General features: G+C 44.3%; 2 protein-coding genes across 4 annotated transcripts in view; both read right to left on the bottom strand.

The window, feature by feature from the left end:
• mettl9 (methyltransferase 9, His-X-His N1-histidine) overlaps positions 1–18,479 on the bottom strand; it is a 45,239-nt gene extending 26,760 nt beyond the window's left edge. For 2 of the 3 annotated variants that reach the window (XM_054736405.2, XM_054736406.2), the window contains exons 1-4: positions 18,075–18,354; positions 16,219–16,409; positions 15,937–16,146; positions 4,264–4,448 (exon numbers count right to left, since the gene is read on the bottom strand). In XM_054736405.2, coding sequence (XP_054592380.1) covers positions 4,264–4,448; positions 15,937–16,146; positions 16,219–16,409; positions 18,075–18,254 — 766 coding nt within the window. In that variant the 5' untranslated portion in view covers positions 18,255–18,354. The other variant, XM_070545347.1, reaches the window with a different exon arrangement.
• Positions 18,480–31,503: 13,024 nt separating this feature from the next.
• Positions 31,504–58,974, bottom strand: naglu (N-acetylglucosaminidase, alpha). Its single transcript, XM_015976842.3, has 6 exons — positions 58,431–58,974; positions 57,718–57,865; positions 56,795–56,941; positions 54,066–54,151; positions 39,533–39,789; positions 31,504–39,336 (listed from the first exon to the last, which is right to left on the bottom strand). The coding sequence occupies exons 1-6, from the start codon at positions 58,829–58,831 to the stop codon at positions 38,129–38,131; spliced, it is 2,247 nt and encodes a 748-aa protein (XP_015832328.1). The 5' UTR covers positions 58,832–58,974; the 3' UTR covers positions 31,504–38,128.
• Between the last annotated feature and the right edge of the window lie 13,115 nt (positions 58,975–72,089).

The following is a 72,089-nucleotide window of genomic DNA, read 5'->3' as shown; positions in this document are numbered from 1 at the left end:
CAAAGAAAACTCAGGAACTGATTTCCAGAGAGAAAATGGAAGTTCAGGGAAAACTTGACAAGCTAGCCGAAGAATTCTCTAAAAATGGCTTGAAATCAGTAGCAATGCATGTGAAAACGCTGCTAAGTGGTACGTATAAAAAAGGCCAGAATAAATATACTGTTGGTCGTTTAAACCTGGAGTTAGAAAGCCAGAATTTTATGAAAAAGATCACAGAACAGAAGGCAGAGATTGAGCAACTGAGAGGCAAATTGCATAAAGCTATGGCTGCTCAGAGTAGAAATCTGTTGGCCAAGAGGAGAATCATTGATCCGGAAGGGCCCTCATCTTCACATGAGTTAGTTATTAAACTGAATAATGACAAGTCATTTACAGGTCAGAGGACAAATATGGTTCAATTGAATAAGCCCTGCATGTTTCCATTTATTGGTGTAGAGGGCAGAACCATCTGTGGAGAAAAGTAAGACGATGGTTTCTGGATGGGAGTTACTGAGGATGCACAGTCCGCCCTCCCTCCCCCTTAGAGCACTCACAGACACAGACAACAACGGGGCTGCATGACGGAAAGATGGACACTTTAGTCTTGCAGTGAGGTTCCTAGTTCAAATCTTGGCAGGAACCTTTCATGGTAGCATCTTGTCCTTCACGTATGCGTGGGAGGTAGGCTGTAACTTTTGTACACAATTTGATTTACCACGGCAAAGTTATTAGCAAAAAACTTTGGAAAATGTCTGAAATTTGGGCAGATTGAGTTATCCTTTCAAACGTTGAGTGTGTGGCTTTTTTAGATTTGCGTTAGCACTGTCTTGTGCCAGGTGGCAGGACCCTTTTTATTATGTTTTCAGGAATTGTCTAGTTTTTCTTATGCAGCTCGAACGACAGCGTGCACCCCTAAAACTATACATTAAAACAACCCGCTCAGCCGTGGGAGGCGTGGCCTATGATTACGGGTCGATTACCCAAGCTGGACCTGTTTAGACTAAAGAAAATCACTTTTTTCACTTTCTTCCTCACCGCATTGAAAATGAATCCAAATTCAATTCAATTCATAGATACTTTATTAATCCCAGAGGGAAATTAGAGTTTCAGTGCACACAATTCTGAGGTCAGACACACATAGGCATAGACACATGACAAGAATTGGTGACTGTGGTCATTCGCCACCCGAGTCGCGCTGCGCTAATAGAGATCAGAGGGTTTATATATGAGGATTGGTTCAGGTGGAGGAAAAAAGGCCCTTCAGAGTTACCTCTCCATATTGACTGAATGCTACATGTGTCTTTGTGTGAAGTCCGACCTTGTTTACTTTATGATTTCACACGGTTGCTATGACTACAAAGAATCATGTCATCAGCTTTAATATAATGGACATTCCGTCTAACAGGTCAGAATTAATTGACCAAATAAGGGCTCTTCTGCTGCTGCAGCAAGCAGTAAACCAGTGCAGGCCCAAACGTATTGTGAGGGTTTGCTGGGAACTTCTGGCAGTCTCCTGTCAGAAGGAGCTTCAATTCCCACCTCCGACAGAACTTCCAAAATGTTCCAGGGGAGGCAGGGGACATTGAGTCGGAGGGACCGGTGGCGCCTGTGCTCGGCAGCCTCACCTCTGTCAGTGCGCCCCAGGGCAGCTGTGGCTACATTGTAGCTCATCCCCACACGTGTACGAATGCGTGTGTGAATGGGTGAATGACCGATTTTGTTGTAAGCGCCTTGGGGGATGTAGAACCCCAAGATGGCGCTATACAAATACAGGCCAGTTACCATTTAATACAAACAGAAGCGATCCAGGCTGTTAGCACCTGCCAGAAAAAGCATACATGCTAATTATTCAGAAGAAAACCTGCTAGAATAATGTTTATACCGTGTAAATAGTTATTTTTACTCCTCCTGCCTCTTATTTATACAATGTTTTTATTTGTTTGTTGATTTGGGGTTCAAATATGTTATTTTCCCCGTGTTTTTAGAGTAGATGTTTGTATTTTGTACACAAACAAATTGTTTGGACTTTATCTTCACTACAAACTTTTGTTTTGCACAAAAATGTTTATTGTGTGCAACTGTTTAATTCTTGTGCCTTTACTGTTTGCACTGAACATTTGTTGTGATTTTTGCTGTAATTAAATAAAATAACTTTTAGTTATTTGTTATCATATCTTATAATTATACAAATAGGTACCAAAAAAGTAGTGTTAAAACTGTTGCGTCGATATGTTGTTTGTCAATTTGATTGGCTTAGATTTTGCCCTAAGAAATAAAAAGTCATGGGATCATTGAACATTTGTGTTATTTATTTTTGTTTTTGTTTGTTTGTTTTAAAGTACCGATTTAAATACCGTTTAGGAACCGGTACCATTTTAAAAGTACAGTGATCCCTCGCTACTTCGCGGTTCGTTTATCGCGGATTCACGACTTCGCGGAATTTTTTTGGAGCCTTATTCAAGGGAAATTCGCCGATTCGCTGTATTTTTCACAGATTCACAGTATTTTTCTATGCGAAATATAAAGAAATTCCTGTTTTTTTTTCATCAATTTCATCATAAAATGCACTTTTTGTAATGAAACTAAAAAAACAAGTAAAACATTTTTCTAGACTTTTACCCACAAAAAGAGAATGTGATCATACGATAATTCAGTATAGTACTGTATGTCAGACTGGTCGGCTGGATTCGGGAGTTGAGCTTGTAGGGAGCGCGTGGTTTCACAGACGCGGAAGTGAGAGCGTCGATGAAACGCCGGCTCACGCTTAATCTAGGAAACCCCCGAGTGTTCAAGCGTCAACGAAGTGACACGGAAATGCCGGGCTTTCCAGAAGTAAGTAAGATAACTTACTATGAGCTGATAGTTCGTTGGATTGATCGGTAGGTTGGAAACTCCGATCATGAATCTGAAGAAACGATGACTGAGTGGTGAGCTGGAAAGGTGACTTCCGTTTATAGCCGCGGTTTGTGACGTAGGTGCGACGTGGAGGGAATCCCCGCGAGGGGCATGCTGGGAGTCCCTACTTCGCGATTAGTCGACTTCACTGCTCTGTAGTGACTTTTTATGCCTGTCATCGACTAGTCGCTGTCACGTGATAATGAGCGACAAGATGCAGTCCACGGAAAAGACAGCAGCCTGCTGTCAGCAGGTGACAAGCTCCTGCGCGTCGGGAGGCAACGCGCTGTTCCAGAGCGTCGGTACTGACACCCGCCGTAAAACGGACATTTAACCAAATTGTGACCTTTACCCTCTTGCAATTTAACCTTCCCCTCACCCCCATCCTAACCTTAACCAGCGTGTGCATGCAAAGCTCTGATCGTTGACGCGCTCCAGACATCTGCGTCCTGAGCACGGCCACAGTAACATTATCAAATCAGGTGTCGCCACCTCAAAAACTAATTTAACATGCGATCGTTCATGTCGGCTCATTTCCTTTTATGTTTTCTGTCTTTTATTCTCTTATTTGTGCCTGATGTGTTTCGCTGCTGTGGATCGGGGCGCATCACCTGTTTAGTCCTCCAATAACTTCACCTCACTGATGTGGCCGGCGAGCAGCGAGCACTCCGCTGTTTTAGCGGTCGGTAGATCTTTTAGAACTGCAGTTCAAATATAACTCATGAGGTGAATATATATGAACCCAGGTTGCAGTTTCTCTTTAGGATTGAGAGGAGATGCAGGAAGATAATAAACAGATACAGGACAGAAAAATAGTCAAATAAAAACAAGTTAGTTTTTGTACCTGCTGGTTGCAACAAACAGACACCATTGAAGGTAATCAGAAGTGAGGAACAGAAAATGAAATAATTATTTTAATGTTTAGAGCAGCAGGAACTCCGAGAGGTTGCAGGTGCACTGCGCAGGGGGAGGGGGGAGAGGGCTGAAGCAGAAACTACCGCTGTTAAAAGAAATGTGTTTAACTTTGAAAATGTGGGCGCAATTTTAATCGTCAAAAACTCCAGCGAACCCCCCCCCCCCCCCCCCCCCCCCCCCGGCTTCAGGTGTATGACGTCATCAACGACTAGTCAAAGTCGACTCAATTTTCATTACTTGACAGTTGACTTCAGTTGTGCAGCCCCTACCAGAGAGGTGACATTTCATGTACCAAACCTAAACTAATCTAAACTAAAAGTTCATTCACACCATACCTCTAAAACCAAGTTTTAGGGTGCTTAGCATTGTGTGGACCAGCAAAATTTCCCCACAATGAGGAAATGTCCACATGTTACAGGTTAAAGTTAAAATTTGTCCACTTAAACATATAAAGACAAGTACACACACACTGACCAATCTCTATGTATGGCTGGAAGGGAAGGACTGCTGCCAGGACCAGTCTTCCAGTCCCAGGTACTAAGGAGCTCCGGATGTCCTGCAGCAGATGCAGAGGGTCATCACAGCGGTCCAGCAGGTTCAGACAGCTGATCACATCATACTGAAATCCAGTATTTTGCCACTCTTCTATTCCCAGCAATCTGTGCAGACAGGAAACAGAGAACATTACTGAAGCAACCACTGACCTAACATGGCTGATGCAGGTCGCCTCTTGTTGGTTCGCATACAGAGTGCAGACTCATTTCAGTTCTGATCATCCAGAAGGCTCAACAAACATAGATGCTCAGTGATGTGAATGTGCAATAGGGCTGAAACAGCTTATAAAAAGTGATCTGTTACAGCAACAGCTCACTGCACAAGAGAAAACCGTATAATGGACTGGGTGGGACAACACAAGGATCATAAACACCGAACAACAGAAATACAAAAGACGGATAAAGGAAGCTATCGAGATAAGGAAGTGACGCTACCATCAGCGTCAGCTCTGAAGATGTTTGCAGCTGCAAACGAAAAGTCAGCAAGGTAAAGAAAAACCTTATTTGTGTTAAAAAAAGAACCAAAAATGGAATTTGAAGACAAACACAGCAAGAACGTACAAAAGAGGATTTATCTGTGTTCATTGAAAGCTTATTCCCATGGAACCATAGTTTGATTTTTTCCAACGCTGTTTGTATCACTTCTATCATTTGATCAATATTGTCTCCTGAATAATAAAAAGTTGTGTAATCAGCAAATAAGATACACCTTAACATATTAGATGCAGAGACAATATCATTTATATAAATAATAGTTTAAGGCCTAGTACTGACCCTTGTGGTACTCCACAAGTAATATTATACACCACCACCTTTTTTATTTTCCCGATTCTGGTAATACATCTCACATCTATTTGATAATCCTCAACATCTCCTTCTTGTAACCATGTTTCTGTAACTGCAATGACCTTAAATCTCATTTTATTTAGTGTTAAAAACACCAATATTTTATTATAATTGCAATGCAAACTTATACTATTCTCTCATTTCTTTTTTATCTTTTATTTCATTTAAAAACATAGTAACTTTAAAAAATAATCAAAAGAATGAATACATCTTACAATGCTTAAATGAAAAGGAGCAGATAGAAGAAAGTCTTATATGTAATCTGCCCCATTCACAGCCTTAGCAAAAAATAGACATACTCACTAACAAAGATGTCTGAGACAGCTGCCAAGCAGCGTGCCACTATTTAACAAACAATCCTTGAATGGAGTTTCAACACCTTAGTTCGAAATCATTGCTGATCAATACAGAAAAAATAAAATTAAAAGAAAAATACACTCAAGAGTATTCCATATAATTTCTTAACATATAGTTTTTTACATTCTGTTTGAGCATTATAATTGATCGGCGTCTTTCACTACGTGTTTCAGACGGTTCCATATCCTGACGCCATATACAGAAACACAGCACTCCAACTTTTTAGTCCTAAATCTAGATTTTATAAATATCTCGTACCCTTTTAAATTGTAGCAACTTAGTCTTTTTTTCAAAGTTAATTTGAATATTTATTGGTAATGATTTTTGTGATCTTCATACATGAATATGTTATGATCCACTAAATCTGGAAACTTTAATACTCTTAACTTGGCTAATAATGGACCGGACGGTGCTCTATAATTACTCTGAGTGATGATTCTTACGGCTATTTTTTGTAGTAACAAAAGTGATTCTGTATGAGTTTTATTTATTGTTCCCCAGAGTTCAGTACAATAAGTCATATATGGTGCAATCAAGGAAAAATATACTTGAAGTAATGCTTTTTTATTTAAAAATTTTCTATTTAATGCAGTAAACCAATTGCTCTGGCCATTTTTGTTTTTACACCATTAACATGTGGCTTCCATGTAATATCTTCATCGATAATGACCCCTAGAAACGTAATTTCCTTCACTCTTTCAATTTTAAAATTTTCTATAGCTAATGACATGTCACTGTTTGCTCCTCTTGTTCCAAATACCATAAACTGAGTTCTCTAAAAATTCAGGGATAGTTTATTGACATTAAACCACGGTTTCAATTTTACTAGCTCTGACTGAATTACTTCTCATATTTTCTAGATTGTCACCTGCCTAAAAGAAGGGTGTATCATCAGCAAATAAATGTAATTCAACAATTTAGATATACTTGTGATATCATTGATATTGAAGTGGATGATGGACAGTGTATCATTCACCAAAGCACAGTCACGCAATTCTTGGTCGCTATAGTATTTGCATTTATTGTTATGCGTGTACAGATATTGCAGAGCGGCGGCAGCCAGCACAGCCCTTCAACATCCAAAGCCTTAAGGAAATGTGGGTGAATCTCATCCACTCCCGCAGACTTGCCACTGAGGAGCTTTTTGACAACCTCATTGACCTCAGCACCAGAGATTGGAGAGACCAACCCAAAGTCCCCAGACTCCGCCTCCTCACTGGAAGATGTGCCGGTGGGATTGAGGAGGTCTTTGAAGTATTCTGCCCACTGATGCACAACGTCCCGAGTCGAGGTCAGCAGCACACCATCCCCACCATACAGTGTTGTTAGTGCACTGCTTTCCCCTTCTGAGGTGCAGGATGGTGGACCAGAATCTCCTCAAAGCCGTACGGAAGTCTTGTTTCATGGTTTCACCTAACTCCTCCCATGCCCAAGTTTTTGCCTCTGTGACCACCCGGGCCGCATTCTGCTTGGCCTGGCAGCTGCCCCTAGAGTCCCACAGGCCAAAAAGACCCAATAGGATTCTTTCTTCAGGTTGACGGTATCCCTAACCGTCGGTGTCCACCAGCGAGTTCCAGGATTGCCACTACGACAGACACCAACAACCCTGCGGCCGCAGCTCTGGTCAGCGAAAATGGAAGCAGGGAACATGGCCATTCCGGACTCAAAGTCCCCCGCCTCCCCCGGAACGTTTTGGAAGTTCTGTCGGAGGTGAGACTTGAAACTTATTCTGACAGGAGACTGCTAGATGTTCCCAGCAGACCCTCACAATACATTTGGGCCTGCCAGGTCTGACTGGCATCTTCCCCCACCATCGAAACCAACTCAACACCAGGAAGTGGTAAGTTGACAGCTCTGCCCCTTTCTTCACCCGAGTGTCCAAGACATGTGGCTGCAGATCAGATGAAACAACAAAGTCTATCATTGTGCTACGGTCTAAGGAATCCTGGTGCCAAGAGCATAAATGGACACCTTTTATGTTTGAACGTGGTGTTCATTATGCTACACAATTTCTGACAACCCTGATCTCTAGCCTCCTTCAGAAGTTTATTCCTGTAAGGCACAGGTGTCAAACTCAGGCCCTTGGGCCACATTTGGACAGCAGTCTATTTCAAATATCAAATATATATTGAAACTGGCTCGCCAGACGATTTTGCAGCAAAGACGACAAATCCCATAGTGCTTTGCGGCATTTGTGCATCTCTCCTTTCTGTTTACATTCATTAGCATCCACACTACTACTCGGCGTCTGCAACATTACCTCCTCTGCCTCGGACAAACTGAAAACACTCCTCTTACTCAGCGCAGAGTTTACTCAGAAATTTGCCAAATCTAAAGCTCAGAAATGGATTTTAAATGCTCAGTTCCTTTAAGCATGAACATAACTTGCTTTTCATTGCGATTGAACCCACGCTCCTTCGGTTTTTTCACAAGCTACTCGTAAAGGTATCTGTCCTCCACAGTCCACGTGAACTGTCTGGTGATCTGAGCTCCAGCTCTAATGGAGAGAAGCTCCTGAAGATCTGAATTACTCCAGTTTTCATCTATCTCAACTGATTTTGTTTACAAAAGCTAAACTTACAGCCCGTGTTTACTCTTATTTTCAATATACTTGCCGGTTGACATCACCCTCTATTGTGCCAAGGCATAATATTAATTCACAACTGGCATTGCAGTAATATCACTACCAATCATGGCAGCACGAATGCCGTAAAATTCCTGCCAAGGCGCTTTCATAAGACCCACCGTGGTGGACCGCGTGAGTATTACGCCAATTAGCCAACATGGTGGGTCTTATGAAAACGGCTTTAGTGTTATTACTGTAACCCAGAGATCCAGGAGTTGCCCCAGAGTGCAGGGATCCCAGGGAGACTGTAACCGGAGAAGCCCCAGCCCCCTCTCAAGAGGCACAGAGGATTGCCCCGGGGGCCACAAACAGCAGAGTCCCGGGAGATAACAGCGGCAAGCCCACAGGCCCGCCCGCAGCCTCCCACCCCAAAGCTGGCAGGGCCCGGGACCCAGGGGTGACCAACCCCGCCGGGGACCCAACAGAGCCCAGGGGTGCAGATCCCACCAGGCAGCCACCGGGGCCAACCAGACAGATGCCAAAAATCTTAAGCCCCCTGACATGGGAGCTGAGAACACTCAGGCAGACCAAGGCTCCACACTCAGCAGCAAATGTGGCAGGGGGAAGGCAGGCAAAGATGTGTAGCAGCACAGGAAGACCCTAGAGATGGGAGGAGTCAAAAACCCCACCTGACATACACAAACAGAGTCACACACTCCCTCATGGTCACACATACAACCGGAGACTTACAAAAGTGAACGCTAGGCACCCACTCGCGCTCCCCATACACACCCTGTTCAATCTGGTCCTGCTACTACTGCATAGAGGCTGCTGCACAACCATCCCAGGACCAGATTTAGCCCCGATCTGTGAGGGTGATGATAAGCAGGCACCCCCCATCCCTCTGCCTGCTTAAATACAGTGTTGATGCGTGTTGACTAGGTGTATTCTGTAGCTGGGGGTAAGGGGCTCAGTGCAGGCATTGTCTGGCCTACACGAGCCGATGCCACCACACTGGGGTCACCGGAACTCAGGGTGAGGCTGAATGATCCCCCTGCCGAATGCTGTTGAGTGTGCTCACTCCCGAGGACCTAAGTGTGCGTTTGCGTAGAATGTTGGTTGAAGTGTTTAATTTGCAAGAGACATTGGGGGCAGGCTGCCACAGGACTGCGGAAATGGGAATATCTACTGCATTTGTCCAACTTCCAGAATATTTAAGACATAAGACATGCAGGTAAAGCTGGGTCCTCACCAATGATGGAACATAATTGTTACCATTAGAATCAAGGTCCACCTGGGGCCCCATGAGCCTAGGCTCGGCTCTGCTTTGTGTTCCCATCTTCCTCCCGGCAGTCTTCAAGTTAGGACCCAATCCCCTGGACCCCGCCCAGAAACCTGCTTGGGGCCGGCCGCACCCACATCCCGCGCCCCCGGGCCCCCACCCAGACCCACCCAGGGGTGATGCAGCCACCAGGCAGTAACCCATGGCCCCTGCCAAGACCCCCCAAGGCCCCACTCACAACCGCCAGTAGTCCACACCCCAACCTCTGACCTGCTCACTCCCTATGTACCCACGCGCATGTTCCAGGAAACAGAGGTGAGGGTATCAAGCTGCAAACATGAGGACTTGACACTTTTAATTCAAAACTTTTTAAAGACTTCAAAATATTACATTTGTGAATTACTCCAATCTCTGCCAGGCAAAACAACACCCATGTTTCCAACACCACTAACTGTGCAACGCGAGGAAGATCTCAATGGGAAGCCTTCCTTATTTATGAAGACTTGCTGCCTGCGACACCTGGCTTCATTCCTGATCGTACCTGTCCAAAACTGTCCATACAAGGGTGAGCTAACAGGAATGCAGTGCCAGTCCTTACCCCCGTATGACTTCTCTATCACCTCACGTGGAACAGCTTGCATTATGGACTGAGTTAGGAATTTAAACTGTAATACTTCTACTGCCATTACATGTTAAAAACTAGTATTTGTGTCAGAACTAACGAAGGGCATAAAGTGATTTACACTACGCTATTTTTAATGCTATGTTTTCAATTTTTTTTGTATGTAACGGCCACTTGACATGGAGATGGAACTCGCAGCCAACCCTCAACTTTGGCATGCAAGCAGGGGACTTCATGTTGGCCGGTAACTTTCTGCTCTCTGGGAACAACTACAGCAAAATTTCCCTCTTGTTCAAATTTATGAACATGGGGATGGTTAATGCCGGGTCGTTTTAAGCCATCCAGGACACCTACTGTGTGGACAGCATCAAGGAATAAGGGTAGGTGTCATCAACCGTTTTAAGGACAAAGATGTAGTGGTTGTAGGTGAGACCATACTTATTCATATTTGTGTCTTATTCCTAACATATTTTCTCTTTACATTGTCATTTTAATTGTATATTTCATCTCTGGCAAAGGTATCTGAAGTAATTTAAATTCTACTGAATGTCCTTGAGATATTATGTCATGTTCTTTATTTTAAAATATTAAATATTCTCTTCAGCTGATGGGCGGATGGACAGTCCTGGCTACTGTACATATACAGTTATGGAAAACGAGTCCAGGAACATAATTTCTGTTGTCACGGCTGACAAGCGGCAGACACAGAGGAACTCTGTTGCTACGAAGAGTCCATGACGCAGCTTCTGTCAGAGCTGAAGGTGGTGGAGGTGTGCACAGATGCCATCTCTCGTGGGTAGACGAGCACTGTTGCCATTTTGTACAAGTGGCAGTGTAAGTATGTCTGTGGTGCTAAATGATGTTTTTTCTTCAACCCAGACAAAGGACATTTCCCAGGAGTGTTGCACAGTTTTGATATGTGGCATGGGTCCAAAAATCTTGCCAAAAGCATATCTTCTGTAAGTATTTCATCACAGGAAGCGACTGGTGAAAAATTAAACTCTGAGTGAACTAATAGGTAGTTTCTGGATTTGCTTACTTCTACTCGCCAGGCAGCACATATCCCGGACAGTTGGCATTGCTGAATTGGTTACGTGATATAATCAATCGTTTTAGGTGGGCATGCAAAAAAGCAACAACATTTGATAAGTTCATGGTAAACACAGTACTTACTGGACACAATCACAAAATAGTTTTAGGAAACGTTTATTTTTAAACGCAACTGAACTCTAAAGCTGTGCGTTAAATTTCTTCTCGTTTCATACTTGTCATCAGGAATTGTGGCTTGGTCTCATCCACCATGTGGCAAATGAGCATGAGAGGGTGATGGGACCTTGCCAACACGAGGAGCTCGAGATAAGCTCCACCAAGGAGTGGGTGGAAATCGGTCGGTGGCTCATGAGGCTCTGAAGGATGTGATTTTGAACAAGCGGTGGTTGAGGAACGTTCATAAATACCTCACCTTCAGCTAATGTTGGAAGTGTTGTGTGTTATAACACAAAATGTCAGTATTTCCTCTAATCTTATTCTACACACACACACACACACACACACACACACACTTGTTGTTGCACAAATCAACTGCAGATCTGGAGGCTCTTCAAAACCACATCCTGATGTATGCTGGCAAGCGGTTCTCCTCCCACCCGTGTATGAGGCCAGAACACTTCTCGCGGCTCTGGACTACAACCATCACCTTGGCCGCACTTTAAGGCACACAGTGGATGGCAGGTCCATGTTCGTTTATGACACCAGACCGTGCACTAGGCTAATCTTGCATCATAAGTCATCTACTTACTGACAGATTTTTCACTGACTGACATAAGGCTAATTGTATTTGTCTTTGTGAACATTACAGGACAGAACATTACAGGACAGAACATTACAGGACAGAACATTACAGGACAGAACATTACAGGGCAGAACATTACAGGACAGAACATTACAGGACAGAACATTACAGGACAGAACATTACAGGACAGAACATTACAGGACAGAACATTACAGGGCAGAACATTACAGGACAGAACATTACAGGACAGAACATTACAGGACAGAACATTACAGGGCGATGAGGCTTTACAAGAAAAAAGCCAGGAGATGGGAGTATCTACGCTCTGAAGGTCCAAAAGACATATGACCACATTCCACCTCTTCAGGTGATCTCTGTAAGAGACTGGCTGCAAATGCTGGGCTGCCTAAACACAGGAGTCTACGGCCAGACGACCCGAGGAGACTCGGCCTTCTCCCTCCCGTATCGCCACTACCAGTAGAAGAACTACTTCGCATGCAAGTCCAGCGAGGTGTTGGTATGTCAAAAAAAGTTTTAAACCTAGATTTAGAAATATTATTCTGTTTTTCCTGTCCTGCTATTTGAACAGAAATATTTTCTCTCCTCCTCCCTACCCCACTGTTCTTCAGCAGCAGCCCCAGCCTCACGGCAGCACCTTGACCTCCAACCAGACCCAGCTCACCTTGCATGGCTTTTGGGTTCAAAGAGAGACTGGGACCTCGGGCCTAGCCTCACACAGAGTACAAATAAAAATATAATATTTTTGGGAAACAATGGCTGAATTATTTATTTACATTATTTGCTTGGTCATTTGTGAAGAACTTGATCTGTGTAAATGTTCCAAAGCCAGGCCTGATAGGACGCCATGATAGAGATGGAGCTGGGTAAAAAAGTTACTAACATTTAGTCATTTCCTCTCATAATAACACAAAAAACTGAAAATGACTAGACATAAGAGCTCTGTATTTGTTATTATTTACATTGAACTTATTTTTCACATGACACTTATTATTTAGAACTTATTTACAGAAAATGTATTTAAATAGAACTATTTACAAAATTTTTAGCGACCAGGGACAAAACCTTTATACTGCCCGTAGGGGTCTGGATACCTGTCCCTGATCGCCCACACACAGCAGCTGGGGATGACGCCCGAGAGCACCATGCTGCCAAAAGATGAAACGTCTGTAGGCAGCATGGCGGTACTCCCGGTCGTCATCCCCTGGCTCTCTCGCCGGCCTCACCACCATCAGGCCCTCCCGGTATCGCCTGGAAATTGGCAGGTTGCCTTCATCTAAACAAAATAAGGAAAAGTGTGGCAGTGGGCGGACACGGTGGTTTGGTTCCTGGTTACAACACTTCCTCTGAAGCAGAGTGGGCATGTCTGCAGTTTCCACATGTGCACCATGGTGGTATCCCAGGCAGGTCAGCAGATGGAGGGGCACCACTCCAGGCATCACATACCAGCCCAGGCTCCCTGGCGAAAAGCTCCCTACCTAGATCCCAGTACTCCTCGAGGGTGTGTGTCTGCAGAAGTTCCTGGTGGAGCAGACTGCACAGGAAAAAGTTATTCCAAAACCATGACTTCAGTTCAGTTTCAAAATGGAACAGAAATGACTTCTATTCAACTTCATTACTTGGTCAAGCTGTCGCTACTCCTGCACAGTATTTGAATACCTTTAGAATATGATGGAGGTGTAATAATTTTTTGTATAAACATTTCCAAAAATATACATTTTATACTAACATTTTTTACTGATAGCTTTATACTAACCTCTGTCTCAAGCCTTCTCTCTTCCAACATGGCAGACACTCTCTGCTCCTCTGCGTTCGGCTGCATCCTCCGTCCTGAATGGATTCAAGATTATTACAGTTATGCTCACAGTTCAAAACAATAATAAAAGCATCATTTACACTGTGAAAAAAAACATTCACACACGTACTTCCTGATCTAGCGGTGCCTCTTCTTCCTGCAGGTCTACTAATGTCACCTGTGTTTGCACCTTGCCCTGAAACTCTGCCTCTTTCTCCTCTTCCTCTTGCTGCATGTTGCCTGGCCTCTGGCTCTCCCATACTGGCGTCCATAGTGGGCTGCTTTCAAAAAGACGAGAATAATATATACATTTTATATAAATGTACATTTCATGCTGTGCTTTTTTTTTTACATTGCACCAACTGTTACACAACATGTGTCAACGACCTCATTACAGTTTATCATTGTGTGAAAAGTTCTTTATAAACCCAAGAAAGCATTATTACTATATATTAGCACAATAAACGTATAAATATGGTCAGTGACGTAGTCGAGGGTCAACCCTAAAACAATTTTACAATAAAGAAAGACAAACAGTTGCTTTTACTTCATTATTTTTAGAACACAGCCTAACAGCTAACTTTGTGCCTTGTGCCTCGCTGCTACTGTTGTGGAAGCTGCTGCTTCGGTCGCCATCATCACGCTACAGACACAATAAATCCAATTTTAGCTGAGCGCCAGATATCTTGTCATTAAAAAATAAAGAATATAAAGACTTCCAGTTGAAGGCATGCATAACTACACGCAGCGTAAGCTAGCTAAGTAAAAAAGTGAATGATAGCAGGCTAACGCTAACAACCCAAAGTAACAATGTCAGAAATGTTATTCATCTAATGGATAATTGAAAGACTAAGAATAATACAAGTTAAATACTGTAGTAAAATAAACGTATTAGTAGAAATGAGTCCTTACCCTGTACGATTCGTCACCAGACATGATGGTGCTGGTTGGTCACGTCACGCATCGGCAGCAAAACTGGCACGCTGACGTCTGGAACCCTAGCTCTGTTGTTGCAACGACAACCTACTACCACTAGATGTCGTTTTGGTCTCCATGTTCCATAGTCCACCTTTAACAGCAGATATGGTAGTTTTCTCTTTATTTTTAACTGGCTAGCTAAAAATTTACCTGATTTATTACTATGCTCAAAGTTTTCTATTCGTAGTCTTTGTGCTAAAAATTGTGTCTTTTTGTCAATAATTCCATGAAGTTCTAGTTTAGCTTTACGTAATTTGCTCATTAACTCTTCTTCTCTGGATGCCTCTAAAGACTTGATGATTTCCTCTAACTCCTGAATACGTTTGTTTTCCAGTTTTTTTCCTATGTGATGAGAAAGAGATTATTTTACCTCTCATCACTGCCTTTCCTGCCTCCCAGAGAACAGATGCTGATGTTCCAGGCAGGTCATTATGTTCTAAATATTAAGCCCACTCCTTTTTTAAAAATTCCATAAAACCTTCGTCTTTGAGCCTTAACTTTTCTAAATATCGTGCCCTTTACTGTGGACCAAGTCCTGTCCTGTATGCCTTTGCATCCATACCGCATTTTGAGGAGCTTTCTCTGTGGTTTTGGACCGTTCTCCATCACAGTGTTTACCTCAAGTATCTCCAATATGGCGACGCTCCGTGAAAGAGGTCTATAACAGGCCCCAGACTGCTATTTCAGCAATGGCTCGCTCCTCTGATGTGCTGACGGGGCGTCCATCTTTCGCTGTCATCTTTTGTTTGCACAATTTATGTTTATTTATTAGGCAGATGCTTTTATTCAAAGCGACTTACAATTTATAACCTATCGGGCGTGTTGTGATCTGTGGGGGGAACCGGAGTACCCGGAGAAAACCCACGCATGCATGGGGAGAACACACAACTCCACGCAGAGTTTCGAACCTGCAACCTTCGTGCTGTGAGGCAACAGTGCTAACCACTGCGCCACCATGCAGCCCCAGTTACCTCATCATTGTTACCGGCTCTCATTTTCAGTGTGCTTCGAACCAGAAACACCCCCAAACTGCCCAAGTTGTGTTCCTTTTAGACATCAAGTCAGGTGGTGTGTAGGCTGCCATTTTTTTCTCGGCGCACCGTTTCAGCATTGCCGTGTGATGACATCACGTTTATAAACTTTATGGGACTCTCAAAAGTGGACAACATTTTAAACTAAACAGGTAGTTTTTATCTTTGTCTCCTACATGCACCGTTTTTTTTTCATGACTACAGGAACTGACATCGTTGCTGTTTTTTAACACAGCTGTTACGGTAACACCGTAATGCTGCCCAAGCCTAAGGACCAGGTTGTTCCTGTAGGATCGTGTACTCACATGTAGCTCTTCCTCTGGAGATGCCATCTCATCGGTACAGAGACCTCCGTAGCATAGACCTGTCTGAAATGGTCTCCCATCACCTCTGTGACTCCCCCATCTCCAGCTCCAAGGTCCAGAAGCCTTTCAGCTCTCCAGTCGGGTCCAATCCGGAGCAGCTGGTGAAACTGGTCTTTGGAGAACACAAACATTGATCCCCGACCCAAAAACCTGAGACAAAGAGAAGAACATGGAGAACAAGGAGGAACAGCAGCTATTAATTGAGACCCGATCCATACTCACCCATTGATGGAGGTACGCGACACCAGAGGGTTGAGGACCGTCGACACGAGGGAGTGATAGAGCTGTGTGAACAGCCAGCTGGACTTCTCCTTGCTGCGCCTTAGAAAAGCCTCAGTGTCCGAGTCCAGGTGACTCTGAACGAAAACGTGTCGTGCTGATTCTCCAAGCAGGTTAGAGCAGCACCGGTACCACTGGCCAAGGAAATGGAAAGTCACAAACCTGTCTCTATGTAAATAACAGACTAGAGGCCGACCAATGTGGGGTTTCTTGTAAGGCCGATGCCGATTTTTAAAGAGTTTTGTTGCCGATGGCCGATTATTAAGGCCGATATTTATATACGTTTTAGCAGCACACTGATTGTGAAAGACAACTGAACACTCACTGTGTGCAATATAAATTAAATAAGTCAATAAATATCTTTTTATTGAATTTCAAATATAAAACAAATTCAAAACATTAAAAAAACGGTGTGTTGGGAATAGGGAGCCTAAGCCACGCCCCCTACCTCTGGACCACGGGTCCCCGGAAGAATGAAAAAATGAATGCAAGTCAATGGGGTTAAAAATGCTATTTTCTAATTCTGCTTGTTTTGTGCCATGGATTTCACACGTAATGTCCGTGAACTTTAAAGACACATTTTGATCCCAAGAACGCATTTATTTTCGAACGGGGGAAACGTTACTTTAGGTTTTGTGTGAAAATAAGCCCAGGACTACAAATGCGCTTCACGAAAGTGACGTCATCGAACCGGACACGGAGAAAACAGGGAAAATGGCTGTAAGTTCAGCAAACTTCCCACAGGAGGAAAGAACCGCCATAAATCTGGTCATGTGGTAAGTAGCAGCTATGCTAGGGGGGAGGAGCTTATGTGGTGACGTCACATATGCAACGTACCGATTTCTGGTGTATAGTCATGCTAATTACGAACGTTTACAAGCTGATAAATCTCAAAGTACGTCATTTAAATTGCAGTAAAACATGTGTGATCCAGGGCGTGAAGCAAAGCGGATTAGAAAATAGCTGTTTCGTTCTTCCGGGGACCCATGAGCTGATCGGAAAGGGAGGAGACTTAGGCCCCCTATGAAGTAGTCAATCGTCGTCAACGTAACATGATTTACAGACTACATGTGACCAACTAGCATTTCTCATTCTACCACCGGATGTTCGGATCAGAATGGGAACCAATCAGATCTTAGATCAGGTGAGAGCCAGATTTAGCAACCAGTGGAGAGCAACTGCAGTGCCTGGCTCCAACATCTGCAACCGCCTTGATCTCACGGGGTTATCGTTGCCTACGTAGGCATGACATCAGTGCAAGTCGGCGTCAAGTCGGACACAAATCTACCCGGCATGCACTGCACACCGATCATCGGTAATCTAATCTGTGCAGAACTGGCCCATCTCGAGCACGGCCAATGACAACGAGTACACTACGGCAACTTGAAGTGGTCAATTCCACCTTTTCTTTGTATACTTTATTGATCATATTTAGATATGACGACGCCATTTCAGAACATGTAAGCAATATAACATGTTATAGAGTGGCTCCAACGTGGTTGCAATCCCGGGGTTTGTAGTCAATTATCAGTTAGAAATAAGAAAAACAGTGAAGTATGAACAGCAAAAAACAGAATACGGGGATATAAGTGGGATAAGACGAAAGACAAAGAATACATGTATATAAATGGGAGTTTGTCAAGAGGAGAGCTGGTAAAAGAGCAAGGCATTCTTCCATATTCTAAAATCACCTACAAGAGGGTTTTTAATGAAGCTTCATGGCATTAACTGTGGACATTTTATCTAAGGGTTTCACAGCAGTTTCATCTCACTTCAGTGGACTTGGAAGACCTCCCTACCTCCTGCTTCTCAGCCGCCGGAACCTCCTCGCTGTCGCTCACCATGGTCATGAAGAGGGACCGGACCAGGGGGCTGCGGACGTACTTACCGCTCCACATCCTCCTGAAGGACAGCAGGAAGGTGATGTAAAACACCACCCAGGCCACAAAAACCAGCGCCCTCAGCTGCAGGGGACACATATGGACATAAGAGTCTTTGCAGGACAGGCTGCTGTGTCCAGGAAGTCCAACCAGCAGTCAGACGGGTGGAGACAACACGTCTGAGGTGAAAAACAACAAAGCAACCAACCTGAAGCGGACGTGGAGGGGCAGAGAAACAACTCACGGGTCTGCTTCCGCCCACAACAAAAGTCACTTCCGCGTCCTGCGCGCGCTGCGTCCTGCGCGCGTGTCCAAGGAAGGTCCCGCCATTCTCGCCTCTGATTGGCTGGAAGGGCTCTCCTACGATTGGCTACTGTTTTCACGCACTAAGCGTTTTTAAGATTACAGCCAGATTTTGAGGAGTTTTTTGAAGAAAATGTGAACGCATCGCTATAACAAACATCCTTTCTTGTTTCGCAACAAACTAGTTTCAGGTTCTTTCATAAAAGAACCTGAAAAACGTCAAATGTGAACTTGTAATAAATCTTGTTGCATTTTATCACTACTTTATATCTGTTGCCTTGCTATTGGGGTTATCTTATTACTTAATTATTAGGCTTTCCTATGTTTTCACTTTAACAGTTTAAGGCTGTTAACAAGTTAGAGCACATCTCTCATCATCAGATTCAATTTGTATAATTTAATCAATAATTAAGTCAAAGCTGATCATGATTTGGACCAGTTTTTCACCCGTTTTCATTATTTTAGAAAAGAAACAGACCTGATGCACACAGCTGGGCAGAATAAGGCAGTTTTATTAAATTTCACACCCAGGTAAGGCACATATGGTTTTCCTATGCTATAATGGTATATGGTATACAACAGAACTACACAAGATGAAAACAAATGGCCGTGCCCTGGAGCGTCTGTTTACCTCCAAGGGGTTGCTTGTTCATAAACTGGCCTACCGGGACCATCAAAGAACATACTCTAGAGCACTCACTGCCGCCAGGTCAAAATATTTTTCACAGAAATTCGTAAACAGTGCTGGAAACTCAAAGCAGCTATTCTACACCATAAATTCACGGCTAAGCCCTCCTACAAATCCACATACTGACACTAGCATAGATAAATGCAATAGGTTCATGGACTTTTTTACCAACAAGGTGGCATCAGTCCGATCCTCCATCAGTCGAACAGTTCGGCATCCGTTTGACTCCACCCTTCCACATACAATAAATACCTTTTCTGATTTCTCAGCAGCCACCCAGACGGAGGTGGAGAAAACAATAAAAAGCATGAATACCTCAACCTGCCCCCTTGACCCTCTCCCGACACAACTGTTCAAATCAAATATTACAGTCATCAGTCCATTAATCACTACAATTATAAACCAGTCATTACACTCAGGTCAGGTTCCCTCAGCCCTCAAAACTGCAATAGTCCGTCCCCGTCTGAAAAAGCCCTCTCTAAACGCTGCTATCTTGTCCCGTTACAGACCCATCTCCAACATACCGTTCTTAGCTAAAATACTGGAAAAACTGTAGCACGCCAACTCCACAATCATCTCATTACTCATAATCTGTATGAAAAATTCCAGTCCGGTTTCCGTTCAGCCCACAGCACAGAAACTGCCCTGGTCCGTGTTAGGAATGATTTACTTCTAACTTTTTAGGTTTTAGTCCTGACCTACAGAGCTCTTAACAACCAGGCTCCAAGCTACCTATCTGAGCTTTTATCCCCACACACCACCTCTCGGAACCTTAGATCCACATCTGAAAACCTCCTGGCTGTTCCTCGAACCAGACTGAAAACCAAAGGGGACAGGGCCTTTCAGACTTTGGAACAGTCTACCTTCAAATCTCCGTCTCTCTAACACTGTAGAGGTCTTTAAAAATCATCTTAAAACTCACCTTTTCATCCAGGCGTTCCCTCCCTAAATGTTCTAGAACAGTGGTTCCCAACCTTTTTCCCAAGGGACCCGTTTTTTACCAGTAAAATGTCTGACAACCCCCTCCCATTCTCTCTTCCAGTACAAACATTATTAAGAAATGATAAAATAGTTCAAGCACATTTTAATATGCTTTGATTCAATAGATAACAGTAATAGTAGGCTCCAGTACAGAACAAAGTCATTAACAAAACCAAACAGAGCGTAATGTGCTTGACAGTTTGTATTACTTCTCTGAACACATTGTTTCTTGTAAACACTGATAAATCAATCATTCCTTTCAATAAACGTTTGACACATAAAAGTACACTGAGCAAAATGTACTTAAATGTGTATATTACTGTTTATACTAGGTTATTTACTGTAAAGGCTGTGATTAATCAACCAGTCCTATCGTTAATGAACTTTTGACACTTGAAAATAAAACAGTGAGCTGAGCAAAATGTTCTTAAAAGTGTGTTACTTTTTCTGTACTAATTATTTCCTGTCTTAATATCAGTAAACTTTTCACTCATGAAAAAGTGTGAGCACAATGTAGGCTATAAACAAGTAATAAATGAAGTTTTAACCCCTTAAAGTGGAGAGGTCCTGGAGACCCACTGAGAGGCTTTGGCGCCCCCTTGTGGGGGTCGGGACCCCCAGGTTAGGAACCACTGGTCTAAAAGATGGCTTTGTTCGGGTTCACACCTTCACTTTGTTTATACTCATGATTTAATTTTCTACGTTTATCACTGCTGTTGTTTTTCTGATGTTTTTATTGGTTAGAGGTATTTGCCCTGATCTTTATCATGTTGTACAGCGCTTTGTGATTTATATCTGTGAAAGGCGCTCTAAAAATAAACTTTTACTTACTTACTAACTGCGGATCAGGGCTCACCATCTCTTCTCCTCCTACTGGATCTGTCAGCGGCGTTTGACACTGTGGACCAGACCATCTTACTAAATCGACTCCAGACTGTGGTTGGCCTTTCGGGAACTACACTACATTGGTTCCAGGAGTACCTTACGGGCAGAACGGAATTTGTAGCTTTAGGACAATGTCAGTCATCCCCCCACACTGTAAATTATGGAGTACCACAGGGGTCGGTTCTTGGGCCAACCCTTTTCTCCATCTACATGCTTCCACTTGGACAAATTCTCCATAAATACAACATATTGTTTCACTGCTATGCAGACGACACTCAGTTATACATGAAAATGGACTCCACTACACCTAAAACTCTTCCATCTGTACTTCAGGTCTGCCTGGAGGAGATGAGGGCATGGATGGCCGCAAATTGTCTTCAACTAAACAGTAATAAAACTGAAGCTATCATTATCGGCACTCCACATCAAACACGGTCTCTCTCCCTTAGCAGTATTTCCATTTTTGGTCATGACATTCCCCTTTCCTCTACTGTAACAAATCTTGGTATCAGACTAGATTCAAATCTTACATTTGACACCCACATCCGCCACCTCTGCAAGGTCTCTTTGCTCTGTCACAGAGTGGAAATGTTGTACTGTTGTCATGTTTTATATTGCATGTTTTTTTACTTGGTGTGGTGTTTTTAGGTTGATTTTTAACTGTTCGGGTGTTTCAAAAGATTGCTTCAACATTGCAGCCCATTCTGTGTTAATCCTCCCTAATTGCCCACACCTGAGAGCGGGGTGTGGACTGGCAGAGAATGAACAGTGGCAGGGCAGAGGGTTGAGCAGCAGTGAGGCGAGCGAATGTGGAGACGGGAGGACGGTGAGGGGAAAGGAAAAACACTCGCCGGATCCAGACAGACGCCGCAAGCCCCGCAAGCAGGAAGAGAGAGCCAGGATGGCAGACGGGGCCAGCTAGAGGCAGAGACGCACCCCGGACGGCGTCTTGAGGACGCATGTGCCTGAACCCCCCCGCCGGAACAGAGGAGCACCCGGAGTACGGTCCTGGACGATGGACGGCAGCCGAGTGCGGAAGAGCGTGGGTGTCCCTCCCTCCACACATGTGCAGCGCGCGTGCAGGTGCCACTGAGTCCGGTTGGGGTCTTGGACCGAGGAGGGGGTTCACCAGCGGCACGGGCAGCAGCAGCAGCGGAGAGCAAGATCCGCGGCCGGAAGGCCAGGCACGGAGCGCAACACGGCAGGCGGGCAGAGTTACTCTGCCCCTGCGAGGAAGTATTTGGGCAGTGCCTGGCAGTGGTTGGGAATTGCTGTGGGCCTTTGACTGCTGGAGGGTTTTGTGTGCCACAGGGACCGAGGAGGAGGATTGAATCCACCGGCCGTCCAGCCTGTGGATCCCCGCGGACGACGTTCACCGCAGGAGGGCGGGGTCGTGGAGGTTTCCCCTGGCAAGCCCATGCGGGGGCGGACTGGACTGCCTTGTTCTCTGGGGGCCCAGTAGACTTTATTGTGGGGGTCATCTTGGGCATCATCATCTGAGCTTTTAGAATAAATTATTTTTTTTTTATTTGCTTTTGTGGTTGCGCTGCTTGCCTTGGTTTTAAAATCTACTCTCTTAAATTTTAGTGGCACCCTTTGTATCCACCTGATACGTGTCACATCTCCACCTCAGAAGCATTGCTAAACTCCGTCCCTCTCTTTCCCAGCCAGATGCAGAGAAGTTGGTCCATGCGTTTATCTCCTCCAGGTTGGACTATTGCAATGCCCTCCTCGTTGGGGGCCCCGGCAAGAGCATACAAAAGCTCCAGCACATCCAGAACTCAGCTGCCCGGGTCCTGATGAGGAGACGCAAATACGATCATATCGCTCCAGTTCTGAGATCACTTCACTGGCTGCCCATCCAATATCGAGTTCAGTACAAAATTGGCCTTCTTACTCACCAGTGCATCCATGGGACTGCTCCTGCCTATCTGAGCGAACTTCTCATCCCACACACTGCGACAAGAACCCTCCGCTCTACCACCTCTTCACACCGCCTGCACCAACCACTGGCTAAACTCTCCACTATGGGAGACAGGTCCTTCAAGGCAGTGGCCCCTCGATTTTGGAATTCTCTCCCAGAGTTTCTAAGGGCCACACAATCTGTGGAGCTTTTCAAAAAAGGCCTCAAGACCTTTTTGTTTAATAAGGCTTTCTAGTGCACAACGACCCATTGAGTGTTTTACTTTATTGTGTTGTTTTTACTTATTGTTTGTATCTACTGTAATGACTTTTTAGATGGGTTTTATCTGTTTCTGGGGACTGTTTTTATTTTCCATACTTGATAGTATCCTGAAATTTTAACAGTTTTTAACTAGCTGTGTACCTTATACCTGTCCCCCATACTCTGAAGCACTTTGAGATTACTTCTGTAATGTAAAGCGCATTATAAATAAAATGTATTGTTATTATTATTATCACGTGCAAAGGGTCAATAGAAAGCAGCCGCAGCGCCGCTACCTGCATATAAACCGTGTCGCGGACACCGCCATGTTGAAATGACGCTATGCATTACGGGGCTCCCAGGGGCAGATAAGAGTTGGTCTCTCTCCGAGAATAATTATGAATTTAACAACGATTACTGCCTGATGACATTTTCCCACATCTGCAAAGCTCACTGGAAGGACACAAACCGAGGACAATATTTTCCTGATATAGGGTTTATTACTCAAGTAAGGGTAAAAAAGTATCTGATTAGAAGGCTACTTGAGTACTGAGTATCATCTGATCTAATATTTTTTAAATGATGACATCAAACAGACATAAAATAAGAAGTTATGGGCAAATATTGGTATTTTAAAGACTAAAGGGGAAAAATGTAAACAAATAAACAACCTAATTACAAAAAGAATTTTTAGGCTAAATTTAGACACAAACTGAGGACAATATTTTCCTGATATACAGGGTTTATGTAGTTGTCTGAAAATGTAACAAGTTTTAAAAAAATACCGCGATAATATAGAAAACAGTGATAATTTTGGTTACAATAACCGTGCGGTTAAATTTTCGCACCGTGACAACCCTAATCTGGACAAGTGGGGGAGTAGAGGGAGGTGGCGTGTACAGTCGGTAAAGACGGCTCTCCCTTGCCCTGACTCCAACATGCCTCCATCTAAATAGGATAGATTATCCAGAGTTAACTCTGTAGTTATGCTGCTATAGGCTTAGACTGCTGGAGGACACACTGACCACTTTCCACACTCGACTACTTTCTTCTACAATCTGCTCTTTAACTGTATTATTTCCTGCTATTTCAGCTGTTAATTTTATTTTCTCTCTAAGTGTTTTTCTCCCCAGAAGAAGCTACAACGATGTTCTGCTGAGCTGTGGTGGCCTCATGGAGGGGGCCATCGACTAGCACACTGCTGCTAACCACTTAAACATTCTCCGTCTCCTGATAATAACTTTTTACAGTATTTGACATTGGATGTGCTACTACTAGTTTACCCGTTTAATTATAGATTCACTAGAATAAATACAATAAAGTTTATCTCTCACCAAATAGAATATTTACTTAGACATCACAATATAACCATAGACACATTACTTGGTGTGTGTGTGTGTGTGTGTGTGTGTGTGTGTGTGTGTGTGTGTGTTCTGTCTTCTCCATCCCCAGTGAGTCGTGGAGGATGGCTGCTTATACTGAGCCAGGATTCTCTGGAGGTTTCTTCCTGTTAAAAGGGAGTTTTCCTCTCCACTGTCGCTGCATGCTTGCTTAGTATGAGGATTGCTGTAAAGACACTAACACCAGTCAGTGACTCGATGCAATTTGCTGGGTTCCTTATGTAGTTAAATTATTGATATGATTAATGTAACTTAGAACTGTAACGTCACATAGGAACTTCGAGTGGGTACATATTATACAGAGTGAGGAATGCTGACGTCTGGCTTTAACCAGAGATTGCAGGACCTTTGCAGAAGACCTTGAGTGAGACTGCTTATGTCTCCTTTGAGGAACAATAATTGTGGCAAACGGTTGTTTTGGGAGTCTGGGCCCAGATAGACGGTGTTGATCTGTCTGTGCATGAAAGGTTGTCTCGTGGTCAATTAGATGGTGAAAAATGGACTCTTTGGGACTTATAATGGAAACTTTGTACTGACTGGCTTAATGAACTGACCTGTATTGAATGTTTAATATGTGAAGTGCCTTGAGACAACTCTGGTCGTGATTTGGCACTAAATACATTAACTTGAATTGAGTTAAGCTGCCTGTTTGGTGTGGGTATGTCTACAGTCTGGATTTTTGTGAGAGGTGACAAGTGCTCTGATGGACAGTTTGCTGGAATGATTCATTTCATTTCCAAAACGGGACCGGCTACGAATCACACAGGATAGATTTGCTGCGTGAGGCTACCCAATGTGTGGCGGAGCTATCGATGGAAGCCACCTTCCAATCATTGCTCGGAGGTACGATCCAGCTTCATATTACAACCCAAAAGGCTGGCTTACCATTGTTCTACAGGCTGTTGTTGACCACCGTTTCTGGTAAGACTGATTTTGTGAGAGGATGGATTTTTATGTCGCTGTCAAGAGCAAAAACACATTGTACGTGTCCCTCTGTTGTTTGGGGCTGTAATGTTGCAGCACTAATTAAATGCTTTGTTCAGTTTCACAGATGTTTTTGTTGGTGGGTCTGGTCGAACACATGACGCCAGAGTACTCAGCAACTCTACCATCTTCATCGAAACCAAACAACAAGACGGCTACCTGTTTCCCCGTGAGATATGCATCTCTCCCTCTATAATATTATATAATCTTAGTTTTCTGCCCTTCCAGGTGTCCAGAGACATCAGTGGTGTAGAGGTTCATCTGATCGTGGATGCTGCATATCCACTGAATGAATGGGTTCACACACCATCGTCCGACGCCTGAACAAAGCACCTTCAACTATCGTTAAAGCTCTGCTCGGATGGTTGTTGAAAACGCATTTGGGCGGCTTAAGGGGTGCTGGAGGTGTCTGGACAAGCGTTATGATGTTAACATTCACATTATGCCGGACATTGTGATCGCTTGTTGTATTCTTCACAATGTCTGTGTGTCAGGCTCAAAGTCACAGTGTCCGATCAGTCAGCCAGTCAGTAATGGCGCCCCCTGGAGGCTGAGGAACACCACCATCCTCCATACTGAGGAAGTTCCTGTCTGGTCAGCTCATCAGCTGAGTGAGGGCACCTGCCTGCAGGACAAACAAATTCAGTCTGCACCCCTGTCCACACGTAGCCGGGGATCTGCCAAAACGTAGATATTATTCTACGTGTTGGCCTGTCATCCACACGAAAACGGAGTTTTTTCACACGAAAACAGAGTTTTTTCACATGAAAACGGATCTTTTCAAAAACTCCGGCCAAAGTAAAGATCTGCGTTTTCTCCGTTTTGGGTGTCTGCGTGTGGACGGACAAAACCGGAGTTTTAAGGTCCGCAACGTCACTTTCCGCGACAAAAAAATGATGACATCACGTGTGCGACCTGTGTTTACACTAGCCGGCATCATGGATGCCTTCAGAGCTGCGCTCGCTTTATCAACTGTCCAAGCGCTTTCTGCTTGTTTGTTTTTGCAAGTGGAATTACTGCTCCTAGCGGAAGACCACAGACGAAGGACGAGGTTAAGAACGGGGGAAGTACTGCCGCCTACAGGTCTGGCATGTCCTTAACAACGTATTTATCCGGGTACGTGTGGACAGAGTTTTTTTTTAAACGAGGTGGTGTGGATGCAAGTTTTTGGAGGGGTGGATATTCGTTTTTTAAATAACCCGGCTACGTGTGGACTAGGCCTCAGCAGGAATCAGTGGATGCAGCAAAAAAACAGTTCAGCTTGGGGGAAACCACAAAGAGGCTACTGGTATGATACTGACAACCTATCATACCTGACAACCTTTTACTGTTGAACAAAGTTAAATGAAATTGCCTACTTAGATTTGATTTAAAACAGTATTTGAAATGCAGTGGATGACACGTTGTTTAGACTTTTTAATTTTGAAATCTGAAATGTGAAGTAGCAAATAGCAGGTTAAAATCATTAAAGTTAAAGTAGCATTATTAAAAATATAATTTATTCATTCTGATTGGTGATTGGTGATTGTATAATTCTGTTTCTGTTTGGTCCACATCGCCCAGCCCTATCCTGCAGTGCACGGGCCAGAACTGGGCCAAAGCAAACTTGTGTCAGTGTTCTGTGGGTGGGCCATTACTGGGCTGAGGGCCCAGCCAACAGTGGGCCAGTATTTAGGCAAGGGTGTGGCCCACAGATGGGCCAGACAGATGTTGCTATTTGGGTTCCCTTCTGCTCCGCGTGCACCTGAACTGGTCACCTGCAGCTTGTGCATAATCAAATGTCTCTAGGGAACTTGCTGAGGAGGTTATGAGCTTCTGGATTTTTGCCTCAGACTCCTGGATGTTTAAATCTTGTTCTGGGTGAATCCGCGCTCCGCTGACACACTCGAAGCAGGAGCTGAATAACGAGCGCTACTTTAGCCAAAGTTTAAAATCGGGAAACATTTCTCCAAATGAAACAACCAGAAGTCTTCCAGACTCTCTGAAAGATAGAAGGGTTTCCACTTTACACTCAACACCGCGCTGTTGTGCACAATGTCGTCGCTGACGCTCTCTGAACTCCTCCTCAATGCGCTGCTTGCACGCCCACTATCAGCAGCGAGTGGCGGAGGAGGTGAGAAAATGCTCAGATGCGCTGATGGAGATCTTTTCTTGTTATCTCCATGATGTTCTGTGCAGTACGTGTAAAACATTTGTCAATAACAAACTCACTCACGAGAAAACAAACGGCCTCCTGTAAAAAAACAAACAACGGTAACGGCTCAGCCCATCGCCGATGGTCGATGCATTCGTCCCATCGCCCAACCCTACTACCAACGGAGCTGTTTATCCTGCTTGTGCGGAGAGGCGGGATAAACTCCTCCCCCTTTTAATCAGGAAAATCTGGACGATCAAAGAAATCTTTCAATTTCAGCTACATTCATGATGTAATTGCATCTACTGAAGACTACACTCGTGTGGGTCATGCACCGTGGAGTTATTAGTTATTAGGGCCAACATGGCTGGAATCCAACAGTATTTACTAGATAAATACTTTACAGGAGGAAAACATGGAGATGTATATGGTATATCTTAATTCAGCTAAAAGACAGAGACGTACGTTTTGGTCCACATCGCCCAGCCCTACTCTGCTATATTAGTTTAAAATGACCTAGTTAAGGACTGAAGTGGAGGTGTTGTAGTTTTAAAGCTGAGCCAGTTCTGATGAGGCCTAGAAAAGTGCTTCAATCTGTTTCCTTTGAACTTTCACAAATCAAATAAAGGTTTAGAAAATCAGAAAGAGTCTTTTAAGGATTCTGTTATTGGTGCAGAATAACCCAGTCCAGGTTTGAAGAGTCCAGGTGTTTACACTTATACTTAGAGCAGAGTAAAGATGCCAGGGGAGTGGACATATTGGTTGGAATTGTTCTTTCTGACTCTGGAACCAGAATAGGAAACCAACTTCAGCTTCGTCTGGTACTTTTTTTTTTCTGTAATAACTTAATCCCTTGTTCTTCAATAAACAAATAAATAAATGTTCAGATGAACAGGAGACATCTAGGTGATCCATAAGCAGGGATGGTGTGAGGACTTAACCTGATGTCCATCACATCTCCTGCTAACTCACTAGTGGTCTTATTTTATATCTTATGAGCTCAGACCACAGTAGCGGCCAGCAGGGCTGGACTGGGACAAAAATTCAGCCCGGGCATTTTGACTGGAGACCGGCCCATCACCTGTTTTATTTGGAAAAGACATTAAGCCTTACGCTGTTTCTGACACACACCAACATACACTTTCTTATTGGTAATATTTATGTATCAATCTAATAAACGTAGACCTACACCATCCTTCCTGTCCTGGTATTCTAAAAAGTACTTAGTAGAAAGTAAAAAAGACCACTATATTAAGGTAACACCCCAACAATCTCTAACACTTGGTAGAAACCTGACATTAAAACAGAGAACTATTAATCTATAATGAATATTAATATAAAAAAATACATTTATAGAAATTTTCATTAACTGTTTATCACCACACCAACTAGGAAATATGTTTACAATACATTTAAAAAAGAAAGGAGACAGAGAAAGGCGAGATCAAATAACTTAATTGACCATTTAAGGTCTTTTTAGAGATGGTGCAGTATCTAGAAAATGTGGGGAAAATGCTGACATCATACTCAGTATTTACTTCTGTAACTATTTGTTAATATGTTGTTAATACGAGTTGCAGTATTTATAGCTATCCTGTTAGGGCGTGTAGTTGTTGGACGAATCTTTAACAAAACACATAATTAATAAATTATTTGTGTATGATTGTGTGCATTTAGAATATCTTAAAGTCTCCACAAACACTAACTTATGATTATTTGTATTTAATTCTACTGTACATTTCTGAAAATTAATTCATTATTAATAATTAATTATGAAATATTTTGTTTACAAATGAAATTCTTACCTTCTTAACTAAATATTTAACATCCAAACTAAATATTTAACTTTTTAACTAAATACTTTGATTACAAACTAAATATTTACTTTCTTATATATTTAGCATCCAAACGAAATATTTAACTATTTAACTAAATATTTTGTTTACAAACCAAATATGTATCTTCTCACCAAAATATTTCACTTTTTAACTAAATATTTCACTTGCAAACTAAGTATACATGTTTTTATAAATGTTAAATGTTTTACCAAATAGTTTGAAGTTGAAACATTTCTTAATGAATAAACAAAGACTTTGAAATATTAATTCCTCATATGACAGGCTAAATAACCAACATTATTGTTAATTTTAACTGTAACTTTACAAACAGCATCTCATGGAGGACAATATCAATAGAACTTTGAAGTTCTATGTATGTCCAATTTATAGTCAAATCAAATAAGTGTGTATTTGAATAGTCGTAAATCACATCATTGGGAGAAGATTTTCACAATTATTTCATTTTAAGTAGTACTGCTAAAATGCAGAGACATATTTATTACTATTTTACTAGTCTATTAATGGTTTTTTCAATACTTTCTGCATAACAGGCCCTTTAAGAGCATTCATGATCTTTATGTGGCCAAAAATGAAAATGAATTTGACATCCCTGGTTTAAGTTCTACACATTTAAAATGAAAATAAGAAATAAAAGTATCCGTATAATAAACTGATAGGTAATTTTAGATTTATCCCATATTACCTTAAAGGACGACACACACACACAAAGAGAGAGAGAGAGAGATTATTTGTAATGTCCGTGAATCGTCATGCGAGAGCTGGGCAGAAACCCCTCCATGGAGCTAACCAGCCCCCTCTGTTCCTGGGGAAGCCTTCAGCTCACCAGCTCTGCATGCCCGCATCCTCCACCAAGATGTTGGGTAATATTTAATGTTAGGTAATATTTAATCTCCATAACCCTGGAACCTGAAATAACACTCTTGACAACATGGAAGACATTTTACCCTGAGTCCCCCAAATAAAGGAGAGCTAACGCAGGGAAAAACCTCCTTCGAGGCTTTTCCCCACGTCACTCCCAAGTCTCCTCAGTTTCCCAGGGGCTTTATTAGCAAAGGATGGGGGAGAAGGCGGGGCCTTCTCAGGTTACAGAGGTACAGTTTTCAGTTGGAAACCCACAATCAACATCCTTGCTCAACCTTTCATGAACAGCCACAGTTGGCAAACACAGAGATTCATGGTGTTAACACAAAATGGGCATCTTTCAGGCCTCAAAAAGGTACAATTATAAAAATACCCAACATAAACAGTAAGATGAATTATTGTAACTGACTTTAAAAAGTTAGCAAGCAGGACGATGACAAACTACACCTGAACTTGGTTTATATTTGACCCAGATAACTTCTTACCTGAAATTCGGTTCTGCCACTTGGGCAGGCAGCCGGCTCGGTATCTCCTCCTCCTCCCTCTTTTCTTCTCCAACCTGTCGCTGGGCTGAGGCTCCATCACTTCCTAAATTGATTTTACTTGAACCTTCACTACCAAACAACTGAGATTTTAACACATGTGCCAGCATCAGCCTGAAGGGCCAGTTTCTTTTTTAGTCGAATTTTCTCCGCTCCTCCTTTCCGTTTTTTGTTCTCCATTTTGTTAAGCTCGTCTGTCTGTTTACTGAGATTCACAAACAACTGGCGGGTGCATCAGACCTCTGGCTATTGGTCCAGCCCAGAGTGTATTATTACCAATTGGTCAATCCACCGACTTTTATGAGGCGTCGCGTGGCGCAGACAAGTTGTCCGCAACAACTAGAGGCCAGAAAAAAAACAGACACCGGCCCATAAAAGATGAAAGGGTCGGCCCAGCGGGCAGTTGCCCGCTATGCCCTATGGTCAGTCCAGCGCTGCTATGCTGTGTGAAGCATAGCTGTTCTTTCTAATTTAATATGACTCCTAGCAAACAATAGGGACAAATAAACAATATGAAATAATATCAATATCAATAAATATCAATAAACAATATCAAACATAATTTTATTGAATTTAATCATTAAAAAATACAAATTTCCTTCTTCAAAAATGTTTAAAATCACATAAACTTGAAAACCAAAACCCCAGAATATGTCTGAAAATTAGATTCAACAGAATAAGACTGTAATATGGTCATATGTGTTCTCCAACTCTATAAAGAGCCTAGGTGTCATCAGCAAACTGCTATTTTCCAACAACTTCGACATTAAATCTGCAATTCCAAGTCTACAAAACAAGCCATCGTCCTTGGGCCATGGCCGCCTCATAACAGAGGAAACACCTTTTTTTCATATAGCACCTGTCAAGATAACAATCATGAGGCCCTTTTTATTAACAAAAATTATAAACATTATTTTTAAAAATATTGTAGTAAAAATGGGCAACAAGGGAAATTTTAGATGAAAAAATGTGAAGGAAGAAAAAATTTATAACAAAAATGTAATCATGGGATACCAAGAAAGACTGAACTGGCAGAAACAGCAGCATGAAGAGAAGCTATTGAGGAAGAAGAGGAGGTCCCACCAAAGCCTGAACAGGTGAGTTTAAAGGAGACCACTGAGTCCACTGATCTCAGGCTCAGGGGGAGAGAGGTCCAGAGTCTGGGGGCCACAGCAGCAGATGGTCTGTCACCTTTGGCATTCAAAGCCGATTTATATTACTCAAGAGTGTGGAGTCGCGCACATGCACTGATGGAGATGCTTTGCTTTCAGACTTCTCCATCCATGGACGTAATTTTCACTTTAGAAGTGGGGGGGGGGGGGGGACATGGGGGTGGGGGGTATCTTTACAGTATGTTCTAATGGGAAACAGGCTTCAACACAAACAGTTGTTTTCTGCTTGGTCCTAAACCTCAACCAGTGTCAATTTAATATAAAGTAATATTGTTTTTGGATGGTAAAAAGCGCAGGGGTCAAAACTCGACTTTGGAAAAAGTGGGGGGGACATGTCCCCCCTGTCCCCCCCCCAAAATTACGTCCATGTCTCCATCACCTTTGAAGGGCTGCAAAGCTATTCCCAGCTCAGACAACAGAGTGCGTAGCGCTTGTGTGGGGTATCCTGCACCATTACAGTCATGTATCCATCCATAATACTGTATTTACTATGGGTGCTTGATATTGACTTTTTTACCTAAATCCCATCATTTCTAACTCTTAATTTCCCGGAACCGATATAAACCGATACATGCGACGCGAGGTCCCACAAAAATAAAAAATAAATCATTTAGGTTCCTAATATCACATATCTCCTATTATGAATGCTTAAGTTTAACACTTTATCTGTTCAAAATCGCACCTACTTTCGTTTTAGTTAGTAACAGAATAAAAAGTGTCATGTTTAGCTTGTCTCCAACAGCAGCTGAATGGCATGCTCCCTGAGATAACCCCAACTGTAACCCTGACAAATGATCTTAGGCCAAAGAGCATTTTTAAGTTCATGATGGAAAAAAGTTTGAATAATAAGTTAATAAATTGTACAAGTGAAATAAAGTTGCAGTTTGTAGATTCCTGGAACTAGGGGTTAGTACATACACACTGTACAATCCAGGGTAGTTTTACATGATATCGCCATGACTGTTGCTAGCTGTAAAAAACATTACGGTAAATGTTGTTGCCTGTGGGGTGTGACCCCTCAAGACTTTCATAGTCCTTCATTTAATTCCATTGAGAGAATGTAATGCTGATGCTAGTTTTCTGGCGCTGTAGTTTCCAGATCTGCTCGGGGTCCTGCACCTGCCGATGGTGTCAAACTACGCCAATACCACTCGGCCAAAATATATTCCATCTCTTTGTCGATTCTGTTCTTTTACATAGATTTTGGGAAAAAATTTGTTATTAAATTTATGCTTCTTACCGTCTGAATGTTTTCGAATGTGTGGTCGAATGGTCTAGCCCCCTTATACCTGTCAGAGCTGCCCCCCCCCCCCCCCGGTCACTAAGGTCTGCTGATCATCTGTTGTTCAAAGTCCCTACAATGGAGTATAAAGCTCGTGGGGAGCGTGCGTTCGCCTTTGCTGCTCCCAGACTCTGGAACGCACTCCCTCTGGTGGTACGCCAGGCTTCTTCACTGGCCCAGTTTAGATCCAGCCTGAAGACGCATTTTAATTTAGCTTTTGGTCAATGATCGGTCTTTTATGCTGTGACTCTCTTCTGTTTTTACTGACTTCTGTTTTTATTGACTTCTTTTTTTATTGGCTATTTTAAACATTTGTTTTGATTTTAGGTGTTTCTATTTTATGATAGTTTTTATCTGTGTTTAATGTGTATGTATGTGAATTTGAATGGCTTTTTAGGTTCAACTCTGTGCAGTGCTTTGGTCAGCTGACATGCTGTTTTTAAATGCGCTATATAAATAAAATTGGATTGGACTGGATTGGTAACATAACTTCCATAAATCATACATTCACCCAATAGTCTAGTGTGATGTCTTCGGCAGGCGGAGGACCCTGAGGTGGCCAGAAGAAAACATGGCACCTAATAAGGCGTGCCCCAGAGACTTGGACCTGCCACCCTTTAGACCAGATTTTTAAGGTCATATATTTTATAACAACTGGACATCATTTATGGATTTTCAACAGCATGATGGACAAACACGCTAATTTTGCTCTATTTGTTTGTGCCTCAGAAAACGTTTGTCTTTATAAGTATTGATTTGTTTAGGGAATGTTTGGCATCACATCTGTTATATTTCGGCACGAGGTTTTGATGTACAATATGGAACGTAAAAGCGGGGCAATTAAAGGAGTAAAAACCGATGCAGATATGTTCCAATTTTATATTTTTGTTCCAACATTGGCCGATGATATTAGTAGACCGATACTGGAAATCCCTAGTATTTACTATTGTCTTTATGTTGTGTTTATGTATTTCAGAGACTTTTTAACACAGAAAAATTTGCTCATCATTCTCTAAACTCATGTTTCCCTTCATTTCCCTCCATGTATGAAATGCTCACATTGCATCTTTGTGTTCCTTCAGTCACGGGTGAATAAACGTTCACTTTAACACTTTTTCCACAAGACATTCTCAATTTGCTTTGTGTCTGCCACTAAATATCTTTGGCTTATTTTGTGATGGGGCAATGGCAGTGCTGAGCAATCACAAGCTTGAATACTTACTATGAAATCAGAATCTAACCACAGAAATACTACTTGGGGTGTGTGTGTGTGTTCTGTCTTCTCCATCCCCAGTGAGTCGAGGAGGATGGCTGCTTATACTGAGCCAGGATTCTCTGGAGGTTTCTTCCTGTTAAAAGGGAGTTTTCCTCTCCACTGTCGCTGCATGCTTGCTTAGTATGAGGATTGCTGTAAAGACTCTGACACTAGTCAGTGACTCGATGCGACCTGTTGGGTTCCTTATATAGGAAACTTTTTACTGATAGGCTTAATGGCCTGACCTGTGTTGTTTACTGTGTGAAGGTCCTTCAGACGACTCACGTCCTGATTTGGCACTTTATAAATAAATTTGAATTGGATTGGATTGGATTGGATGGTGCCTCAGTCTGCCTGTGTATTTGCAGCTCTCATGTCTGGGGCTGGAAGTTTTCTTCTGCTGGCTTGCTCCTGGTGTCTGCCTGGTGGGGTCTGGGCCCCTGGGCTCTGTCAGGTCTCCGCCGGGGTTGGACGCCTTTGGGTCCCGCCCCACTGAGTTCTGAGCTCAGCCTGCCCTGGAGAGGGTGGCTGAGGGCGGGCCTGGGGGCTTGTTGTTAGAATCTCCTGGTCCTCTGGACGGTCCTCTGCGCCTCTCGGGAGAGGTGTTGGGCTCCGACGGCAGTCTCCCTGTGGTCTCCACGCTCTGGGGAAGACCTGTGGATCTCTAGGGCTTGGATCTCCATCTTCTGCGGATCTTTTGGGGCAGGTTGGTGGCCCCATACACTCACTATCGGACACTCCTATAGAGAAACCTTACATACACAACCACGTGTATGCACACAGGTGCTCACAAGTAAGGGCTGTGGTTGGCACTAAATGCACTATGAATTATTACAGTGTGCTTTCCAGCAAAAACCTCTACCGTTAAACATCCTTATGTTGTTGGCGCAGTGACATTTAGGTTCTGTTGTACTTTTGTGTGTGTGCCTTTTATATTCCCTCTCTTATTCTGCAGGTCTAGAAGCAAATTCTTGTACATCCTTAATTGTCTATTTTTGGAACATTTCCCCCCACCTCTTCCTTTCCTTTCCTCTCCTCCCTTTCTCTTTCATTTCCGCCGCACTGTCCGTTGGGATTAAAAACAACCAAAGGCATTTCTAATAAAGTTTTTATATCAGCCGGGGCATTATAGCTAAATCCTTAACGCTCCACATTTGAACATAGAACTGTAAAGCTCGATTTTGGCACAACAAATCTGATTGATTTACAGCTGGACATGACATGGGGAAAAAAAGATGGTCATGAATGTTAAGTGTGATGTAGATCTGTCAGGCTTTTCTAATCCTGGAGTTTTGAAGTCTGTCTTCTATCAGAAGCTAATGCAGAAGATAGGCTGCAGGTTCAGCTTGCATGAAAAACTCACAGAGACCAATTATAATCATAAATTTCCCTTCAAAATGGCCTTTCACTGAACCACACCTTCAACCGACAGCCAGTGAAGCTGGAGGAGAAGCGGGGTGATGTGGGTGTGTTTGGAGGACTTGGTCAGAAGCCGAGCACAGGCGTTCTGAACCACCTGTAGACGGTTCAGGGAGGTTCTGCTCAGACACGTGAAAAGAGAGTTACAGTAGTCTAAGCGTGAGGAGATGAAGGTGTGGAGAACTGTCTCAAGTTCAGAGCGGGACAGAATGGGACTCAGCTTAGCAACGCTCCTGAGATGGAAGAAGGAAGAGCGAACAAGAGAACTGACATGAGAATCCAGGGTGAGAGCTGGGTCAAAGGTCACACCAAGATTCCTGACAGAAGGTTTGGTATGGGAAGCAAGCTGACCAAGAGAGTCTCTGACTTTGGGAACCAGCTTGTCTGGGGTACAGATGAGGATCTCAGTCTGATCTTCATTCAGCTGAAGAAAGCTCCCACCATCCAGGTGTTGATAGTCTAAGCAGGTGTGTAACAGCTGCAGCTTAGACATCTCATGGGGCTTAAAGGAGATGTACAGTTGGATGTCATCTGCGTAAAGATGGTAGGAGACTCCTAAAAGAGCTCAGCATGTACTAGAGAGCATTGTTGGTTCTTATTTAAAACACAGAAAAGTTTTCTTTTTACCTTGCTTACAGTTTCGTTCGCGGCTGCAAACGTCCTCAGAGCTGACGCTGATGGTGGCGTCACTTCCCTCTCCGTTTATACGCGGAGAGGGAAGTGACGCCACCATCAGCGTGTTTTAAATAAGAACCAACAATGCAGTTAGAAACGCAACACAGCAAGAACATACCAAAGATCTACTGGAAAGGAAGCTGTTAAAAGAGAACCGGTAGAGGCCCCAGCACAGAACCTTGTGGAACACCATGGGTAAGAGAGGTGGAGGAGGACCTAAACTTGGAGATGGCCACAAAAAGGGAACATTCAGACAAATAAGAGGAGAACCACTCCAAAGCAGATCCTGATAGGCCTGCCCAGTCTCTCAGCCTCTCCAGTAGCAGGTGATGGTCAACAGTCAGGTCCAGCAGGACCACAACAGAACAGTCCCCTGCATCGGTGTGAGTCAGAAGCTCAGAAGGAGAAAGAGAAACAGCTGGAGTTAGTGGGCGTAAGTTAGCAGGGTTTGATGCAAAGTGTTTGTAAAGTTTCCCCCTTTTCCTCAGAGTTTTCACCAGAATCGGAAAAACGTCCCAAGAGGTGCTTGGCTTGGATGGAGTGGTTAGCTTGGGTCCAACACCCCGCAAACAAAAACAAAGCTAAAGGTGAATCCAAAGGGCCTACTGGACAATATTGGATGATCGAAAAGACAAGAGTCTGGAGATTATCTGAGATGGTAGCCAGGACATTGACGAAGAAGAGTGCAGACAAAAGCAATGCAGAAAGGCAAAAGTTAGCAGAAAAAAGTTTGAAAGAGTGGATAATAACTGTGACAGAGCAGAGTATAGCCATATTGTTATTGGCCAGAAGCAGAACTCGCATTGCCAAAGTAGACAAGATAGTGCTAAACACCAGTCATCATTTTCTAGGTCCAAACATATTTTGTTGTCTGTGACTTCAAGTGGGTTTGTTTTTGGGGTCACTGATAGTTGTTCCTAAAGTTGAATTGGTAGGAGCCGGCTGTTTCTCCTTCTCTGGTTCATTTGAAAAGCAAACCTCTCACACCAGTGGTGCTCTGTTGCTAAATACGTGAGTGCGTAAGGAGTAGAGGACCCAGGGAAGTGTGGAAGTCCGGTGGTTCAGTGAGACCGAAAACCGGATGGTCCAATGGTTGACTTCGGCCCGAGCTGTGTCACTGATGGAAAACAAAGGCCACAAAATATTTATAACTATAAAAAGTTGTTAAGAGGCAAGAACATGTGTTTTAAGCTAGCTTGTTCTGTAATTTGCTATTGTAGCTTTAATTTTCAATTTATTTTATCAAATCAGAATAAAACAATTTTTTCTTCAATAATTAAAAATGATTTCAAATAAAAAAGTCGAAGAGTGAAGGAAAGGAGGTGATGAACATTCCTCCTACACTGACATGAAACCAGGGTTTTCCTGTTTAATGTAGTTTCTTAATGGCCTGTGGGTAATACTTGAGAAATATTCTGTGTGCAATCTCGTACGTGTCTCCCTGAGGTTTGGTTGGGTACTTCCTACCATTGTAAATAAATCCTTTTTCAATCTGGAAAACAGCTTGGTTGAATGTGTCCTGATTAAAGGGTACGCCACTGTCCAAGCTCTCCACCAGTGTTTGGACAAACAGTACCCATCTCTGAGCATAGTAGTCTTCTATAAGCCCTCCCCACTGTTTGTTAGCATAGTCAAGAATCTCACCACTAGGACCCCACAGGGTCACCTGGTTTCTGGCATTCATGTCATAGAGCTGAGCCTCTTTCTCATTCAGGGCCATGGACTGGGCCTGCTCCAGCCATGAGCCCAACAGAAACCTCTGGTTGCTACTCAACAAACGATTGAGCTCAGGCAACAGGTCATAAATTAACACACCACCTGCAATCATCAGCTCAGACATCTTTTTACTCTGAAAAGCGTTAACGATATCCAGGTAAAAATGCGTTGTTAGGACTTGTAGGACCTGCCGAGTCACATCTACAAGATCATACTGGAAGGTCTCTTTGGACATAAGAGAAGGAGCCGCTTCCATAAACAGCTTCCAGGCTTCAACCAAATCAGCGGGGTCATACCAAAGGCCAGTATTCATGCGAAAGGATGGCCTGCGCACAAGCGGGCTATGGTTGTGGTTTATATAATTAGGGACAGTGCAGTTGTAAACGCTGGCAAATAATAGCTTCCAAGCAGCAGTCAGATTATCCTGCATGCTGCCATAGCGGCGTGCGGCATAGAGGGACACCCACTTGGCTAAATTGACAGGCTCCTTGCGCCATGCCAACTCACTCATCAACTCGTATATAACTGGATTCTGTTCAATACCCTCCGGTGTCATACCTACTCCAACCATAGTTGAGTTAGGAAAAGTCAAGGCCTTGAATGGACCTGAATTGATGCTTTCAACTGTGCCATAAAAGCCGTGGTTCCCTCCAAAGTTGTGCAGCATACACCAAATAAATGGCTGTCCATAGAACGACTCCGTGTATGAGAAAACTGGATCAGTCTCTGCAAACAGATCTAGCACAATCATTCTACCAAGTGGTACTCCATGCAGTAGTGCTTGAATCTGTGCTGGCTTCCAGAATGAAGGATCGCTGTAGAAGAGCCAGCCTTGCATCAGCCAAACAGCGTCAGGGTCCACTGACAGGTGGAAGGGTTGGGTTGGGGTTTGCATGCGAGTTAAAGAGAAGACAGTTTAACATGGGTCACTTGACTAGGACAATTCTTCTATAGTGCATGGTAAACAAGTGGTAACAAAACAAACATTCAGACAGCAGTTCAGACCTGCAGCAGTCTGGTTCATGACTTTCAGTAAGAAGACCATCCAGGGACTTACCTGCAGTCATTGAGGCAAAAACAGAGCGACTGATTGCAGCTAGATAAGCAGGATCTGAAGATGGGGGGGTCATCTCATTGAAAGTGTCAGTATTGTAGATATGATCTGTGCCAAATTGCTTTACCACTTGAGCCAGATAGAGGGAGCCAATCTGGAGAAAGAGTGGATCTCGTGGGTCTAGGATGTAGGAGCAAGAGTAGCTGCAGTTGAAATGAGCCCATGGTCCCAGAATGGTAACGTTGGCTTGTGGATACAACCTAAAACACATAGACACAACTGTTACATTTATCTGAATCAGAGAGAATTTTATTGCCAGCGCTCCAGCGAACCAGAGCATAGAAACTTGACTCCACAGAACAGCCTGACCAAGGTTACACACACACACACATAGACAGAACAGATACAGGCAGACCACGAGAGCAGCCATAACGGCGCTCATTTCAATAGATGAAGAGGGGATTACATGAGGAGAATTGGGGGAGGGAAAAAAAGGCAGAGCAGAGTTACACCCGGTAGGGAGTAGCTCTACTATGCAAAAAAACACCTCAACATGTAAGCACGAATATCACAGTGCACAACATGAGACCCGGTGGGGGGGTGGGGGGGTGGGGGGCTGGGATCCTGGTTTCCTCAGCGGGAGCAGCCCGTGTGGCGCTCAGCCAACTGTATCCACAGGTGGGTGGGAGGTCATGGGAAAGCACAGAGCGCATTGACTTCCTCCATTTTGATGACCTCGCTATGCAGAGACCACAATCTGAAGGCGGGGGGGGTAGGTCGGGTTTTCACAGCATCTCTCTGCATTCCTTCCATCGTAGGGGTTGATTGCACGCAACTCCAAGGCTGCTATGGCGTCAGATTGGATAACAGGACTTTGTTTGGGTCAGGCAGAGATAATTTTCCACTCTGCCTTAAAGTCTGTATTGATCATTCAAGTCCTCCAGTGAAGCCAGTTTAGGTTTTAAACATCACCACACCGTCCAGTGACCCTCTCCGAGATGACATCCATTTTGCACACTAATACCGGCAACGCAGCAAGGACATGGTCCAGCTTACGGTTCACCTCGAGTAACGTCCCTGTCTGTGAGGTCTCCGCCCGGGCGGTGCTTCCCGTGGGTGCGGGTCGCCCTCCAATCGCTCCCGTCTTCCCAAATTTCCAGAAAACCAGATATCCTCCCACTCCAATCAGAAGAAATCCAGTGATCATCAGGCCAAATATCCACACATCTTCGACGTCCTCAATGGACAGCTGAGAGAGACAAACGATCCTCCAGACCTTCCAGGAATCGAGCGCATATCCCGCTGCGTGTGTCCCTTGAGGGCAGGTGGGAGCCCCCTCCTCCTTTCTCATCGTGGAAAAGATCTTATCAATCGCATTGAATGACCAATTAATTAAATCCATTTCTAAAAAAAAATAGGGAATCCCAGAAGAAATGCAGAGAAGCGCTCTGTAGGCAGACGGGACAAAGAGCCTTGGGAAAAAAGATAAGGGAGCAAAAAGGGAAGCGACTGTGCTCTGTGAGTGCCAGAAGAGAAACACTCTAAAAAACACATTCATTCAGGCGGCCCAGAAAAACGTCCAGGCTTGGTAAAAACATGCATGAAAAACTCAAAATGTTATTTGTTAACTCATTCACTGCCAATGACGACTAAAGTCGTCATTTTAGATCCAACCGTTCACTGCAAATGACGACTAAAGTCGTCATTTGCATTTTTTACTGTTTGAGCATCAGAACGAGCCCCAGCGCTGAGAGAACAAGCATCTCAGCCCTGAAGCCGATCTTCATCCGCATACGTCACACGTCACATGATCAGGAAGCAGACCATCCATGTATTAGGAGATCGTTTTGGGCCGTTCCTGTAAAAAACAGTGAGGCGCGAACCGGAAAAGCGTCTGCCGATGACAGTTCAACAACAGATTGTGAAAGAACGGATAACGCTCGAAACAGATGGATTCTTCCTGATGTAAGAGGTGAGTCTGTGCTTTGTTTTGGTTGTTTTGGCGTCGACATCATGCTAGCGCGCAACGTTCTGTGACTCTTAAAAAAACAGTAAAAACGGTGAGAAACGCTGGCAGTGAAGGCCGTTGGCAGTGAATGAGTTAATAAATACAAATAAAAGCAATTCTGAACTCTAGTTTAAATCCTCGCATCAGAGTAATACCTTTTAATGTTTACAATGCATGATGGCATTTTTGTCATGTTTACAAAAGTAATACATAAAAAAAATCTATGAAATGTAACCAAAAAAAGGCAGACATTGCTTTTCGACAATGCTTCAACCGAATTATTGAAAAAAGTAAACTAATGGAACTAGGGATGGGTACCTTTGACATTTGAATCGATACCGGTACTTAACGGTACCAATTTATGATACTTTTGAGTGTTCATTAATTATTAAAATTGGGTTTAATTAAATATATATTATTTTCCCAATATATAACCATATTTGAAAAATATGGTACATAACATACAACTGTTTGTATTTTATCATCGTAGTGTTGTATAAAATTCTTCAACATGAAAACCTTTAACAACAGTTTCTACGTGACGCAAAACTAAACCAGCTCCATGTACTCCTAATCCTTTTCTAATCCCTCTGGACAAACGGTGTGGTGGTGGGTCCTTGTAGTTTTACAAACTGCGGATTACACTTAAACAAACATATCTGCTGTAAACTACATTTACTGTGTATCTTCATTCCTTTTGCCGTTAATTTTCAAACTCTTTATTTTTCCTACTCAGAAGTTGGAATTTTCAAGGAGAAAGCGAACGCACCATTAGCCACTGTGCAAAAACCTAGTTTGGACATCCTACAGACGTGGTCTGGACCGACAGACTCAATATAGACATGATCTACACGTCCATACGACGTTGACTGTTTGCAGGGTAGCTATGTAAACAAAAGCTAAACTAACAAGCTAACGTTATCTTAAAAAGTTTATTTTGCTGCTGGAGCAGATTGAGATGCCTCATACTCAGAACGTTGTCGCTGGTTTCATCATCTCCCAACAGCCGATCACATTTAGTGAAGTGAAGCCAAACTTCAGAGCGCGCTTGCTTTCTTCTAGTCGGCATTTTGGAGTTCCGAGGACAAAGCGAACGCACCATTAGCTGAACGGAAGCTAACATATCAAGCTAATGTTATCGTAAACAATTTATTTACGTACCGAAGCAGATTAAGATGATGATGCCTCACTTAGAGGCTGGTTTCATCATCACCCAGTTACCCATCCCACTTAGTGAAGTGGACCCCAAATTCAGAACGCTTCCTCTCTGCCATGCTGCTTTGTTCACAGCTCGCCCACAGTGACTGACGACGTTACGCTCTTGCGCCGGCGCAGCACTGTTTCATTAGACGTGTCTGTGCCTTAAAAAGTACCGAGTTTGGTACCCATCCCTACATGGAACAAGCCTGGATGAAAATGAGGGTACCCCTAGAAAGGACTAAAGTAAAGTAATGTGACTAAAGGGACATGTTAGTTCAAGGTGTGTCCACTAATTAGCATCACAGGTGTCTACAATTTTTATAATCAGTCAGTGGGCCTGTATATAGGGCTGTGGGTAGTCACTGTGCTGTTTGGTGACATGGTGTGTAACACACTCAACATGGACCAGAAGAGGCAAAGGAAAGAGTTGTCTCAAGAGATTAGAGATAGAATTATGGATAAGCATGTTAAAGGTATAGGCTATAAAACCATCTCTAAACCGCTAGATGTTCCCGCGACTAAAGTTTCACACGTTATTCTGAAATTTCAGATCCATGGGACTGTAGCCAACCTCCCTGGACGTGGCCGCAGTGGGTACATTGACGACGAATCAAAGTGACGGATAATCTGAATGACAGCAAGAGGGCCCAGAAAATCTTCTAAAGAGAACCAACTTGAAACTCGAGGAACATCAGTGCCAGATCGCACCATCCGTCATCGTTTTAGCCAAAGTGGACTACGTGGGAGACGACCAAGGAGGACACCAACATTGAAAACAAATCATAAAAAAGCCAGACTGGATTTTCCTCATGCACAACCGGATGTCTTTTCAGCCCTCTTCTTGAGGCGGTCTGCCTGGAGCCTAACTGGTCCAACACAGCCACTGTTGACTGCGGAGATGTGCTCATAACATCACCGATATCTATTTTCCATGCCAATTTTGGAGACCGCCCATGTGCTCAATCCTGTCTGCTTTCCTAAGGCAGTGTGGAACGAACGCGGCCAGGCTGGGGCGGAGTGGAATGGGGCGGGTAATTTTCCCATTGAGACTCATTTCTGGTTGCATTTTCAGATGAGTACATTAAAATATTTTCAAAAGAAGAGGCTGCAAACTGTGTCAGTAGGTTACAAGTTTGTAATGTCAGTTGTACAGTGAATATGTGAATAAATGTTCACCCAAAAACAGTCTCAGAACGACCATCTCCGTACGTCTCTGGTTAATAATTTGGTAAATAATAATAAATACGTTTGAAGATAACAGGAGTGCACATTTTGTAGACTGCAGTTCGTCCAACAGCCACATGGTGCAGACCAACGAGGGGAATTTTCTCCTTCGAGCTGCCTCGGAACAGGGTCATACTGATAGATCCCAAAATGGGAAGTCACATAGGCAAGTTTTGTTCAGCATGTTAGATGTTGTTCACCCTCTGATGTTTGTTGAGAGGGTGCACACCAGGCTTTTATCTGGGATGAAGAATGGAATTACATAGATGCTATACGGATCATTAGGAATAGCGTAATTTGACATGAATGGAGTACTCAATCTAATTAAGCGGAGGAAAATCTTTTCCAAATGAAAGTAGCTTTCTGACAGGAGACACAAGTGAATGACTCAAAAGATGCTAAATGGAGTAAATCAGGATTTAAACAGGTTTACTTTTCGTCACATGAATCAGGAAGGAGGACAAGAGTGGTGACTTTGATGTCAAGCACAGTAAATTACAGAGGTGCACCGAAATGAAATATCTTAGCCGAAAACCGAAACACTGAAATAAACTACAGTATTGACCCGAATATAGGACGAGGTTTTTTTCATTGAAACTAATTTTAAAATGTGCGGTCGTCTTATAATCGGGGTGTAAGCATTTACACGTGCTGATATTTGTCTGGGAGTCTTTACACGCCCGTAACAGCAGAGGGCGCCAGGCTGTACGTCCTCAACAGGAGAAAAAAATGGAGACGAGAGGTCCAGAGCAGAGTGGACCAAAGGTGGGGCAAGTTAACAAGCTAATTTTAAGATGACATGGCCAATTCAGCAGAGGCGTTAAAAATTGCATGTATGGATGCCTTGGACGGCAGCGAGGATGACGTTCTGGGAGGAGTCGGCAGGTGTAGCGATCTGATGGTGCACCGGGACCGCAGCAGCATGAGAGAGAGTACAGCGAGGCAGAGGGCGTCTGAATAAAAGCCTCATTTGACTTTTGATTTCACATGTCAGCAAAGTTCTGATAGTTTGCATTAAAATAGTATTTTTGCTCAGTTTTTGTTCTCAATTTTTCAATAAAAATAGTTTATTTAAAAAGAGTTTTTTTTTTTTTGTCTTTTCCTGAAGATAAGTCTTGGAAAGAGGGTCGTCCGATAATCGGGTCAATAATTAGAACCACAGCATTTATGGCTACGGTGTGAACTAACTTCACTAAAATCAAGGCACTGCAATAAATCAATGACAAAACCATGAACATATTTATTTAAGACTGACATAACAACAATGAACAATGTAGATTAAAACTCTAAATAAAATGTTTCACTTGACCAAACTAGTGTGCATTCAATAATAATAAATTATAAATAAATACTGATAAATGTACAGGTTTATAACAGAAAGAGCTGCAGAGGACTGTACTATTAACCCTTTATGATCCAAAGTCACAGTATTGCCTTTAACGAGCCACATCTGCAAATATGATCCCTCGTGAAGATCTTCCTTTACACCAGAAGACAGTGGAGATGAGTAACTTCAGTCTGAGCAACACTTCTGGGTGTTTCTATTGGAATTTTCTGAGTTTATGGAGTTTGAAAACTGCCCCTCATCCAGAGACTCCCGACTGAGATGAGGAGACAAACTGACAGAGGGTAAATATTACTATATAGTACAGGAGAAACTTACAACACTGACGGGTCTGCTTACTGTTGACAAAGCTCTGTGTGGTAATGTCTGACTCTGAGGAGGAATATTCACTCGTCCGGTGAGAAAGAGACGCTGCAGCTGCGCAGCAGCCGTCATGAGCTTCATGAGAGTAAACAAGCTACACACATAATCAACGCTTATTTCACCGTGTTCAGTGGGTGTAGAAAGCACCGCTAATAGTGACAGACGTAGCAGGAATGCAGACGCGGTAGATGTGAAACCAAAAGTAAACGTGCGTCGTGACTGATAAGAATAGCGATCGTAAGAAAACAGCATTAGTAAAAGGGGAAAACTTTACTTTTGAAATCAGAATGTACTGATTTAAGAGGCTAAGAACAAAATTACCACACGAGGGTGGAGCGAGAAAATGGGATTCGCCTGACGGTCTGCTTCGGCTGGATTTTTTTCTGTAATCTTGGTGTTTCGTCCGAAAACCTTTGGTGGCCGAATATTTGGTGCATCCCTAGTAAATTATGAACACATATCAGATAATAAAGAAAATGAAAGCCGTTACATTATGGTAACAGGAAAAATAGAACGTGTCGTGATAAGACAGCGTGCACGTCCTCCAGGTAGTGGCTGGACCATGTATAAACACAATGGATCTGAAAAATGATCAGTGGATTCTTCTGGGTGAGTTGAAGGAGGTGCTCAAGCCTTATGAGCAAGCCACTAATGCTCTTAGTGGACAATCTTATGTCACAGCCTCTGTTCTCCCCCCACTGCTGAAGGGTCTTCTGAAATCCACCCAAAACAAATCCTTTGGTTCTGCTGCAGTGAACATTTTCCAGAACAGTGCGGAAGAGGAAATCATGTCAAGGTGGAAGCCAGAGGTGTCTGCATTTCAAGAAGATGGGAAAAATGGGTCACTCATTGCTGATGCCCTCGATCCACGTTTTAGTGAACTGAAAGTCCTTTTTCCAAAGGATGAAGAAGAAAATATCATTTCTATAGCGCCTCTCAAGATAAAAATCACGAGGTGCTTCACAAAAACAAAAAAAATTTAAAATACAAAAAAGCATCTAGAAAATGTTTAAACGTATATTTAAAATGAGCAAAAATAGACAATTGTGATTTTAAAAAAATGTAAAGAAAGAGAGAGAGTGAACAGGAAAGAGGGAAACCAGTGGATCCTGAGGAAGGTGGAATAGGTGGGGAGAGCAGAATAAAGAGAGAGAGGTGAAGAAGGTCATACAAAAGCCAGCTTGAACAAGTGAGTCTTCAGCTGCTTTTTAAAGGAGACCACTGAGTCCACTGATCTCAGGCTCAGGGGGAGAGAGGTCCAGAGTCTGGGGGCCACAGCAGCAGATGATCTGTCACCTTTGACCTTTAGCCTGGTGCTGCACAACCAGTAGGCTTTGGTCACTGGACCTCAGGGACCTGCTGGGGGTGTGGGGACTAAGAAGATCACCAATGTAAGATGGTGCTTGTCCATGTAAGGCCCTATAGACCAGAACCAGGATCTTGAAATGAACCCTGAAGTTGACTGGCAGCCAGTGAAGCTGGAGGAGAAGCGGGGTGATGTGGGTGTGTTTGGAGGACTTGGTCAGAAGCCGAGCACAGGCGTTCTGAACCACCTGTAGACGGTTCAGGGAGGTTCTGCTCAGACACGTGAAAAGAGAGTTACAGTAGTCTAAGCGTGAGGAGATGAAGGTGTGGAGAACTGTCTCAAGTTCAGAGCGGGACAGAATGGGACTCAGCTTAGCAACGTTCCTGAGATGGAAGAAGGAAGAGCCAACAAGAGAACTGACATGAGAATCCAGGGTGAGAGCTGGGTCAAAGGTCACGCCAAGATTCCTGACGGAAGGTTTGGTGTGGGAAGCAAGCTGACCAAGAGAGTCTCTGACTTTGGGAACCAGCTTGTCTGGGGCACAGATGAGGATCTCAGTCTTATCTTCATTCAGCTGAAGAAAGCTCCCACCATCCAGGTTTTGATAGAGTCTAAGCAGGTATGTAACAGCTGCAGCTTAGACATCTCATGGGGCTTAAAGGAGATGTACAGTTGGATGTCATCTGCGTAAAGATGGTAGGAGATTCCTTTGAAGAAGCTCAGGATGTGCTGAAGAGGGAGCAGATAGAGGAGGAAGAGCAGAGGCCCCAGTACAGAACCTTGTGAGACACCATGGGTAAGGGAGGTGGTGGAGGACCTAAACTTGGAGACGGCCACAGAAAAGGAGCGCTCAGAGAGATAAGAGAACCACTCCAGAGCAGATCCTGATAGGCCTACCCAGTCTCTCAGCCTCTCCAGTAGCAGGTGATGGTCAACAGTGTCAAAGGCTGCAGTCAGGTCCAGCAGGACCAGAACAGAACAGTCTCCTGCATCACTGTGGGTCAGAAGGTCACTAGAGACCCTAAGAAGAGCTGTTTCAGTAGAATGAGCTCTACAAAAACCTGACTGGAAGCTATCATAGATGTTATGTTCATCAAGAGCAGCTGTGAGTTGTTTAGCCACAACCTTTTCCAAGATCTTGGAGATGAACGGAAGTTTAGAGATGGTCTGAAGCTGCTATGGAGAGAGGGGTCAAGACTCGGTTCTTTAAGAAGCGGGTGGATTACAGCGTTCTTAAAGTAAACAGGGACCTGACCAGAGACCAGAGAAGCATTAATTATAGAGAGCACGCTGGGACCGATGGACTGAAAAGCACTTTTAAATAAAGATGAGGGTAAGATGTGGAGGGGGCATGCAGAGGTCTTCATAGAGTTAACTAGTTTGGTTAACTCAGGCAAAGAAACAGGAGCAAAGCTATCTAGGATGATGGGCCTGGTTGGAGTCGGGAGAGGCGGCGATAAGGCTGAAGGAGAGATGCTAGATCTAACCTTATTGACTTTGTCCACAAAGAAAGACAGAAAGTTCTCACAGTCTGCAACAGAGTGGATGGAGGCTGTAGGAGAGGCAGGAGAGACGATGCTGATGATGGTGTTAAACAGCACCTTGGGGTTCCCTTTGCTCTGGGACACCAGGTTGGAGAAATAGGAAACCCTAGCGTCTCTGACTGCAGAGTTAAAGGATGTCAGAAGATCCTTTAGGTACAGCAGATGGAAGTGGAGATTGGTTTTCTTCCACAAGCGCTCAATTTTTCTGCATTGGCGCTTCAGGCTGCGAAGGCTGTCATTAAACCAGGGAGTAGGGTTCACTGCAGGAACTGATCTGGTTCTGACAGGACAGATGTTGTCCAGAATGGAGAGGCAGTGCTCGTTAAACTGAGAAGTTAAGGAATCTGGGTCGTTATCAGAAGAACAGGGTGGATCAAAAGCAGCAGAAAAATTGCTAGCTGTGCTCTCATTAAGAAAACGAGAACTAACCATACGGCGAGCAGGAGGTGGGGACGCAGAAACTGACAAGTTAAAGAAAATGCAATGGTGATCTGAAATATAAACGTCCTCAGGACAAACACTGTCAGCATTTAGACTCAGGGTAAAACCAAGGTCTAGAGTGTGCCCCCTGGTGTGTGTGGGGCCAGAAACATGCTGGGTAAAGCTGAAGGAGTCCATAAGGCTGGAGAAATTCATGGCAAAGAGATCGGAGGGATCATCAACGTGGATGTTAAAGTCACCAACAATCACCAGTCTGGACAGCTTCACAGTGGAGGATAGAAAGTCACTAAACTCCTGAAGGAAAGAACTGTTTGGACCAGGTGGACGATAGACCACAGCACAGTAGAACGGGTCCTTACGCCCGACTTTAATCAGCTGCAGTTCAAAGGAAGCAAAGTGAATGCTCTGAAACTGCAAGTAAGAGTACAGAAGGATGCACTTGACCTTAAAAGGGAGCAGAGACACAGCTACAGCAGGCAACGGTGGGGCAGGAAGCCTCAAGTCCCCCAACAAAGAAGAGGTCTGTGTTGGACACTTTGTTGGGAACAGATTCTGAGGAGGAAGATTGTAATGAAAACACTGACCAGGGTGGGGATGGAGAAAAAGTGACAGTGAGGAAAGAGGTACTGTTGTACTTTGGGGAAGCACCTATTCCAAGGGATAATGACCCCTTACATGGTGGAAGAATAATACAAGATTCCCCACACTGGCTACTTTAGCCAAATCATGTCCGGCTGAACCTGCCACATCAACACCCTCTGAAAGGCTTTTTTCTGTTTGTGAAAACACACACACACACACACACACACACACACACACACACACACACACACACACACACACACACACACGAGAGATGGGAGCAAAATGGATGTTATTTTGTTAAAGAGCACTTTTTTTTGCAGGGAGCAAAGTGAATGTTACAATTTTTTGTTCAAAGACACCATTGCTGCTGTTTAAATTTTATTTATTTTTTGTTGTTTTGCACAACATTTAATTTCTTGTTAAATGCTACCTCCAAAATAAGATTGTACTACTACTTTATTTTGGATTTTTTTTAATTAAAACTACAATGCAAAACTACTTCATGTGATGAACAAAAGAAAAGGCTAAATTGATTTTATTTTGATAAAGAAGAACACTGTTTTGCGGAAAGCCATGTTAGATTTTATTTGTTAAAAGACGCCATTGCTGCTATTCATTTTACTTATTTTTGTTATAAATTTTCCTTGATTTATATGAATAGTTTGCACAACATTGTATTTTTTGTTAAATGCTATCTCTAACATGAGATTGTACTACTATTACAACAACTTTATTTTTGAATTTTTTTATAAAAATGTGTTCAAATGAAGAAATTTGCATTTATTTCATTGAGATACATAAATTAGTAATAATCAAACTGCTATACAAATCAAATAATGGGGAAATAATCAACAATTGAATCTAATCAAAATCACAAATTAATCACTAGATTAATCGATGCATCGAAAAAATAATCGCTAGATTAATCGATTACAAAAATAATCATTTTGCCCAGCCCTAAAACACGTGGGATTTTAAAGACCAAGCTCCCTCATTTTTCTGATACAGTTGCAGTGGTCCCTAGTAGAAATGAATGCCTTGTAAGTCTGTCTTTGTGTAAAAAAAAAAGTCTTGAACTCCAGACAAAAATTCAGCCAGAGCAGACATGAGCAGCAGATGGCTGTATTTGGAGTCTTATTTCCTGATATTCATTTTATAATATAGAGAGCCTAGTCTCCTCCCTTTCCGGTCGGCTCATGGGTCCCCCGAAGAACAAAATACTGAATACAAGGCTAAAAACGCTATTTTCTAACCCGCTTTGCCTTAAACCCTGGATCACACATGTTGTACTGCAGTTTAAATGAAAACTAATGATGGGTGTTTCGACCACGCCAGTCACGTACTTTGAGATTTATCAGCTTGTAAAAGTTCGTAATTAGCATGACTACAAACTAGAAATCGGCACGTTGCATATGTGATGTCACCACATAATCTCCTCCCTCCTAGGTAGCTGCTACTCACCACATGGCCAAATTTATGGTGGTTCTTTCCTCCTGAAGGAAGGATTTTAGGTTTGCTTAACTTACTTGCTGCTTCGATGACGTCACTTTCGTGAAGCGCATTTCTAGTCCTGGACTTATTTCACACAAAACCTAAAATAGCGTTTCCCCCTGTTTGAAAATAAGCGCGTTCTTGGTATGAAAATGCATCTTTAAAATTCACGAACATCATATGTGAAATCCATGGCACATCACAAGTGGAATTAGAATGTGTTTATAGCCCTGTTGACTTGCATTCATTTTTTCATTCTTAGGCTCCCTATTTCCTGAAATCTCTCCTCTGATTGGCTAACAGCAACACGACTCTACCACTGACTCGGTTTGCTCTCCAACGTTGATGATTTATCTTAACAAATAACACAAGTCTGGAGGAGTTCTGCTGTGTGGTAGAGTTGCTAATGGTTAGCTTCTACCAGTCAAGATGTTCTCTGCTAGCCTAGTGAACTAGACCAAATTCTTGCTTTGCAAAGTTTGGTCTAGGCACGCTCCATTGGAACCTCAGCAGCTCCTACCAGGACTCTGGCTAGCCAATCACAGCTCTCTAGAGGGGTTTCAAACACATTAAGAGCTGTGATTGGCCCACCATTATGGACCAATCATAGTGCTCTATCTGCTTAGTGAACAAATCACAGAGCTTTATCTGCTTTGTGGGCCAATCAGGGCACTCTCTATGCCTGGTGGGTGGGATGATGCAACAGAGTGAAACAAGAGTATGTCACATTCTTTGTCCAGTGGAATGCGGAGATCATTTGAAAGACAACGGTAGAACCCGCCCCACAACAGAGAGCCGCCAATGGAGCGTTGCCAGACTAAATAATACATTTATTTAGTCTGGCTTTCCAGGCTAGTTCTCTGCTACTTCCTGGATGCTAAACCAACAACAGACTTCCCCTTTGTGAGTCGAGATGAGTGAGGCTGGTTGGGGTGGTGGGTCGCAACGGCTGGAATTCCAGTGCCATGCCTACGACATCCCCACCCACATACACACATGCATGGAAGGAAAGGGCTACGCACGCAACAACTCCCCCCTGGCTATAACGGACAACGCATGGCAGTGAAACGGTTCGCAAGCAATGACCCCCCCACCAACAACAACAACACACGTCAAGGTAAAGGTCAATTTTCTATAGCACATTTATGCAGGTGTCGGTGCAGGATCGGCTCGGGGTCCTTCGACTGCCGATGACGTCACATTACTGCAAATCTACTCAGCTTTCACACACACGTTTTGGAACGACATCAGCAGTTTTGTTAATAAATTCTTGTTTGTTAACACCTAAATGTTTTCTTTATAATTGTAATTTGTTAATACAGGGTATCTGCAGGTTTAAGGGAGCCAAATTTAAGACTTTTTAAGACCTTTGTAAGGCCACTTTGACCAAATTCAAGCTGTTTTTTTAAATTAAATTTAAGCTATGATTTCCAGCTATTGCCTGGAACGTCGCGAACGTGGCATTAGCCATCCAGTTACCATTAAACTTGCACTTCTCCATGGCGCAAGCTCCCACTAGCTTAACCAGCTAATGTGCTTATCTAAAAATAGCCCCCTTTCACTGAATGTATACGGTTCCGCTTACGCCAATATCGTACACAAAAAATGCTGAACACTAACTAGAAATTCACGAAATTTTTATAGAAATAAAAGCATCTTGTTTATTGGGTCTTTGGTAATTTAAGACCTTTGGAAACTGTATTTAAGGATTATTTGTCATTTTTAAGGATTTTTAAAGTCTTAAATTTGGAAAAGCAAATGTAAGACTTTTTAAGGACTCGCGGATACCCTGTGCTAAACACCATATTATCTTTGTCTTGTAAAGAATGTGAAACTGCATAAAACCAACATCAGACTGACAAACATAGAACAGTTCTTATATGTGAAGCCACGTCTGTTTGTATTCATGTGGAGCTCGTCTGTATATTTCCTTAGTTGTTATCTAAATACATTCTTTGACTCTAAATGTTGCTTGGTGTCTCAATAAAGTTCTTATATTTTATTTTGCCCCATTTCATCACCATCAAGAGCTTCTGAGGGTCACCGTTTATCATTTGCTTTTATTTTACATTTTCTTTAGAAATTCAAACATATTTTCTCCAAAAACTGTTGATTTCTGGACTACAGGACTACAACCGCTAAGACTCCGACCACAAATTTGTTCTGACCAATCAAAATCATAACGTGACAACGTCACTTCCGTAAGGTTCATGTTCAGCCAATCAACTACATTGACGTCATCGGCAGTCGAAGGACCCCGATCCGATCCTGCACCCGAGCAGATCCTGTACCGACACCGGCAACCCCAAAGTGCCAAAAAAGGGTCAAAATAAATAAATACATTAAAATAAACACAATCAAGAACAAATTGCAGTTAAAATCAAGGTTAAAACTTGTAAAAATGTATTTAATGCTAAGAGTGCAAGATAAAAACGCAAGTCTAATCAAAACAGAGGCTAACTACTCAAGTCAGCCTGCATTGAAAGCCAGATCAAACAAGCATGTTTCAAGTAATGCTTTGAAATGCTCCATGCTTTGTGTGGTTCTTAGCTTCACACGGCTGGTGTCTTCTGGCAACAGACCAGCACCAGGTTGGTGACCGTTACTTAAGGAGAGGAGATGTGGAAATATGTCCACACATTTAAACATGTCCTTGTTTCCTCAGCAGGTGTTTTTCATATTTAATTTCACGACCTTTCTCGAGACATCCAACCAGAATGAACCACGATGCTCTTTGCTGTTTTTCTTGTTTATGTTTATTTATTTAGCAGACGCTTTTATCCAAAGTGACTTACAATTTATAACCTATAGGGCATGTTGTGATCTGTGGGGGAAACCGGAGTACCCGGAGGAAACCCACGCATGCATGGGGAGAGCACGCAACTCCACGCAGAAAGGCCGCAGCCAAGCCCAGTTTCGAACCTGCAACCTTTGTGATGCGAGGCAACAGTGCTAACCACTGTGCCACCATGCAGCCCTTCTTGTGAACAGAATAAATAAAATACATTATTCAAACACAAGTTAGTCACCTGAGAATTCCTCTGGGAATGTTCCCGGAGAAAGCCGGCAGCACAGGAATCATCCCAAAATCTCTCATTCGCTCCAGGATTTGAAACTGTAAGAAGGAAGGACTAATTTATCACACAGGAAAAGCAGAGTCAGTCTGAAATTATGCCTTTTTAAACCAATCCCTATCTAATCATATAATCCGGCATGTTGCCTCCTACCGTCATGGCTTTTCCAGAATAAAAATAACTTGGTGGCCTTTATTTTAGCCGCAGCTAACGTTTTTACGATGCCTGCCACCAGCAGACCGGTCCTGAGGTAGGCTCCTCATCAGCTTCTCAAAAACAGCTAAAACTTAAGTGTCTTGCCCAAGGACACAACAGCAGAATTCTCTGGCGGGAGCCGAGATCGTACCTGCAACCTTCAGATTACTGGACAACCCGCTCTACCTTCTGAGCTTCTGCCGCCCCCAAATGCAGATGAAACATAGTCCAACACTAGTAAATGAACCTTCGGTCGCTGGACTTTTCTAATATTACTATCAAGTCACTTCAGACACTAATCTGGCTCAGTCGGAGCTTATTTGTCCACACGATGATGTCAGAGATGATGAAACAAGGGTCTTGCGACTTTTCTCTGCCATCTCTGCAGATGGACGAACTACCGTTCTGAATTCACACGGTTGTGCAGAACAGCGCAGCCAGGTTCCTGACTGGGACCAGGAAACGGGACCACATCAGTCCGGTTCTGGCCTCCCTGCACTGGCTTCCGGTTTCTTATCGTTCACACTTCAAACTCCTCGTCTTTGTTTATCATTTCTTCCAGGGTGGTGGTCCCCCCTATCTAGCCACTCTCCTGAACAGACATTCCCCATCACGTGCTCTGCGCTCCTCTGACCAAGACCTGCTCGCTGTCCCTCGCTCTAGGTGTCGTACCCGCGGGGACCGGGCTTTCTCAGTCCTAGCACCGTTACTCTGGAACCAGTTGCCACCCTCAGTTAGGCTGTCCCCATCTCTGCCAGTCTTCAAGAGTCGCCTAAAAACCCACCTCCTCCGCTTGGCGTTTCCTGAACATGTTTGATTCGGCCCTCTTTTATGTTGATTTTATTTCCCTGTTTTCATTGGTTCACTCTATTCCCTTGTTTTACCCGTTTGTCTTCTACTAGAATGTTTTATCTTTTTTTGCACTATTTGAATTGCTTTTATTTTCGATTTATTCACCATATTTAACTTTCTCATGTACCATGTTCAGCGCCTTGGGCTTCCCGACAGGCGCTTTATAACTAAAGCTTTGATTGATTGATTGAATTCCTCCTTTAGCATCTTTGAGACTTCAGGCGCCTCCTAGGACGACATGGTAGTCCGGGTGGTGGTTGTTCTGGCTCTGATCCGCACGCTTCCATTCCAGTCGCGCTTGTATTTGTCTTCGGTTCCAGGAGTTTCTTTCTCTGCTGTGTTGGAGTTGTCTTGATGGTGGATTCACCGCAGTGCTTGACACTGTGGTTAACAGCCAAACCGGTCGGGTCTTGCGAGTTCCACCCTTTTCTTGGTGAGGTAGCCCTAGATTTCCAGCAGCACATCCCAGGCCATGAAGAAGGAAAAAGAAAGCAGCTTTGGCAACACGCACGCCAACGATGGCCTGGCCATTGGGAACAGCCGGGTCATTTCCCGGTGGCCTGGCCACCTCTCTGGCCCACTCGGTGACTGCTGACACTCAGGATAGGTCGTGCTTGATTTTTAAATAGACAGTCCACCATGCGGCCAATTAGGGCATCCGCCTCCCTCCTGACCGCTCTGATGCTAATTTCCTCATCTGTTCTCCCAGCCTAAATTATTGTCCCAGTCCATCCCTGACGCTCACCCACTAAACCTCATAACCGGGTTTCTCAACCCTGGCCCTCAGCGCCCCCTGTCCTGCAAGTTTTCTGCCTCTGCTTCAAGCACACCTGATTTACAGAGTTGAGCAGTCTCCTCAGGAGGACATCAAGAGCTGCAGAAGCCTGTTAATCAGTCTTTATTTAGGTCAGGTGTGTGACAGCAGACAAACTAGTGTTTGAAAGGGCAAAATGGAAAACATGGAGGCCAGGGGGGCGCTGAGGACCAGGGTTGAGAACCCTGTCTTATAAATATTCAGCTAGCAGCTAGCATTTGGGTTGAACGCACTGCTCTCCATTGGGTGGTTTTAACGTTGGAGAGGCGCCAGTTCGAGGAGGTAATCCGTCTGAAAACCCACTCTGGTACTGGTGGGGGCTTACCAAGCGCTCTGTGACATCACAGTCACATTCTGGCTAGGTTTTAGAGAGCTCCTGAAGATCCAACCCTTTCCTCTTGCAGCTGAAACGCTTTTTCATGTTTTAGGAATTACCAACAGCTCAGACTAGACAAGAAAAATTTATTTTTCCCACAACTGTGGAGATTGAAATCACCCGCCGTTTGTTAGCGTTTAGCACACAGGGGCGGAGTGTGCAGGTTAGGCACTACCCAGGTGGGAACCAACGGGACTTGGCGTCACAAACATGCCGCATCACCCTGTTTGCAATAGCTGGGCAGACCAGCAAGAACCAGCTGCTCCGACAGCAGAAGGCACGCTTGAAGCCAAAAATATAAGGAAATAATAACATGGTCAAAAGCTCCAAAAAGTAGACGTAGCATGATATGGGCCCTTTAAAATGTTTTGTTGCATTTCTGCAGTTTTTAAAAGACCAATTAGACTGAAACAGCATTTAGATGTAAAAACTAGTCTGGGTCGGTACCTGCAGAACCAGCTGGTTCACATGCCAGGACTGGGGCAGAGGTCCACCAAACTTTTTCATGTTTGCCATGCGATTCCAAGCCAGGAACGCCGGTCCGGAGAAAAACTCTTCTATCTCGGACTCGTTCAATCCAAGAGCGCGATACACCTACAGATTCAAAAGAACATGAGTTCATTCAAACATCAAACACGTCTATCTGTGCTTTAGTCACAGCAGTCTGCTGTCTACAAAGTCCACCTGTAGAGTCCCTTCGTTGTTTTCTAATCAACAATCTGGAGCACACCTCGTCCGTGGACGCCGAGTTAGGATCCAGTATTAACGTCAGGTTTAGTTTTACAGCAGCTACCACTGAAGCTGAGCCATGAAAACGTCCAACATGCAGACGACAAACGGTCTGCTCTGCTGAGGTAGACATCAGTTACTCCACAGATCTGAGGCTGCTGCAGGATCCCAGGAATTAGGGCTGGGCGATACGGCCTAACATTAATATCACCATATATTGAAGCGTTAGCCTCGATAACGATAGACGAGAACTACGGGTATGCAGAAATGAAAGTTGTCCACTAGATGGGGATGTCGTGTGTTAGTTGACTCCCATTTTTACGTGACTCAAGGTGGTACAGCTTCTTAAAGGGACATGAACGTTGCCAAACCTGCACATCTTTTCATTTTTTATTATCAAATTTATTGACATGTGAAAAGTTATCCTGATAAGAGTCCGAAATTTTGATAACGATAAATTTTCAATGTACTGCCCAGCCCTAGTACGTCTAACGCCAGGACTGGGGAGTCCTACAGGACCTAAAGGATGACAGCTACAGCTTCAAGTTCTCAGTCAAACCCAATCCTGATTCAGCACTTCTCCACTAAATGGCCTCTTTTAAAGCGCTTTAAAGTGGGGTTAGGTGGACGACACCCCTCACCTCCTGCCACAGAGCCTCCTGGCCAGTAAAAGCCAGCGGCAGGTTGATGCCATTGAGCGCCATCCAGTCGATCTCTTCTTCCCACCTATGCCAGTCCCACCACACAAAGGAGTAGCTGACGGTGCACACGTTCTGGTAATACCGGAACCTAAATAAAGAGCAAACGGTTGTTTTCTCATTAGTAAACAAATATATAAACAAATAATTAAACACATACAAATATCTGACATTAAACAGAAACTGTCTTCACGGTCAGGAAATCCAGGTCCAACAGCAGCAAAGAGCCACATGAAGCATTAAAGGCCGAGCAGAGGATAAAAACCTTCAATGAGACACAGCAGGAACTGTTGGGAGCAGTGTGTGTGTGTGTGTGTGTGTGTGTGTGTGTGTGTGTGTGTGTGTGTGTGTGTGTGTGTGTGTGTGTGTGTGTGTGTGTGTGTGTGTTCCTGGAATGAATGAGTCATGGCAGGGATGAATTATCAGTTCAGGTGTATGGCACCACATCAGAAGAGTCTACAAAAGGCAGAGAGGTAAGAACTGAGATCAGGAAGTGTCAGTGAAAGTCAGAGGGGCTGGCCTAAACGCAGCTGCGCGAGGAGGGTGGTGATGAAGGTCCCACTGGAGCCTGAACAGGTGAGTCTCCGTCTCAAGGGGAGAGATCTCCAGAGTCTGGGGGCCACAGCGGCGGACCTCGTGCCGAGCAGGTAACTCACCTGTGGGGTGTGTTGATCCGCAGAACACCGGTGAGCCTGGGCAGAGGACTGGGCAGCTCCAGCTGCCTCCCACACCAGGAAACGTGACAGTTGCAGAAGTACTTCAGGTAGTTGTAGATGCCAGAGGCCACGGCCACCCCGCTGCTGCCGGTGGCGAGGATCTTGTTTTTGGAGGAGCTGAGCTCACACACATCCAGGCTGTCGTTGGAGAGGCTCCTGTTGACGGACACCACGAACTCTGAAGACCTGTTCCCCAGCAGCCGTCTCAGGAGCCCGGCCACTGCTCTGGATTGCGCCTCCTCGCTCGCGCTCGTCCTGATGTGCTCCAGGGTGGGAAACCGGCAGTCTGCCGTCACAAAGAGACACAACGCGAGCAGAGGCAGGTGTCTGCTGAGCGGCATCTTAGCTCTGCTCCGTTAAAGGCACCGTGGGACTGGCGGAAGACGGTCTGGCTCTATTTACTAGTAACCAGGAAACGCTGCGTGACGGACGCCTGCTGGCCAATCAGAGCGTGGAGTGCGGGCTCCGTCACTATTCTCAGCCAATGAGTGGATGGCTACAGCAAACGGGTCATGTGACAACGGAGGTGTCTCGTGAGCCATGGAAAGCCGCCGGGGACAAAATACGCTCGTAATAAAACCGCGCTGTCGCGAGCATAATTTAGTGATGGGAATTCCGGCTCTTTTTTAGAGAGCCGGTACTTTTGGCTTATCTCACCAAAAAGAGCCGGCTCTTTGGGCTCCCAAGTGGCTCCTCACATTTTCTGTTGCGTAGAGTACATTTATAACCAAAATAATGCAAAACTATATGTAAAATGATTTACTAATGTAAAAAAATGCTATATATCAAATATTTATCATTTCTATGGATTTAATAACTGAACACTTTCAGAAATCTCCACTTTACGACTGCTGGCGCTCATTTTCTCACCGTCTTCATCACACTCTTCTCTCTCTCTCTCTCTTTCTCTTCTCTCTCTCTCTCTCTCTCTCTCTCTCTCTCTCTCTCTCTCTCTCTCTCTCTCTCTCTCTCTCTCTCTCTCTCTCTCTCTCTCTCTCTCTCTCTCTCTCTCTCTCTCTCTCTCATCTTTTCCCTCCTCCTCATTCCCTCTCGTCTCCCTCCGCCCGCATGTGCTCTGCTGTGTGTCTGAGTCTGATCCTCCCTCTTCCCCACCCCTACTGCTCTGTGTGTGGACAGTCTGGACACGCAGTTACACATGCTGACCAATCGCCTGTGGCTTTCACCAAAGCAAAAGGGGAGGGGGGAGGGGAGGGGACGGCTCCCAATAACGAGCCGGCTCCCGTCGTTCACTTCAAAGAGCCGGCTCTTAGAGCCGGTTCGTTCGCGACCGACACATCACTAATAGACATGTCAGTGGTCCCGGGACCGGAACAGAGACACACATCCGCTTTTCACTGGCCATAAAAGTCAAATCTGCTCTTTCTACTGATTCCTCTTTCCCGGGATCCACTGATTTTTCTATTTCAAATTCATGTTCTCTCTCCCTTTCCTTACTTTAATCACAATTACTATTATTTATTTTTGTCATTTTAAACACATTTTAAACATATTTTTAAAGTCTTTCTTATATTTTACATTTTTTCTTGGAAAGTATGGAACTCAAAAGTATTCAAAATTCAATAAATAAATAAGACATTATGAAATAAATATCTACATGAAGAAATACTAGACAGTCATGTAATCTGACAATGAAATGATGAAATAAAAGAATGTTATGTAAAATCTAAGCTCAATATTATGATTTTTTTCATTCTTCTTTAAAAATATCTTTATTAATATGAAGTTTTTTCAAAAGTCATTTTTTCATAATAATCCAAATTAATATTAAGCCATTTTTATTTCATTCATTCAGTTTTTCTTACATAAAGTCTTTTTAACAAAGACAGCTTTTATTTCATAATAGTGTTTTTTCCCATGGCTGATTTATTTCATAATGTCACTGTACAGCACACGGGGTCCTGGCAGAAACCACGGGTCGTTGAATAACCCCAGAGGCCCTAGGGACTCAGACGAGGGAGGAAATGTTAGTTCCCAGGCAAAGGCATCAGGAGTGAGGAAAGGCAAAGCCCCACACCGGAGAATAGTCAACGGTAAATGATAACGTTACTTAGCGTAACCCTTAGTCACAAGCAGACGAGCAGGGACCGGACCCGGTCCCAGACGAACCGTAGAACTCCAGCAACCACGGCAGGAACCACAGGACGTCCAGACCCAATGAACCGGACCCACAGGCAGCAGGGAGCAGAATCAGGCGATGAGGCAGAGAGGTCCTCTCAGGGAGCGAGGACCACCGGCGAAACTCAGGAGAAGAGAAGAGCACACATGCAGGGCACATGAATGTAGACACACATAGATCGCACCTGATGCAAAATAACAAATAAAAAGAAACCTAGCACTATATGTACATATATGTGCTATGTGAAGCAAATCATGTGACCAGAGTCCAGGTGAAAGAAATGGATGAAAACTACGTGTAATGGAAAAGTGTTGCAAAAAGAACAAAATTAACAAAACCCTATAATATATGTAAGGGAAAATCAATGCTTCTGAGCTAAAATGTTATCAAAAGAGAAGGGCAAAATAATCTGTAGCCCATAACTGTGTGTGTGTGTGTGTGTGTGTGTGTATATATATATATATATATATATATATATATATATATATATATATATAATATAAAAGAAGTAATAATATAAAGAAGAAGAAACGCTAAAATGTAAATCAGTGTTATTAGTAACTAAACCTATATGTGAATGTACCACAGTAGGAATCAGAGATTAGTCGATAAAACGAAGGATAAAATGAACTTAAATCAGTCATAAAATGTATAAAAATTGCAAACATGATCAAAATCACTAGGAATTGAAAAATAAAAGAACATGGAATTTGGATCAAACATAACAGTTAGTCGATCTCCCGATCCCTCCTACCCTCACTCGTGAACAAGACCCCGAGATACTTAAACTCCTCCACTTGAGGTAGGACCTCTCCCCCGACCCGGAGGTGGCAAGCCACCCTTTTCCGGTCGAGAACCATGGTCTCAGATTTGGAGGTGCTGATCCTCATCCCAGCCGCTTCACATTCGACCGCGAACCTACCCAGCAAGAGCTGAAGGTCAGAGCTGGATGAAGCTAGGAGGACCACATCATCCGCAAAAAGCAGAGACGAGATTCTCCTGCCACCAAACTCGACACACTCCACACCACGGCTGCACCTAGAAATTCTGTCCATAAAAGTGATGAACAGAACCGGTGACAAAGGGCAGCCCTGGCGGAGTCCAACCCTCACTGGGAACAGGTCCGACTTACTACCGGCTATGCGGACCAAACTCACGCTCCTCTGGTAAAGGGACTGAATGGCCCTTAACAGAAAGCCACCCACCCCATACTCCTGGAGCGTCCCCCACAGGGTGCCCCTGGGGACACGGTCATAAGCCTTCTCCAAATCCACAAAGCACATGTGGATTGGTTGGGCAAACTCCCATGCCCCCTCCATCACCCTTGCAAGGGTATAGAGCTGGTCCACAGTTCCACGGCCAGGACGAAAACCACATTGCTCCTCCTCTATCTGAGATTCAACTATCGATCGGACCCTCCTCTCCAGTACCTTGGCGTAGACCTTTCCAGGGAGGCTGAGGAGTGTGATCCCCCTATAGTTGGAACACACCCTCAGGTCACCCTTCTTAAAGATCGGGACCACCACCCCGGTCTGCCACTCCCTAGGAACTGCCCCCGATGACCACGCAATGTTGTAGAGACGTGTCAACCATGACAGCCCTACAACATCCATAGTCTTGAGATACCCAGGACAAACCTCATCCGCCCCCGGGGCTCCGCCGCAGTGTAGTTGTTTGACTACCTCAGCAACTTCTGCCCCCGAGATCGGACAGTCCATCCCCAGGCCTCCCAGCTCTGGTTCCTCCTCGGAATGCGCATTGGTGGGATTGAGGAGCTCCTCAAAGTATTCCTTCCACCGTCCGACTATAGCCTCAGTTGACGTCAGCAGCTCCCCATCCCCACTGTAAACAGTGTGAGCGAGTTGCTGCCTTCCTCTCCTGAGGCGCCGGACAGTTTGCCAGAACCTCTTTGGAGCCGATCGATAGTCTTTCTCCATGGCCTCACCAAACTCCTCGGATTGGTTCGGCGTCTGCAGTGATGCGGACGCTGAGCCGATCTGTCGTGGGGAAGAGGGAGCTGAGCCAGAAAGCCAGGCTCTCGATTTACCGGTCGATCTACGTCCCAATCCTCACCTATGGTCATGAGCTTTGGGTAATGACCGAAAGAACGAGATCGCGGATACAAGCGGCAGAAATGAGTTTCCTCCGTAGGGTGGCCGGGCTCAGCCTTAGAGATAGGGTGAGGAGCTCGGACATTCGGGAGGGACTCGGAGTAGAACCGCTGCTCCTCCGGATTGAAAGGAGCCAGTTGAGGTGGTTTGGGCATCTGGTCAGGATGCCTCCTGGACGCCTCCCCGGGGAGGTGTTTCGGGCATGTCCTGCTGGCAGAAGGCCCCCGGGTCGACCCAGGACACGTTGGAGAGGTTACATCTCCAATCTGGTCCGGGAACGCCTTGGGGTCCTGCCGGAGGAGCTGGTCGACAAGGCCGGGGAGAGGACGGCCTGGAGCTCCCTAATTGGGATGCTGCCCCCGCGACCCGGACCCGGATAAGCGGAGGAAGACGAAGACGAAGAAGACATAACAGTTAGTGGAGTTACTCATAGTTAGCTGTTATGAACTCAGTCATACAACTATAGAAAACCCACAGCATGACCACAACAAAGTCAACCAAGTCTGTATGTTATGTTTAGACATGAAGTCTATCCACGCACACACACACACACACTCTACAGAACCTGTGTGACTTACATCAGAGAACCGAGCGAGAGCGGACGGAAAATTCACCCCTCTTTTGATTCGAATCGAGTTGGGTTATCAGAGTCTTGGGTTGTAACATCATCCAAATTAGTGGAACCCTTGAGCGATTTGATTTGGTTCCTGTGGACCCACTTATAGACGGGATCTTTGTTTCCTTCGGTGATCTTGATCTGATACACAACCGGAGAGAGTTTTTCAGTTATCAGGTATGGACCTGATCACTTCGGTCGAAGTTTCTTAGCCAGTTTACCAGAGGTGACTTTTGTGTGACTGGAATTAGGAGCAAAGATGTAGAACCAGGCCTCATCACCCACACTGAGTTCAAAATGTGAGACCTTCTGGTCATAATAAGCCTTCCTGCCCTCAGCTGATTTCTCCAGATTTGTCTGTGCAAAAGAAAACGCTGCAGGCAGATGGATCTTCAGGTCCTGCAAATACTGCTCGTTAGTGCAAGCCGGAGTGGCACTGGACTGAACTGACTGGTACAGCAGGTGAAGCGGCAGGGTCATCATCATTTCTTTAGTGCATACCATTGCGGGGTCAATTTGAACACAAATCTTTTGTGTGAACAGGCGGTAGATACTCATCAGTAGATCTGGGTGCTCTCGGAGCGTGATACCCGAAGAGTGCCCAGGTTTGTACAGTCGCATTAGAGGAGGCTGTGGAGGAAGCTTAGCTGCGTTTGACATCAGACAGACACACGCAACTAGCAAAAGATACTTGGTCAGTCCTGAAAACTGAAACCAAGAACGTTTTAGACTGTAGACTGGCGCAGGTGAGTGCTCTGGAGGGCCCTCGGTCAACGTGCAGATGCAATCAGAGAGAGCAGGGTCAGCCAGTAGAGGCACAGGGTAACAACCAACCTCCCCTTCGGTAGGTGAGTCACCAACCTCAGGGATAGAGGTCACCAACGCCAGCTGTAGTGGAGTAGGGTCAGTGATGTCGTCAGCCCCCTCACGGCAGGTAGCGTCCCCACCGCAAGGCACAGGACTTCAGCTGGAGTCTCAGCGCCACCCTCAACACCCCCATCGGCAGGTGGTGTTCCCACTGCAGGGTGAGTAGTCTCAGGTGGAGCGCCACTGCAACCGTCAACCTCATCTAGGGCAGGTGGTTTTCCCACCCCCGGGTGAAGTGATCCTGCTGCAGAGACGACACAGACTCTGTGGGTGTCGCTGACCTTGGAGGTACTGGATCGACTGGTCACTCTGACAGCGCCATTGTAGTTAACGCCTAAAGAGGGAATGACATGAACACAAAAGAGAGCACGGAGCTCATGAACGGAGTCAAGCTCGACAGAAGAAGGCAGATGAGCCGTCGGATCAGAAAGGTACAGGATCATCCTGCTGATAGCAGGGTCATGGGACTGAAGACTGACAAGGTCGTTTTCAGAAAAGACAGGTTGAACAGACACAAAACCATCGGATGGCCGAGGGGTGGATGCGTTGGCGGCCTAAGTTCGAGTCACGACACACACCCGGGGTGGGTCTGACCGACAAGACACATCGTCAGGGAGCCACAAGGGGTTGAAGGACCATGGGGTACCAACAGCTGCACCTTGTTTGGCAAGAGAGTCAGCAAAGTCGTTCAGATCTTTATCAGTTCCGGGTGCATGAGAATGACCTTTGACTTTACGCCAATAGATCTGCATGTCATGTGATGTCACTAGGGCATCACAAGCCATGAAAAGGTCTTGATGTTTAAAGGGCTTCCGGTTAGAGGTTAACAACCCGTTACTTTTCCAAGAAGGTAGATGACAAGTGAAACTGAGACGGGTGCAGCATACTTCAATGGTCAAAGCTCTGAAGAGCAAGAAATGCGTGCGTTGGTCACCACACCATCTCTGATGCGTTGACTGTTAAGGAAGATCACTGGCTGATGTTGAGTTTCAGTGATGATTTTCTGTCCACCAATGTAGCTGTAAAAATGTTTAACTGCCCTCATGGTGGAAAGCAAAGCTTTTTCACAGTCAGAGCATTTTAACTCAGGACTGGACAAGAGTTTACTAGCATAGGCTACGACACGCCTGTCACAGTCATATATCTGATAGAGACCGGCACTCAAGCAGTTAGATGAGAACCCAACCTCAAGGTGGAACTTTATGTTTATGTTTATGTATTTAGCAGACACTTTTGTCCAAAGCGACTTACAAGTGATAATCGGCATGTTGCCCTTGAGGCTAACAACAACAATAACAACAACTTGACATCAATCATGGAGAGGAGGGAACAAAGGAGTGGATGGTAGAGAGGGGGGATGGGTGCAGGGAGGGTGCTAGTTTAGAAGATGCTCTCTGAAGAGCAGGGTCTTCAGGAGTTTCTTGAAAATTGAAAAGGAAGCTCCTGTTCTGGTAGTGCTTGGTAGGTCATTCCACATTTGTGGAACTATGCATGAGAAGAGTCTGGATTGTCCTGAGCGTGGTGTAGGCACTGCTAGCCGACGATCCTGTGATGACCGGAGCAGCCGGGCAGAAACGTAAGCCTTTGCAAGAGGATTCAGGTAGATGGGATCCGTACCATCTCGGACTTTGTATGCTAGTGTTAGCTATTTGAACTTGATGCGTGCTGCTAGCGGTAGCCAGTGGAGCTCAATGAACAGAGGGGTGACGTGTGCTGTTTTTGGCTGATTGAAGACCAGATGCGCCGCTGCGTTCTCGACCATTTGAAGAGGTCTCACAGTACAGCCTGGAAGACCAGTTAGAAGGGCATTGCAGTAATCGAGGCGGGAGATGACAGTAGATTGCACCAGGAGCTGGGTGGCATGTTGTGTTAGGTATGGTCTGATCTTTCGTATGTTATACAGCGCAAAGCGGCATGAACGAGCAACAGAGGCAACATGATCTTTAAAGGTCAGGTGTTCATCAATCACAACACCCAGATTTCGAACTGCCTTTGAAGGAGCCAGAGATAGGAAGTCATTTTGGATTGAGATACTGTGCTGTATGGATGGTTTTGCTGGGATGACAAGTAGTTCAGTTTTAGAGAGGTTGAGTTGGAGATGGTGGGATTTCATCCATTTTGATATGTCAGAGAGACAGTTTGATATTCACGCAGAGACTGTGTGGTTGTCCGGTGGAAATGACAGATAGATCTGGGTGTCGTCTGCATAGCAGTGGTAGGAGAAGCCATGTGATCGAATGATCTCACCTAGTGAGGTGGTGTATATGGCAAAGAGAAGAGTTCCTAGTACAGAGCCCTGGGGGACTCCTGTGGCAAGATGGTGCACGGTAGAGGATTGACAAAGCCAAGATACACTGAATGATCATCCTGTGAGGTACGATTCAAACCAGGCGTGTGCTTTCTCTGTGATGCCCATGCTAGAGAGTCACAATCAGGAAGCGCCAGGCACGGAGCTGAGCATACTGCGACCTTCAGGTCATCCATGGCCTGTTGCTGCTGCTCAGTCCACTCAAAAGGCACATCCTTTTTCAGTAGGGCGGTCAGAGGTCTCGCCATCTCAGCGTAGTGTTCTACAAACTGGCGAGAGTAGTTGCACCACCTAGAAAACTCTGAAGTTCAGAGACATTCATAGGAGGTTTGATGGTGACCACTCCTTGAATTCTGCCATGTTGAGGCTGTACTCCCTGGGGTCCCACAAGGAGGCTAACAAACTGAACCTTTGACCTTTGTCGAGAGAAATCTTTGCACCAGCAGCTGCGAGCTGACCCATGACATGGTCCAGCTCGGACAGGTGGTCATCCAAGGTACGCTTACGAACAAGAATGTCATAGACATAGATGAGGGTACCTCGCTCTCGAGCATCAGGGCAGGCTTTGTCCAAGAAGATGTTCAACTCAGATGGTGAGTTTGAGTCCAAGGAGTCGACTGAAAGAGAGTATTTGTATTTTAACAGAAGTTGACGTAGCTTATCTCATTCAACTTCATTGGTAAGAGTATCAGCCTGGTCCACGACCTGTTCAATGTGAAAGAAAACATCATAGGGCGGCTCCAGGGCCGTCTTTGGCGACAGGCGACACAGGCGGCCTTCTGGGGCGCCATCTGATGGATAGGGCGCAAAATTTAAATAAATAAATAAAGTGTATTAAATTTATGTTTGTAATATGAAATGCACTCTCTACATACTCAAAGTTCCCCTCTGAAATGACATGAAATTAAAACATCAATATTTAAATTCTAATGATCTGGCTGCATGACGAGCTCCCGCTTGGGCCACGGCGCCGATGCATTTGACCGTTAAGGGTGCCGTAGATCACATGCGTGGGCAGCACTGTAGGACATCCTGTTGTCGTTGCGTTTAAACTTTTGATATTTTACGATGAAAAGAGCACCTAAGCCATCGGGATCAGCATTCCCAAAGCGAAGGATGGAGGAAGAAAACAAAACGGGCCCAAAGCAGAGGTATGTAGACTTTATAAATTTGGCAAATGAACTTTTTGCATTAGCATTGTAGCTAACTGCCTCTCCTGCCACGCACGGTCCACAGACGGACCCTCGCTAGCTGTTTAAATTCACAATACAGTATCTCATAACTTTAACCAATTAATTTTACTTTTGAATCGTCGTGTCCAGATGCAGTGAGACAATAACTGCAGCCACAACAGGCACCTGTTGACACCACGGGGGGCGGAACTGTCTTCTACACCTGTTGAGTCTCACTGTGATGATGAAGAATGTAAGATTTTTTTTACCATTTTTTGGAGTATGATTGCAGCCTTTTTATGAACTTCCATTCAATTTTTAAGTATGCATACAATACAAATTTAATATTTTCATATCAGAAGAACGTTAGGTGTGTGTGTAGCAAAATTTCAATCAATCAATCAATCAATCAATCAATCATCAATCAATCAATCAATCAAAGCTTTATTTATAAAGCGCCTTCCGCAACCCAAAAGCATGGAGTACCCACTCCAGGTGGGCTCTTGACAGCATATGCTTGATTTTAGCAAGGCGTCTCAGGTGAAAGAAACTGGACCGGATCACAGAATTGATGTGAGCATCAAATTTAAGTCCAGCATCAATTTTCACCCCCAAACTGGTAACAACTGGTTTTGAGTATGGAGAAAGAGGCCCAAGATCAACATGGCGATCCACATTCCTGCTATTGGGGTGAAAAACAATGAGCTCTGTCTTTCCCTCATTCAGATGTAGAACGTTGGCCATTAGCCAAGACTTCACCTCATTAATACAGGACACAAAGGACTGGATAGAGAGACCTTTCTCCTGACACAATGGAGAGTAAATCTGGCAATCGTCAGCATAGAGATGGAATGATAGGCCATGTTTACGAAAGATTGACCCCAGAGGTAGCAGATAAATGGCAAACAAAAGAGGACCAAGGATCGATCCCTGCGGGACCCCCCAGCGGAGCCCCTCCCAAGAAGAAAAAACATCACCCAGTTTAACACAGAATGTCCTGTTGTGGGGATATGATCTAAACCAGTCCAGAGCTGACCCTTTGATCCCAACCCATCGTTCCAAGCGATCCAGTAGAATCGCGTGGTCAACTGTGTCGAAGGCTGCTGTTAGGTCTAACAACAGAAGCACCACAGATGTATCCTGATCTAGTGATAGATAGATATCATTTAGGACCCTCAGTAGAGCAGACTCTGTGCTATGGCCAGACCTGAACCCTGATTGAAAAACCTCAAACAGATCAGAGTCAGCTAAATGTGAGACCAGCTGCTGATAAACGACTTTCTCAAGCAGTTTAGATGTAAAAGGCAGGGTAGAGATAGGCCTGTAATTTTCGATCACAGAGACATCAGCACCAGGTTTCTTCAGGGTCGGCCGAATAACTGCTGCTTTCAAAGCAGCTGGGACCACACCTGTGCTGAGGCTCCCATTGATAATCTGACCAAGTGAAGGGCCAAGGCACGGAAAGGCAGCCTTCCAGAGAACGTCAAGCGGCAGAACGTCAAGCGGAGAGCCAGATGGCTTCTGCCTTGCAACTAGCTTATTCAGCTCAGAGTATGAAACTGTACTGAGGGAGCTCAGGGTGGGTGGTGATGGAGGAACTGGAACAGGGTCAACAGAGTTACCAGAAATGACTGCTCTAATGCCCGACACTTTATCAACAAAGAATTTGTGAAAAGCTTCAGAGTTTCCAGCAGCTGTAGGAGACATGGAGCTAGGCTCCTGATACACCAGAACTGAGTTTAGCGTTTTGTAGAGAATCTTAGGATTATTGGAGTTTGTCTCAATGATGTCTGCAAAATAGGCCGTTCTGGCAGCCCTCACAGCATCCTGATAAGCAACCAGAGATGCTCTGAACAACTCACGCAAGACCTGTAGGCCATCCTTTTTCCACTTTCTCTCAGAGGATCTTCACGCCCGCCTACAAGCCCGTGTGACATCAGAGAGCCAAGGCTCCCTCCTAGGCCGAGACTTGCAAAGTTTGAGAGGGGCAACCACGTCCAGGACCTGATTACAAAGTAAATCAAAGTGTTGTGAATAGTGTTCAGTGTTAGATGGATCTGGGTTAAAGGTCTCTAACCTTACAGACATACAGTCCACAAACTTTGAAATAGTTTCTGCATCCAGGGCTCTGAACCTAGTAGCTGGAGCTTCACACACAGGGACAGGACATGGCAACGTAACATCACAGAGTATAGGAGAGTGGTCAGAGAACACCGGAGGCAAAGTCACAAGGTTCATGATGGGTAGACCAAAAGAGAGAACCAGGTCCAGGGTGTGACCCCTGGCATGAGTTGGGGACGATACCCATTGAGTTAGATTGAATGAATCTAGCAAATTAAAAAAACCTTTAGCAAGCACATTATCAGGACAGCAGATATGGATGTTAAAATCACCAAAAAATAGGACATAGTCATATTTTAGGATGCAGTCTGCCACAAGATCACAGAAATCATTAAGGAAGTTAGAGGTAGTCTTTGGAGGGCGATAAATCAGCACAACGAGCAGGCGGGGGGAGATTGTTGTACCCATATTCCTTTCCAGTCAGGTCAGATCATTTCGGGACCTCAGCGTTTGTACTCGCCACCTCCGGGTCCTTCTAGACTTTCCGTTTTGGGCCGTCAGGAGCCATCCCTAAAGTGGGAGGTCCTGTCATGACTCCAGCCCTTCAGCCATTCACTTCACACCGGACAACAACTGAACTCCACCTCTCAACATTCCCCACACCGGTTTCTGCCTCTCCACGTCAGCACGCACACCCTATTTTAGGAAGTCCTACCCAACAGTCTGTGCTCAGCCATCAAAGGTCTTCAGCTCTGTCCGTGTCCATTTTCAACCTCCAAGCAGTAAGCCCGTTCCTTTTTCCTTCTGGAAAACTGCCGTGTCCTCGTTTCCCTTCGAGGTTTGTGTTGGCATCCCTATATTAACTGTGTTAGACATGACCCATTGCTAGCACAGGCTTTTACAGTAGGCACTAGGCATGATGGGTGCATCACTTCATCTGCCTCTCTTCTTACCCTGATGCATCATGACTCTGGACCAGGGTCCATCTGGACTCATCAGACCAGTTTTAATGACGCGTTGGACAGTTTTGAACCCAGTTTTAGTCGTTTATGTAATCTCCTTAGATCTTTCCTCTGCTTGGTGCCAATCTGACCTTTCTCACACAGACCAACGTCTTCTCCACCACCCTTTTTGTTTTTCCACATGGTTGTTTATGAAACGAGAAGCAGCTCGTTGCACCAGTTGGGTTAAATAACGTGTTGCAGCTAGAGGATGATCATCCATGCAGTAATTATCAAGCTGACCTGAACTCAGTAAGGTGCCTTGAGATGGCTCTTGTTGTAATTTGATGCTATTTATATAAACTGAATTAAATTGTAAGCTCAAAAAGTATAATCAAAACAAGTTTAAGATAAATGGCAGCTTTCTGATTGACTGAAAATCTAATATTACTGGCAGAATACACAAGCACACCGAAATGCAGGCTTTCACAGTGATTCGTATTGAGAATAATGTTACTGATAAATAAAATGCAGAAGCGTTGAAAGGGTAACCTTCTGAACTCATAATGAGTGAAGTTTAATAAAAGCACGATCAAGTCGTTTCTGGATGTTTTATTTTTCTTCCAGTTTGATAGAGAGGGCCTTACTGCAGATGAGTTGTTTTTTTACCTTCAGGTATTCTGTTTGGGCACCTTTTGTATAACAAACGCACATCTAGGTCTGTTTTTGACAAGCAAGACACCATCACTAAATGTCATTGCTATTTAGAAGTAGATACGGTGAGGAAGTCACATTGGTACCTTGTGACTCGTAGGGTTTGACTAGTTAGGCCAGTTGTGCAGCTTTAATGCAGTTGTCAGGAGTTTAGTTACCTAGCTGCTGTAAAAGTCCACATTAGTCAGGCATGTTCATTGATTGACCGCGTACATTTGTTCCTTATAGATCTGAGGGAATGCCAGTGCCTGATATTCTTGGATGTCTTTGCTCTTCACCAAGATGTTTTAGGCGAATCAGTTCTGAAAGTTCAGTGTTGATCTAGGGCAGGAGTGGGGAACCCTGGTCCTCAAGGGCCGGTATCCTGCACGTCGTTGCTCCAACACTTGTAATTCAGTGGTAGATTCACCTGTTCTGCAGCTCATCAGGCTCTGCAGAAGCCTGTTAATCACCTGCTGATTGAAATCAGGTGTGATGAAGCAGGGCTGAAACTAAAATATGCTGGATAGCAGCCCTTAATGGACCAGGGTTCCCCACCCCTGATCTAGGGACTGAAACGATTTTTAACTCTGACTTATTTTAAAGCAACGTGCCTATCTAAAATCGAGATAAGGAGTTTTTGAAATGTGACCAAGCGTCCTCAACAGTAGGAATGAGGTTAATTAAGCTTGG

Source organism: Nothobranchius furzeri, chromosome 16, assembly GCF_043380555.1.
Source record: "Nothobranchius furzeri strain GRZ-AD chromosome 16, NfurGRZ-RIMD1, whole genome shotgun sequence".
Taxonomy (NCBI): Eukaryota; Metazoa; Chordata; class Actinopteri; order Cyprinodontiformes; family Nothobranchiidae; genus Nothobranchius; species Nothobranchius furzeri.
The sequence above is the reverse complement of the archived record's forward strand: the minus strand, read 5'-3'. Positions and strand labels throughout refer to the sequence as shown.

Bases quoted from the DNA above. Each gene is read 5' to 3' on its own strand.
- naglu (XM_015976842.3), bottom strand. From the start codon at position 58,831: ATGCCGCTCAGCAGACACCTGCCTCTGCTCGCGTTGTGTCTCTTTGTG. The intron at 57,866-58,430 runs GTGAGTTACCTG...CTCTTTATTTAG, and splicing joins CGGATCAACACACCCCACAG to GTTCCGGTATTACCAGAACG. The intron at 54,152-56,794 runs GTACCGACCCAG...TCCTTCTTACAG, and splicing joins TGAACCAGCTGGTTCTGCAG to TTTCAAATCCTGGAGCGAAT.